Here is a 61,573-nt window from a genome sequence, read left to right on the forward strand (position 1 = left end):
TTCTTTTTTTTTTCTTGTCTTTATACTTGAGGACAAATATGGTTTAATGTGAGCATTTGATAAGGCTAATTTCATGCATCGGTAATGTGCGAAAATGTTATAAATTTTTGGGTCTAACACGTTTCCTAAGCCGTGTGTGAAGAAAATCGCTAGATCAAGGAAGTAATGAAGGAGATGGTCTAGTGGGAGAATGGAACGAATGAGCGGGGATTTAGAGGAAATTGGCGTGATAAAGGAAGTGTTATAGGCGAGGGCAACAAAAGTAATTATCTATACCTCGTGGGCCCACTAAAACGTATAAATGAGAAGAGCATGCAACGCAAGGGATATATTTTTTCACTCTTCTTGGCTCATTTTTCTTTACACACACTTGGGAATGGTTCAGGGTAATCGTGATGGGGGGGTACTTTCGAAAGATTTCGTGTGCAGCAACACCGCCCTAGTGAGGGCGAAGATACAATTGCTTTTAATTTCGGTTGTTTTTGCTAGTTCCCACCGTCGAACTTCACTTTTGGGAGTCGACTTTGATGTTGATAATGTTTTTGCTTTACGTTCATGGATCGCGTTGAAATTGTTAATTTCAAGTTATTTTGCATAGATCTCTCGTGTTAGCGTAATTCTTCAATTTTTTTATGTCGATCTCGTTTATCTCGTTGTTAAGGTGTTTGATGTGGAATTTGGTGACGGATCTGTGGTTGTTTGAGTATTCGGAGTTCTTATTTATAAAATCGACGTGATGGAGAGTTTCTTCGTTTGGAGTTCATGTCGACGCTTGGATCCGGAGTGGATTTAGCGTCCGAGGTTGGATTTGGCGTGTGGAAAGACGGTAGTAGATAGATTTGTTTTATTTCCCCTTGGTTTCTATTTTACTTCGTCTAGGGTAGCGAGATCTGTTAAGTTCTTCGTTTATTATGCATAGATTTGATTTCAAGTTAGTAGCCTGTTTTTATTTGCTTATGTGTTTTTCTTAAGAAGTTTTATGCAAATTTGGTTGTAGAAACGATGTCATTTTTCAGTTAGTACGAGTTAGTTATTCCCCAACTTTTTTGTCGTACAAGCACTTTTTAGACGTGGTCCCCACCGTAGAATTATCTCCTAGGTCTAGTTGTTAGGTTAAGTTTTTTTAAGGTTCCCAAGTCAAGTTAATTTTAATTTTCCTCAACCCAAGAAAATGCGTGGATACACCAAAAACACTCCCAAATCCTTGATTATGAGTCTTACGCATCCTTCTGTGGGATCGATCCCTACTTCCCTATACTAGGTTTAGTAAAGTGGTTGAGGGTTTTTGAAAGGAAAAGTGCTTGTGTGTCCGACGGCCGGATTCCGCACGACCCCGAGTTCCCAGACCGAGTGATCTAGTGGACTTCTTGGATCTAGAGGCACTGCTATTTCCTTATTTGAATATCGCAACACTAAAACACTTCCCCTTTTCAAGATACTACTCCTACTATTTTACACTAGATAAAGGTAAAAAATGGTAGATGTGAGAAAATATGAAAGCGAGGGTTGAGGGATTTGGATCCTCTACCGTTCTTGAGAGCACAACATGCGATGTAGACAAGATGAAAATTTTTTGATATGAAACGCATGAATTTGGTATTCCTAAAATAGGTTATCCGTATTTATTTATTTATTTATTTCACTTTCACATATGTAGTTGTCAAATTTTATTCTTTCAAATGCGCAAACACACACTATAAAATCCAATTACAAAATAGTAGTACTCCTACTTATAATGATTATTCAGTAAAATGATTAGCCAAAACAATTCAAAATGCATGATAATACAGTGCCCTTATTAAATGTTCAATTAATACTTAGAATGTTGAACGAGAATATAACACAGTAGAGGATCCATATTGTCTTTTATGATTATGTATTTATGTTTATGTTAAGCTATGATTTCAAAAGTCCCTAAGAAGTTATTATAAAGTACGAGAATTTATTAGAAAATTATATAAGAGCATCTCCAACAAGGAGTGGCAAATGAAAGAGGTATATTATCTACTCCTTCCATCCATGAATGAGTCCGTTTTTCCATTTTAAGTCTATCGTGAATAGGAGTCCTGTTCACTTTTACCATAAATAGTAATAGAGTCTCACTTTCACCTAACTCATTCCACTCACATTTCATTTAAAACTAATATATACAAGTGGGACTTCTATTCCACTAATTTTTTTCCACCCACTTTTCTTAACATTTACTCCCTCCGTCCACGAAAATTTGTCTCAGTTTTCCATTTCCGCCGTCCCCAAAATTTGTCCCATTTCACTTTTACCATTTTGGTAGTGACCTCATATTCCATAACTCATTCCTACTCACATTTTATTATAAAACTAATACTTTAAAAGTAGGATCCACAATCCACTAACTTTTTCAACTCACTTTCCATTACATTTCTTAAAACCCGTGCCCGGCAAACCGGACGAATTTTCGTGGACGGAGGGAGTATTAAAATCCGATCGCCAAGGAATGAGACTCCTAATGGCGACGGAGGGAGTATTATCTATTTACTTTCTCAAATACTTTCTCCTTTGGAGAATGGTTTTCATGAAAAGAAGACAAATATGGTAGTTATATTAGTTTACCTCTTCATGACCTCTTCCTTTGGAGATGCTTTAAGAGTTGCAAAAATATCATTTTAGGGCCGGGGATGTTTTGGTATGAAAAAATATGATTTGTAATTATATACTCCCTACATCCCAAGATAATGACTACTTCTTTTGAGACGGGATTTAGGAATGTATTTAAATAAGTTAAAGTGGAGAGAGTAAAGTATGAGAGAGAAAAATAGAGGAGAAGAGAGAATAAAGTAGGTGGAGAATAAAATAAGAGAGATTTTTTGCTAAAAATGAAATAGATCACTTATAGTAGGACACCCAAAAAGGAATATAAATCACTTATCTTGGACGAGGAGTATAACATTATGGTCCTCTAATATTATTTTTTTATTAGAGGTTTGTGACGTCACAACCTAAATAGTTAAAACTTTTGAGGCAGTGCACTCTACTAACAATTTTATTACTACTCCATAAGATAGAGAAATAAGAGAGAAATTAGAAAAGAAAAGATTGGTGGGAGAAAGAGGGTCGTGCATTTGATTTAGTTAAAACCCTCATAAAAAATTGAAATAAAGAAAAGAGTAAGAGCGGGAGAGAAGAATGACCGGAATCACAGCGGCGCTGGCGACTAGGTTATACACCAATGACGGCTTCACCGGCGGAGGCACCGGCTTGACACCGTGGGAGATAAATAACTTCCGAATTTCTGCTGCCATCGATCGTTTGCTTATTCACTTGTACAACAACAGTAGAAACGACAATGAGTTCGACAATCTATGCCTCTCGCTCTCCAGGCATTCCTCCTTCGTTTAATGTAGTATCTGTTGCCTGCTATATATGCATTTTGCCTATTTTATTTTCAAGACCATTTAGATTTTAGAGTGTGTATATCTTGACAGTTCCTTTTACTTCAGGGTGATTTTAGCTGATTCTTTTGGCTTATCACTGCTAATTTATTCTTTTTCTTTTGTGCAATGCAGATATATTGATTTTTCCATTGCAAACAATTATTTTCCAAACAGGTCACGCGATTTACCTTCTCTGGTAAAGCAGGTGATGATTTTATACACTCTTGTTTGTTTAAATTTTTAGTGATATCTAAGTGTGACTACTGACTAGCTTGGATAAGTTGTTTTCGTACTCTATTGAATTCTTGGTTTGCTTCTGAGATAGAGCTGCAGTACTGTTGGTGTTGCCTTTTTCACTATTTGCTCCCGTTGTGAAGTGGACACGTGTGATTAAATGAGTTCCTCTAGTCACAACATAAGAACTACAGATGGACGACCGATGATATTTTGGAATTTGTTTTCTTCATATATTCCATTAAATGATGATGTAAAGTGTTCTTCTCATTTTTGTCTGAAATGTTATGTTGTTAGGTGAGCCAAATGAAAAATGATGCCTCAACGCAAGCAGCTATTATGGTCCTGATGATTTCTGTCAAGGTAATTCCTTTCACTGCCATTTTTAATAGTAAGTGGAGTACTATTTTTTTGCTTCAGTTATGCATTGTTAGATCATTTATTACATGTTCTGATGCCTGGATCATATGCATCATTTGTTTATTGACTCCTGGTGGTGTGACGTGTTGAAAATGCACCTGGTGCTTGCAAAGTTTTGAAATTGTAAACAAGAAACAGTTTTTTTTCTTATACATCTGTAAAGATCCCTAAGCAACCACATTAATGCCTGATATTTTATGAACCCCCAAAATAGTTTTCAAGAAGTATTTCTAGCCTTTGCACCAGTGTAACTTGTTCAGTTCTCTTTTTTGAAACAGTGAAATGGGACACTTATTTATGATATATCTATTCATTTTTAGTGTTATGGAACCTTGTTTGTTTCTATTTTTTTCCAAATTGCATGTGTTATAGAACTAGAATGCAAAATTTTGAAAAGTTTTTCCCTTCCCAAGTGTTTCTACTTATCCCAAGTGTTTGTGGAATCCATAAACATTGCTTTTCATGTACACCTCCTTTTTTCCACTAATTGTTCATCTCAGTCATGGATTTTGTGATAGAGTGCTTGTCAGAATGGGTGGTTTCCTGATCAAGACTCTGAAGAGCTCCACAATTTGGCAAAAAAAGGTATGTCAATTTTTATTATTTGATGTAATCTAATTTCAATATATTCTGTATGTAATTTTGGAATGTGATGATATCTACAGGTAGCAAGCAATTTTTGTAGTGTATCTGATTTCAGCACTGACCCAAACCCTTCTCACCCAGTTATCTCAACAGTCATGTCAAGGTATATATGTTTCTTTTATTACAACTTGATGATTTGATCCTAATTTTTCAACTTAGTGTGTCATGTGTTAAGGCTGAAAAACTTCTCATTTATTTGGTTGCCTGTCAATTCAAACTGGTTCTGCAGCCATGAAGGAAGGAATCACAAATTGTTATGATCACTCCCTTGCTTTGTTCCTTTTAGATAGTTTCTAAATCATATTTTCCTCTAAGTATAAACTGAATGGTGATGGCAATTAAAAAATTCAATGGGATAAGGGTAATGCTATTCTTCATACAAGAATGAAGGATTTAGCTCTGCTCCATAGATTTTTCAATGTTTATGGATTTGTCTCATGAGCACCCATCCTTTATTGCATGAATTATTTTGGTTCTGCTTCAAAGATTTAGTTATAATAAATTGTTCATGTTGCTTTTGGATGTTGAACATTTTTCTTATTCTTTTGTAGATTTGATATGAACATAAAAATAACATTTGTGTTTCACTTGGTTAATTGAGAAATTTACTAGTCCTATAAACGTCCAATACACAGTTCTTGCATCTTGGTTTTCTGTTCTCCCTTTTAGCAGCCCGCAATCCACTCTAGTTTGTTTTGTGTCATTTTCCTTCCTTGCAACTGACCGAGTTGGGTTGTGAGTATGTCTACAGATTCTATCCAAGATTGAGAATGGGACATATATTTGCTTTTCTTGAAGTGAAGGTTGTTATTTTCCCTTCCTTTCCCCTATCAAAAATTCTTATTAATGTTACTATGCTGATAGTATTGTTGTATTTTGTTCAATTTAGCCTGGATTTGAGGCTTATGCAGTGACTTCCAGATATCAAAGAAGACGTATGCCCCAGGAGATAGTATTGTAAGCTTGCAAACCATAACTCGTGTTAACAATTTGTTAGAGCAAGTTCGTATATGTTAGCTGTGAAGTTTGCAACTGCAGCTGGTTTACTGTGTTTCACTGTCCCCTATGATTTCTCAAATTAGTTAGGAATTAGGATCTTTTAGTCCAGTCCATGGAGAATGGGGATACCTAGAAATAAAGTAAAGTGTTGATGCCAGTTAAACATTTGATGTTGTGTATTTAGTTCGTCAAAGGATATCATTTCTCGATGCAGAATGAAGTATTGGCAAAAACATCAGTGAAACATCAAGGATTCAAAGAACTTATTTCTTAAAGATTTATATGGATCAGGTACATGGTGAAGAATGGGCACATGTACATGGGTACCTAGGAAAGCATGTAGATAAACTGATTCCTGGTGGACTGAACCATAACCTGCTACCATCTTATAGCTCATTTCCCCCACTTTTTGTAAAATGGTACTATCTGGTGGATCATGGGCTGTCTAGGGTTTTTACCTACTATCATTTGTATAATAAAACATTCAATAATTTCATTTGGCTGAATGAATATAAGACAATAAATAAATGGGTCCCTCTATTCACTGACACTAACTATGACCATGCTATATAATCAGCATGAATGAATAGATTGATTCTTGCAACAGTTTGAGAAATGGGTGAAGACGCAATTTCATATGGCATGTTTGAAACTATTTTAATGCCTATGATGATGCCCTTCATGATTGTCGTTCTGTACCATGAAATGAATATATGACTGGTAATTAGTAGCTCTTGGGAACACTAGGCTTTCCTTTGATCCTTTCCACAATGCATCCATGCCTGAAGGCTGATATCAGCTGATAACTTGCATGGGGAAATTGATAACAGTTTCTGTTTTCAATTATTCCCAAATTTACTTTGCCAAATCATGAAATTACAGGCATAGCTAAGAACTTTGATGCTGTTTACTTGTTAATCTCATATTGACTTATACCTGCAGAGGTTGTTAGTGGTCCAGACAGATAGCATTGAGACATCTTCCTGCCTTGTTACTCCTGCCAAAGTAAAGTAAGTTCTTTACTTACAAAACGTGACTAAAAATGGGGATATATTTTCTTTCTTTTATAACAGTTCACAACGATTTCAATCTGCAGCTTTCTCTTGAGTGGAAAGGGAGTGGAAAGGAGGACTAATCTTTTGTGGTTTGTTGCAAAAAATATTAAGTAGTACTACAATTGATGTCCTTTGCTTTTGCTAACAATTAGATTCTACTTTAAAATTTCATTGGTTTACTTAGGATACGGGCCCTCAAGTTCCAACAGTTGTGACACCTTTGCTAAATTATGGATCTAATCTTCTTCAAGCTGTGGGTGAATTTAATGGTATCCTTGACTCATGTTTCCGTATCTGATACTACGGGTTTTGACATTGACAAGTAGCTTACTGCAAATTTGTGATTTTGAAGGAAATTATATAATAATAGTTGCATTCATGAGTGAAGTGCCAAACCCTGATAGTAACACCCTCCAGGACAGCAAGCAGCATGCTCCTGCAACTGTGGATGCAGGTGCCCCCTTCAATAAATCTCCTGAATTAGATAGAGAATATTCATTATTGTTCTCTATGCATATCTAGTTTGATAGGAACATTAAAAAAGGTTCTTCTCGAGTCAATTATTTGCTAAATCTTTTCTTTCCTTTTTTTGTTTTTGGGTTTTTTTGTTTTGCTTTGTGTAGATTCTGAGGTAGTTGAAGGATCATCACGGATATCACTGAATTGTCCTATTAGGTAACCGATTATCATATCTTTCATGTTTATGTTATATATACTGTTAAACTCTGCTTTAATATCGAAAATTTTGCTATTTAAATTTTCTATTTTTTACTGCATGACAATGCTTTGGATGTAAAAGATGATTCATCTGTTACAAGATTAACCAAAGTAATCTACAACCACATAATGTGTTAATATTTTGAACTGACACTTTTTTTGTCAAAGCTAAATGTTAACTAGCAATATAAAAAAAAACCTAGTACTAAAATATAGCCATAAAACCCTAAAATTTTCAAATTTTGGACAAAATTGCCTCCCAAATTTCTATTGACACTCCTAAGCCCTATTTCTAGTTTATTTGAGATTTTCCCTCACAATTGTTCATTTCAAACCATAAAGCACTCTCTCTCTACTCTACTCTCCACACCCCAAAATTTCCCTCCCGATGCTGTCGTCGTTGTGTGGCTATTTGCAGGCTGCTGTGAAAAAAATATGATCTTTGCTGCTGACCGTCAACAGTAATATAGCCAAAATATTTCCAGAGTAATGTAGCTGAAATGTAGCCAATTCATGAAAAGATTATCAAAGCATGATTACCGAGTAGGTACAGTATGCTGTTATGAGTTCAACTGATTCATACCAGCGTACCAGATTTAGTTTGTAACCATTCGTACTATGCATACCAAGATTTTCAGCATACCAAAAACTTCTGCATGGAATACTGTGCATACCAAACCTGTTCCATAACTAGCAAACCATTCCATCGAAACCTCCAAACCCAATCTCCCTGAACCCCTGGGACGCTATTTTCCTGAAGTGGCAATTTTCCTGAAGTGGCAATTTTCTGGCGCTGCGACTTTGGAAAGTGTTAAACATAGTAGAGAGAGATAAGAAAAATAACGAGAGAAATAGGATGGAGGAGTCAGCAAGAATTTGATTATGAGATATTTTGGTCTCTTCAAGTCAAGACTATTTCAGTTTTTAAAAGTTTTTTGGGTAACTATTATTTTCAATTATCTAAAAGTGTCAATCTAGAAATTGCCTACCATCATTTATGTACTTATCATGACTCCCGTAACTGTCCTTTATGTCTATTGCCAGAGTTGAGGTTATTTTACACTCCCCTTAACTTAACTAATCTAAATTTTGTTGTCATCATTCATGGACATGAGAACTTTTTTTTTCACCATGATGTCCTGCTGATTTGTGTATCATCATTCTTAATCCCAACAGCTTCACACGTATCAAAATACCGGTCAAAGGGCTTTCATGCAAGCATATTCAGGTAATTAATTATTAGATAGTTGAATAGAACTTATACATGTTAAGCTCGGATTCAGAAGCAATGTCTTTCTGTTTATCATGTGATAGTTACGTAGAGATAAGTTTCTCTAATTTCTTAGGATGTGGTGATTATTCATTCAAATATCTTGCTTACCCTGCAAATTCAAATTTCCTTCTAGATTTCAGGTTGAGTGCCTAAATGTTTGAATCCATTGAGGCAGTATCTTTTTCCTTGTAAAATCAGATGAGTATATCAAGAAAGATGTCATCTATTGGGTATCATAAGATTTAAGATGTCATAGATTGATAATCTCTTTTAATCATTGTATATGGTGAAGTCTTAAACCCGTGGAACCTATGAAGACTGAAGAAATAATATTGGTGTAATTTTCGAGCTTGATGTTTGTGACAAACTTTGTTAATTTGAAGGCTAAATTTTTGTTCTAGAACTTTGCGCCACTTACATACTTTTCCTTTTCCCTTAGTGTTTTGATTTCGACAACTATGTGGACATAAACTCAAGAAGACCGTCGTGGCGCTGTCCCCATTGTAATCAGCACGTGTGTTTCTCTGATATACGCATTGATCAAAAAATGGTTAAGGCAAGTAGCTCTTTTCTTTTATTCTTGGGTTTTGCTAAATTATACAGTACCATATATTTAGCATCTTTATAGCTAATAGAATAATATATAACACAATTTTATATACTCTCCAGCGTTCAAAGAAATAGATAGGCACATACTCTATATATGTCATATGTTTCTGATGTGTGAATTCAATTTTGACTTCCAGATCTTGAAAGAGGGCAGGCCCAATATATCCGACATAATTGTCTCCTCAGATGGGTCATGGAATGCTGCGATGGAAGGTGAAGAAATGACAGAGAAGCCAGAGGATAAGACCTTAAATACAGAACGGGATGAGTCTCTTCAACCCGAAGAACTACTGGATCTGACTCAGACTGATGATCCAATGGATGTTTCTGATGCATCTGGAACTGAAGACAGCAGACATTCTTCAGTGGCTAATGCTCAGACGACATCAATCAACCCTCATCTGGCCATCACAAATGATGCCAATCAGAGCAGCACTCACACTGAGAGAGACTTCTGGGCTGGGATTTATATGTCAACTTTTGGGTTGGGTACATTAGATGTTCGACCTAATGCACAAACTACTGGTCCCTCTGCATCCACTTCGAATCTAACCGAAGTTGGGGCTTTCCATCATAATGCTGTTGCTACAACTTCTACACCACAGACTGGAACTCCTTTGCCCCAATATCAGCAGTATCAACTTGGGAACTCCCTGTTATTAGTGACTATGGTATGCCCTCAGCAGTTCCCAGTCATATAACTAGAACGCTAGTGTAGTTCAGGCTCTTCCTGCTAACACCTCTGCTCCCACCTTGCAACCAAGCACTTCGGCAAATGCTGCAAGCAGCTCCTGCACAACAAATAGTCTTTCCGTAGCTTCACAAGCCTCACCTGCTGCATCTAACTTGACATCAAATCATGCCAGTCCACTTCAGGCACCACCAGGCTCACATTCAGCTAAATTGCCCCAACATCTCAGCATACAGGTAGCATTGTTCTAGTTCAACAAGTTTGATTCTTGAACTTATGAACTTTTCCCTTTCATTTTGTTTTTTGGTTGTGCCATATCATTGTAATTCCTTGCTTGTCTAGGTTTCATGTTTTATTGTTATATATATTGTGCCTGCCCTAAACTCTGATCAGATAATTAAAATCATTTCTCGAACTTTTGGCAGCAAAATCGTGCTCAATCACCTCGGCAAAATACTGGTTTCGTACACCCAAATCAGGTGTCCAATATGTGTAGAGTTTCAAATGAAAACCAAAGTTTTAGTCGGCAGACAAATTTAAGGACCCCTCGAGCAACGAGTCAATCTTCGGGTGCCAAGTCATCCATGCAACCTTCAATCAACGTAATGCATCCCCATATGCACACAGGAGTAGCTAGCTCCCAACAGCTTAATCTGCATAGAACGGGTGTAGCTAGCAGTAGCACCCAACAAGCTCAATTGATTGCAACTGCATGGGCTGTCCAGATGTCTATTGGTGGATCCAGAGCTATGCCTTCGTATGCATGGAACACCGCTGCACATATTATGCCAACCCTGGCTGCTGATCCAAGGGTCACGAACAGGGCTACACCAATGCCGCAACCAGACACAACTGCTCAAACTTCTGTAGATCCTAACTTGCGGCCTCCTGGTCGGATCGAGGAGCATTATCAGGGCAGGCTTATGCTGATCTTTTACGGGTTTAAATTTCTCACCCGACTCAGCAAGCTCAAATGTCTCGACCAATCTCAAACCCTATGGCTCTTCCAAATATTGTTCAGCCAGTTATGCCGAACTTCATGGCTGTGGAAATGTTCAGGTTGTACGGGCTCCAAACTCTGCTTCTGCAGCTCCTGTTGGCAGGTCAGTGGGGCCGGACATTTTACCCAGTGGCTCATCTTAGATGTACCGACTTTTACATAAGAGTAGCTTTTGTGTTATCTCCTTCCCTCTAATTGTCCCTATGCAGTTTAGGATGTGATGAAGTTTACGGGATTTGATGATATTTCGGTGTAGTTTTAACTAACATGCTCAAATTTAATGGAGAATGACGAGACAGTCATGCTTTTTTGCCTAATGCACATGTAATATACTTCCCGTTCCCCACTTTAAGTAATTGGTACCGATTTTAAGAAATGTGAAGGAAAATGACGTAAGCTGTTAAATGAAATGTAAGTCTTACTTTTATACGTTAATTTTATAGTACAATGTAAGTGTAAGAATTTAGTGGAATATGAAGTCTACTACCTAAAATAAAAAAAGTAAGTGAAATTTTAAAGGGATATCGCCCATAATATCATGGAACTTTAAAAAAGTCACAACTTTTAATTTGACAAATAATATCATGAACTTCATCTGAGTTTTGTTATTTTCCATCGGTGAAAAATTATGGCAAATAATATCATGATACGATTTTTTCATAATTTTTCGACAACAACTTCAAGAGCTTCAAGTTCTTCAATATTTCGAGTCCGAGCCTTTGTCCCAGACATCATGTATGAGGTGCCGAGTTCGAGTCCTCTCGACGTCACTTGTAATTTCCTCCTTTCTTAGCGTTTATTTGTAATTTCCTCCTTCATAAAGAAGTTAATTTAAAAAAGGTTCTTTAATATTTGAAGATAGTTTTTCTTGAAGTATACCATCCAATATTGTTCTTCAATCCATTAATATAGCCGAAATTTTTCGTAGGGGAGTGGCGGAAGTCGTGGAAGGATGAAGGAGACGATCGAAGAAGGGGGATGGCGCGCGGAAACACCCATAGAAAAGGGAGTAGGTGAGAGGAGGCAAGTGGAGAACAAGATCTAAATGAAACGGCCAAGAAACAAGGCTCGATGACCGATGAAGAATTCCAAGCGATTCGGGCGAAGTAAGGCGAGCAGCTGTACTGGAGATGACTAAGGTCCGGACCTCGCATCCCGCAGAACGCTCGTGAAGGAACCCGGAGATTCATCCGCCAAGCTAACAAGGGAGGTGGTACCGGAGGAATAAGCGAAGAATTCAGAAAAACATCGAGATACATGTCCCAACTCAAACAAAGGAACCCAATAGTGTAAGAGGAAATTGATGTTGAAAGTGATAGGGTCATAGCTGAAGCACAAATAAATCGAGAATCGATCTATTTAGCAGATTATTCAGATAAATTCTAATCGCGCAAATATCACATGTATCATGCTCATAACTTGAATTAAAACATGCTTTTGATAATAGAAACCTAAAACATGCTTTTCTCTAATAGAAGTTATACCTTCTTAATTCTCCAAAGAATCGTAGAAGGCTTGCTACTTCTCCACGTGTCGATCTTCAATACTCGACCACGATCTTCTAACCTGGCTGATCTCACCGAACACTAGGACTCGAATAAAGAAGACAAAAAATTCTCACGAGAGAGTAAGATTTCGAATTCCTCGAGGAGAGAGGACAAAAATTTCATATTAAAAATTAATAAATCTCTCTTCTGTCTATCATTTATTCTCTATTTATATTAAGTTCATATTGTGCACAATAGAGATCTTTGGAAGGTTTTAGATATGGCCTCCCAAGTAAGCTTTTTACTAATTAAATTGAACCCACAATTTAATACAAGCTTATATTGGAATATTATTATCGACCACTACAATAATATTGACTGTCTATCCAAATCCAAATTACAAGCAATCCGGATTTCCATTTTGCCTAAAACTTTATTTCCCACACTTAAGATAGAAATGTCCATTAATTAATTATTGTCTCTATAGACGTAATTAATTAACTTCTTATTAATTTTAAGAGTGGATTAGACTAAACATATTTATTATTCATAGAGTAGTCAAACTCATTAGCTAGTTCTGAATAATAAAACCTTGTTTCACTCCTCTGAGGGCATTATCAAACGAGACTCACTCTGCTGCGTTTCACATAATAGCAATCCAGCACGCTATGCATTAATCACCACTACCCAATATATCGGATTATTGGAGTTACTAAAAACCACGCCATTTGATAAGTCAAAGTAGTGCATCATCAATATCGTATGCTCAATGCTAACATAGTAAATTAAGAAATAGTTATTTATCAAGACCTCATCTTTCGAGATAGCATAATGACAATGTCTTCTAGTTAGATCCATTCGTGCTATACCATACCAATGTCATCTTATTTCGTGCTATACCACTTGCAACCTATCTAGGTTGTGAAGTTCTATTTTTCGTTGTTCGGAATTGACCATGTTACCTTAAAGTGGACGACGCCCACAACCGGTCTACTAAAACAAAGACTTAGACTTTGTTAAGTTTCTTATACATTTAAACATGTAGTAAAACAACCATTAAATGTAAAATAAAACAATATTATGACAAAAATAATTGTTTTATTCCTTTGAAAATAAAATAAGAATTATTACGATATCCAATCACTCGAAAGGTAATTTCTAGTATACAAAACTCTAACAGAAAGATGATCCAAAAGGCAACGACCAAGCGCACATCGCGAGATGCTTAGGCGCTAGCCAACGAAGCAAGGGGCCAACAACGCTTCGGGCGGTAGAAATATCACGGAGAGGAAAAGGATACTCTTACAAAACCCGGGAGGATACCCATCGGTTAAAGCCCCATCGAAGTCCACCAAGAAACGGAGCTCATAACACCAAACCCTACAAGCCGGGAGAAAGGGGGACTCCTACAAAACACGGGGAGAACCCGAATTGTAGTTCCTCCTAGGCCGGTACGTGAGGTGGTTATGGAAGCCAACCGGCCGCCCCTACGCCCACGAAGAGCGTCTGCATCGAAGAAAGTGAAGTCGACAGTGAGGATGAAGAGGAACGTTACCAGCCAGAGAGAAAGAGAAAAGGGAAGGCACCAACACGGAAGAAACATAGCAGCAAAAGCCAGAGGACCACAACCGTAGTAATCGCGAGCTCGAACGGGAGAGATGGCCGCCCAAGGAGGAGAGTAGTGACGAAGAATACACCTCCATCGATGAACCGGATTTTGAAGATGACGTGTCCTTGGAAGATGAGGAGTTTTGGGACCAACGGCTAGCGATGAGCACTGCGAACTTGTTCACCCTCCCGTGGAGAGGGTGGAGTATCTGCCGTGGCAAGTGGAGCTTGATGACGACTTGATGGAGGATATGAAGCACTTCAACACAAAGAAGTTGCGAGGATGCATTTAAGGAGAAAGATGACAACAACAAACAGTCAAGTGCGAAAGGTACTCCATTTTCCCTCTCTAGACGAGTTGGTAGCTCGCAACCCCTTTCTATCTTATATGCATGCTCGGGATTTGATTGGTTGCTTGATAATGGAGACCGCACTATACAGTTAGATTGACAAATGGGTTTTTCATCACGTTTAGATTTAATAATGACCTAGATGAGGTGTCTATCTCTTTTCGGGTATTTGGGAGGAATTATCTATGAACCTGGCGAGTGGAAGGCAAGATTGAGAATGTGTATCTTAGAAGAGGCGATTAGTTCGAGTGGAGCTGGGAGAGAGGCATACCTAGGAGGCACGTAGAATTTGAACCCCAGCGAGGTTGGGAAGAGTTGACTCACCCGCTTGCTAGCAATTTGCTTCCACCACTCCTGTTCCATCCATTTCAATAGCCCTATCCTTCGCATTGTTCAACTATATCTGGACTATAACCTTCGGTCAAATAAACTCTGCCGTAAGGACATCCATGCGAGTTGTACCTCTTATGGTGCCGAGCGATAGGAGAGTATACTTAGGCTTTTGGACCGCATGTCGATGCCACCTAATCTTCCTACCCAGACTAGGAGCTGTCCATGTGCAACATCTTGGGAGCTTTTGTGTGCAATAATATTGTGAAGATTGAAACGAATCCCTCTCACCGATGTTTATGGTAGACCCCCTAGCCTCTTTGATATACAATTCTTCACCCACACAAATACCGTTTATATAAGGGAAGACGTCCTATATTTATGCTATGGGTGAGGCCGCATCCCGCGGTAGAGTGATTGCAAGCTAGGAAGGATAGGTACAAGAGTGGAGACAAGCCGAGCTGGGAGGGCGGCGGCATACATGGCGGCGAGAACGAGAGAGCTCGGACCCGGATAACAAGGTTGCGGACATGATGAAGGACTGTTTAAGGAGTTAGCGAGAAGAAAGAAAGAGGATGCGAGTGGAGCAGTGGCCGGGCGAGGCCCAGTGAGACGAAGCACAAGAACCGAGAAGGAGAAGGTGATGACTCCCGGGAAGAGGAGGAGAATGCAAGTGAACAACCCCGGGATGTACCGGAGGAACGCCGCACCGAGCTCGTACCAAGGAGGACGATGTAGAAGATGGCCGACCACACCGATGACCCGTTAGTTTTTCTTTTTAATTTTCTGTTTTCTTTATTTTATTTTATAGTTTTGGTAGTGTTATCTTAATTATATGTTTTTAGCATGCGCAAATCCCCCATTCATAACACTTAGCCTATCTAATAGTCTAAGTGTGAGAAGACATGGTTTTCAATGTTTGATGCATGTGTAAATGTTTTTGTGTTGTTTTACCTTTTATCTTCGGTGAGTCTTAATATTCTCTCACTTAGCTATTACATAAAGAAGCTTATAAATAAGCTTGACTCTCTATCCTATTACAAGCTTACATAGTGAAAACGAAAGAGAATAACATAGCTAGAAATATGGTTAAAAATGACTCGTATTGTCGAACATAATCGATAGCTATCGGAGTGGCTTAGTCTCGATGAGGTCTACGGTCTGTTGTACTCGGTCTTGGTTGCCTCCTTTGTAGGCTATGTATCCTCTTCACGTATATCCTCAATGATGGGTTTATCGTCGGTTTAGAAATAGGAGCAATCGTATCGGATGCGTACGGAGAATGAAATTCGGTAAATTATACTCCCCCGTCCCAATAAATATGAAACATTTGCTTCACGAGATTTTATGTAGTGTTTTTTGAGTTAAAGAAGAGAGTAAAGTAAAAAAAATGAAAAAGTAGAAATAAAGTTATTTTTATTTTAAAAAACATTTAATTTCTAATGGGACAATAAAAAAAACGTTTCATTTCAATTGGACCTATGGATATATGCATAGAAAAATGCAATACAATAAACTTCACCTATAATTGATGATAGTAGGAGTATTAATTACTCATGCGATTCACAGCATTTGGAGTCACTTATTGTTATGGCTCGGATTTTAAGAAAGAGTTGAAGTGTGTAATAAATGAAGTGAGATGGTGAAGTGTGTAATAAATGAAGTGAGGCGGTAGAATGTGTAATAAATGAAGTGAGATGGTGGAGTTGGTTGAAGGTGAGTCTTTTTGACTTTTGATTTTTTATTTTGATATATTTTAACGTAGATAATGACATTTTTATATAATTTTGATAAAGAATGGGGTAAAATTGTATGACGAAAATTAAAAGTGATTAACTGGCAGACGGTTTTTATAGCGAAAAGTGATTAACTATCTTGAGACGGAGAGAGTAATTAATAAAAAGACGGCTGGAAACTCCCTAGTCGCACCGGCGCTGTGGAATATGACCAATAATTTAAGAATAATTGACTGCTGCAATAAATAAACACTTATTCCAAACATACAGAAAAAAAAGATTTTAATATTTCCACCCTCGTTTTCCTTCCCAACATAATTCAGGCATCTTTAATAATATCATCAGAGCTTACTCAGATATTTCCATTTCCATTTCCATTTCCAACCAGAGTTCTTCGATATGGCCATGGCTGCTGCTTCCCTCTGCTACGCTGCCCGCTCCCCATCAACACCTCCTCAAAGCAACTCGCCCTCCAACCACCCGCATCGGGACCTTGCTTGCCCCGAAAATTGCTGCTTCCCTCCTTGAAATTCACCGCCAGGCCGACGCTAGCTTCCGCCGCGACCACGGTTGGAGTAGAGCCTCAATCCGGAGCTGCAAATCCTCCCAAGCTTCTACCTTTCCGCGTCGGCCATGGATTTGACCTTCATCGCCTCGAACCGGGGTATCCCCTCATTATCGGCGGCATCGATATTCCTCACGATCGAGGCTGCGAAGCTCACTCCGACGGTACATCTAATTATATATATGTATAAACCCCCCAATTTCAATTGCTTTGAATTCAATTCAATTGTTAGGTTTAGGTTTTTATTATTCAACCCTGACTCCTTATGTAAGTTCACCCTCCCTATCTTGTTTAAATCGAGATTGATATAATTATGTGCAATTTTGTGTTGTTAATTTTAGGTGATGTATTGCTGCACTGTGTTGTTGATGCAATATTGGGGGCGCTTGGCCTCCCAGATATAGGTCAGATATTTCCAGACACAGATCCCAAGTGGAAAGGCGCAGCATCTTGTGTTTTTGTGGAGGAGGCAGTGAGTTCACTTCAAAATCCCAATATCATAATCCTTCATCTTTCTATATAGGAGTATGATTTAGTTAGTAAAATTACATTAACTACATAATGCTTTGTTTCTATCACACATTCACATACACACCAACTTTGCTCTGTTTTTTTGCTTTTAAATTTTCTTCACAAATATACATTGTTTACAAATTTCTCTTGATTTTACTACTTTTGGGCGAAATTGAAGCTGACATGGAAAATAATTGTATGGCTATTTGTGTGTCGGGAAATTTGGGCAATTTAGTCAGAAAAGTAAAATTTTGGGGAATATTACAAACTAAGTAAAATTTGTGTATTCTATGACAATTTAAGCTCATTGTAAAACCAAACTTGGTGCAAAGTTCATGTATTTTAAACTGATTGACCCTTTTATCTTGTTGGAAGGATAAGGATTTTAGTGACAAAATTATGACTCATCCTTATTAGCCTGCCAGAACATTGCTTTTTTTTTTATAGAGAGAAAAATCCATACCTCCTTTATCTTAATGCTCCTCAGCTTAGTAGACTCAAAATAGTTGCTAACTTCATCAAAATTTGTTTTTAGATCGTGCTGAATGACAAGATGCTTGTTGTAGAATAGAGGAATAATAAGAAACAGAGCTTTCGAAGTCTATTTTTCATTGCTATTACTTTAGCTCTTCGTTTGTTTGATTTTGTGCTGTAACTTTGACATTACCATAAGGGGGCATTTAGTTTTTATTATTGGTATATATATGATTAATAAGTATTTACCAGGATTCCTCCAATTCTACCTTTTAAATGGGATATGAATCCAACAAAATTTGCTGACATGGTATAAATTGTCAAGGGCCTGGAGATATCTCAAAGTCTTAATCCACGCTCATTGCATTTATGAATTATTAACGCTATTATTCTACTGCATGTTAGGTTCGGCTAATGCACGAGGCAGGCTACGAACTAGGTAACTTAGACGCCACATTGATTCTCCAAAGACCAAAACTGAGCCCTCATAAGGAGGCTATACGGGAGAATTTATGCAAGCTACTGTGCGGACCTTCGGCTGTGAACCTCAAGGCAAAAACTCATGAAAAGGTAGACAGTCTTGGGGAGAACCGGAGTATAGCAGCACATACAGTTGTTCTCCTTTTTAGGAAGTGATGTGATGATACATATATGTTTGGCTTATAATTTAAACACATAAAATGTATTGATTGTGTTTACATCTGTGGCTTCTCAGAATAAAGTCTGGTATTATAGACGCATTTGTTTAGTTATTGCAACTGATGGACAACGCAATCAAATTGTTTAAAAGTATGAAAGATTATATGATTGTGTTAGTTTCTTACTATTTCTTTTGCTGGTAGTTTCTGACCGTTCACTAGTTATCGAAATTATTCTAACATCAGATTAAAACCCAGAAACTGAAAATTGAAAACAGATTTGGATTTTGGTCCCATTCTATGGAAACTAGCAGCCGCATGCTCATACAATGAAATAAATGAACACTCGAAAATGAAAAAAGCAACTGTTGAATTTAATATTAGTATATTTTAATTATTAAAGGTACAATAATTTTAAATCATTATTTATCAAACAAGACATTGATTTGAAGAAGAACAAATACGGATGCTTGATTAATTTGACAAAATACTCGACTTTCTTGAAATATTATACCCCCTATTCTACATGTTTTGTTTATGCGTATCATGAATTAGTATTTACTCCTACTAAGTTTCTTCAGTTTTTTAGATTAACTTTCTAAAATTCAATGATTAGATTTTATTTTCTTAAATGAAATAAAACTTTTAGAACATTTCCTTTTTATTTTGTAAAGCTTGTATATATTGTTAATGAATTAGGTACCCGTAAATTAATTTTTGAAGTATATGATACTATGATAGTTTTGCCAAATAATAGTATTATATATATAGTGGCGGAAGTGGTTCAGTTGGAAATTACTCCTCCCGGCTGAATCTCTTAGTCACATGAGATTTTAGGAGTTATTGATTGATGTGGTTAATTTGAGATGAAAGAGTTAGGTATAAGTATTAAATGGAAGGAGTAGGTTATCCTTTAAAAATAAACATTTCATAAAATAGATTAATTCTATTTCCACTTTTTCATCTTTTTTACTTTACTCTCATTAACTTACAAAATAACATTACAAAAATCACATATTGAGTCATAAATGTATCATATTTAATGGATGAAGAAGTATTTCTAAACCCGAGCGGAAATCACAAGCACCTATTTAATCAATTTTGAAAGGTGTGGAATATTGTTTGAAATATGATTTCATAAATTGCTAACCAGGCTTTTGTGGAACTTTTTATCTGGCATTTTTATAAATAAACATCAAGTCACTCTATTATTTTGAATATAACTATTTTCATTTTATCATAAAACTGGAAAATAAATACTCACATTTATCTATTACATTATAATTACTTTCTCTATTTAATACATACAACAAAATCTTCTAAAATTTTGTGTGATCGTCCAAATATATCATCTAATTTAGGACTATAGAACATGACGTAGGTGAATTAGGAAGTGGAATGGGAAGTTAGAAATGTCAGATGCTACTTCTAGATATAGAGGTAAACTCTTTTTTTCACTTCCTTGGCTTATTACTAAATATCAAAACATATTATTTTTACTATATTCTCTCTTATTTTATTCTTTTTATTTAACGTAAAAAAAAGTTGTCATCTTGGGATGGAGTAATTTTTTGATACCATTTATTCTTTTCATTTAACTTACAATTTTTAATTTTCTTGAATAATCTTCTTTTAATTACTAATATGCCATCAGATGGTGGATAATTGCTAGAAGAATTCGAAGACGAAATCCATAAGAAAAGTCAAACTCATTTTCAGTGGAAAGCAAATAGGATGGCACTACTAATGCAATTTGCCGGTAAAACTACCATATACGTACAATTTTGTGATGATTCAGATCAATGTATATGATGTCATATAATATGAAATCTTGAAATGCAATACTCCCTTTAGTCCGTGATTAAATGTTCCATATTTGATCGACACTAGTTTTAAGAAATTGTTTGACTTTATGTAGTAAAGTGAGTAGAAAAGTGAGTGGAATGTGACCATACTTTTATATATTAGTTTTATAATAAAATGTATGTGGAATGCATTAGTGGAATGTACAATCCACTTAACAAATATAGATCAAATGATATGAGACATTCTTAATCTAACTTTGTACGATCTATCTTTGTACGATCTATATAGATTATGTGTACAAAGATGGATTGTGCATCAAGACATAACAAATATAGATCAAAATCCACAAGTTTGAATACAGTGACACATGATAGATTAAATTCATTTATATTTTACATACAGAGAAACACTAGAGCTCACATCTTGAATGAAAATATATAGGCTTGTGCATCAAGACATATGAACTAAACTTTAACTACTTTACAAACAAATATTTACTTGTCTGCAAATCATCATATGCCTCAACCTTGATCAACTGAAGCTGCTTCTTCTAAGTTAACAAAATCAAATCACCCGGTCCATCATTGAGCATATGAATCTTCAAGCGCCCTACAACATCGTAGATCATCTCCTCTCCGGATGCCTCGTGTCACCTGCAAAGAAATCAAACTCAAATCCCTCAACATTCACACTACTCCACCCCCTTCCTTCCTCAACCTCGTTGCACCTCCCCAATTCCACTACTTTCTCCCATTTCCCAGCAGCAGCATGTGCATTCGCCAACGCAACTCTCCAGATGCTACTACAAGGTTCCAGAGCTGCAAGCTCTTCCCCGCCCTCTCAGCTAGTGCCACGTTACCAACAACCACACAAGCACTCAACAGAGCTCCCCAAATATCAGAGCCAGGCCGCATTGGCATCTTCTCAATGAAGGCCATTGCTTGTTCCTCTCCCTGCTCTCCCCAACAGATCAACCATACAAGCATAATGCTCCATGTTTCGACTCACTCCACGCTGCTTCTCCATCGATTGAAAAATGGCAAAACCTTCTTTAACCAATCCAGCATGAGCACAAGCTGAGAGAGCATTGGTGAATGTTATAGCATTCAGTTTCTTGGTCCCTTCCTTCGAGCTCCTTGAACACCTTCTCTGCAGATGCCCCATCTCCATTAACACCATATGCTGTGATCATTGAGTTCCACGAGCCAACATCTCTTTGGTGCACCCCCTCGAAAACACACTCAGCCAAATCTAGTCTCCCGACTTTGCATACATATCTATCAGAGCATTTTGCACAAAGATATCACCAAGCAACCCTGTTTTCATCGAGTAACCATGAAGAACTCGGCCTTCCCTAATCCGCGCCAGCTCAGAACAAGCTTCAAGAGATGTAAGCAACGTGACAAAATCGATCTCTCTCAAACCTTCTCCGTGACTCTCACGAAGGAGTCTCAGTGCATCAGCAGCCTGAGCATTTTCACGAAGCATTTCATAATTGTGTTCCAAGAAACAATGTCTCTCTCGGCCATTGATCTAAAGATGAGCAACGAAGAATGAACAAATCCGTGTGCAGCATACATGTTCATAAGTGAATTCTCAGCAACGGTGCAAGGAAGAAAGCCGTGTTTAATCAAGTATCCATGAACCTCTTTCCCTAGCTTTAACCTTCCACAGCCATGTAGAAGGTTTGCCATAGTCTCAGGACTAGGATGCAAACCCTCACTACCAAAGCAGAAACAACGAAAGACTCTCATAGCCTCGTTGAAGTATCCATTTGTAGAGTACATCTCAATCAGCGAATTCAAAACTAAACAACTCATCCACCAATTCCCTTTCAACACCAATCCATGAATCCACTGCATAATTCCAAGTGCCGATCTCCGAGCATGCCTGCAACACAGTAACCATTGCGATATCATTAGGCACGACTCCATCTTCCTGCATTCTGCAAAACAGCGCTATCCCCCTCTCGGAATCACCACTTCTTATGCAACCAGACACGACACAAGTCCACGAAACAACGTCTTCTGCGCAGAGCCTGAGCAGAAGCTTCTCCGCAGTCGTAAGCATCCCTACTTTGGCATACGCATCGATCAAACAATTCCGCAAGAAGCTATCCGATAAGAGGCCGCTTGTAATCGCGTGAGAATGAACAGCTTCGATCAAATTCACATCACCGCCTCTAAACGCGCAAGCATGGAAGCACTGCCAGTGTGAACTCGTTGGGGTTGAGATGCTCCACCATTCTTGAAAACAGCAGCATCAGCTGATCGAGGCGTGAGCTGCGATGATAGGCCGACATCATGGTGGTCCATGATACGATAGTTGTGTGAGGCATTGTGTCGAACAGGTTGCGTGCGTCGTGTATGCGATCGCATTTTGAGTACATGTTGAGTAGTGAATTGGATATAAAAACATCGGTGTGGAGTCCTGATTTGAGGATTTGGGCGTGGAGGAAGAACCCGCTTTGAGGTCTTGGTTTTCGACGCATCTACGCAGTGAAACAAGTGTGTCTGCGAAAATGTTTGATGGAGAATGTTGCGATAATGAGAGGCTGAGTTTTGGATTTGGAGAAGATGCTGATATGATTCTATGATGATTCATATGTGTAGAATACATTTTTTTTGATGTGAATCAAATTATAGAAAAACTATTACATTATCTTAACATACTTTTTAAGGTGACCTTATTTTGAAATATCATAGGAAAAAAACCAAGATATAAAAGAGAGCGGAGAAAGGATAAATGGTCCAAATATGAATAGTAATCAACGCTCCAAGATTAACCTTTTTGAGAGATTGAATACGGTCTCAAATCTCAATTAGCTTACCTTTCAAAATTTGACATTAAATTGCTAATGCTTTCGAGAATATGGGATCGAAACATGCAATTTTCTGAATAAGGATTTTTACTTTTAATATTTTTATCTTCTTTTTCTTGTTATCTTTCCCAAATTTATCAATTGACCAAATTACCACATCAATTTTTCTCATATTATTTTTCTGATTTCGTAATTTATTTTCTAATCTCTCTCTAACCGGTAAGATTTCCTAATCCACTTTTCCTCCTCCATTCCTAATCCACAAATTAAAATTGACATATGGATCTATTTTTATACATATAAAAAAGTCTACTAAAAGCCTACTCTACTCCTAATCCATGAATGTGCCGCACTAAATATCACCAAAATATCAAAACAACCTTCAAAACAATTTCTCCCAATGTCTTCCCTAACGAGAAGCTGGTTCTCTCACCTAAAGTTTCTGAAAACTAATTTATGAAAAGAGCTATGAAAGGAACACAATCAATTCGCTGCCACATACAAATTCCTTACACGTTCCTTACATGTACAAATTCCTTAGATATATACTCCAGTACATATTCACTACACAACCAAAGTTGCTAAAGACACTAAATCACTGCTACTTACAAATTCCTTTAATCACAGTACTATTTCAGTATATATATACTCCAGTCTATGTATAAAACTACACCACACAATCAATTACTCCCATTAAGGAATCACTATTTCTAGATTATTTTCCCACAAAGCGGCAACTGCAAAATTTCAAATATACTCCAACCAAGCAGCAAAAATAATGAAATCATGAAATTACCATAAAAACTTATAAATAGTTCGCAGCAAACTAATTGAGTTCATCAATCTTTTTCCGGTTCAAGCTCAAACACAATTGGTCTTTAGTGCATGAAAATTTCAAAAATAACAAAACAATAATCCAGATAATTTGCTCTTCTTCATTGCAAGCAAGCTTGCATCTCTTTCTCCACCAAATTTATGATGTATTTTGAGGGTCAAAAGTAGTGTGCGTGCTTCAGTAGTCATTATTGATGAGCACAATCCCTTGATTCCCAGCAGAAGAAGCGTGTTCCACACCACTCTTTATTGCTTTTGGTTTCCCTTTTTTACTGTTAGCTTGTTCCAAAGCATTATTCGGCCTCTTACATATTTTGTATGTAACCCTCCTTGTAGGTTTCAAACCTTTAATTTGATTTTCATCGCATTCACCTTTGGTTGCAACATCTCCGACCTTCTTTGCCTCAACAACAACACTTTTTCCCTTCTCTACCATTCCATCAATGTGTTTCCCAATTTTAAGAGACATTCCATGGCATAAGCATAACTATCTTCACTCTCGCGCTCTGCCTGTCATGAATGAATTACATAACTCTTTATATCGTTGTTTCTTTCGGGTTTTTTCATCATCAACGCAGTCTTCCTTGCAAACTCTTGCCATCCCGCCTTAGCATGTTTGGTCCATCGCTTTAAGATATATTTATCGGGTATTCAATGACGTTCATTAATGTAAAGACTTTTAAACTATGTGAGCATAAAATACCCGAGAATTCAAACTTTCTACAGACTACAAGAAATGGAATCATATGTGACCTATGTTCATAAGTTCCCGATCAAGAGGTCTAACCTTATATATTCTTGAACTTCCAAGTTGACTCTCACTCTCGATTTTGCTTTTAAATGCCTTCCTCAACTCATTAAATAATGCAAATATCTCGTGTGTATATATGCGCTCCATGCTTTAGTATTTCTAATGGAAAAGTTCATAAGAGAACTTTGAGCATTTTTGAAATCTTCTAGACTTCTTTCTACTGATCATCTTCAACCTTTGAAAATGATGGAACACCTCAACAATATTGTTTTTGTAATTTGCATAATGTTTCATGACAATCGCCTTTCCGCCTCGTCTCCCTCTTCTTGAAAGTTGTGTGTGTCTTAAGCTCTCAAGTTGGACATTCGACCTGATCAAGCCGCCTATTTCTGTTTCACCTACAAAATTGTGGGTGAGTGGATCCGTAAAGGTTCTGCGATCAAGCGAGTACTTCGACTTGAGTGAGAAAAATTTGGGGCGAAGGGAATATGACATCAAAAACCTTAACCCACTAATACTATTAATTATTAGTGGAAGTAAGGATCGATCCCACAAAGATGAGGCGTTTAATTGTTTGGTGATACGGCCGGGGCTTGTCGCCACGCTTTACTTTAGGTGGGTTAAGCTTAACTACGGGTTGGAAAAGAGAGACTAACTAAGCGAACAACTAAACTACCTAACGATCAACTCAAAACATTACTAAAAAAAGAGAAACAGAATAAACGGGGGTTTTCGAGCCCCGAAATGTACGAAAAGCAAAACAACTTTAAGAATCGTCTTCCTCAACGATCCAGGCAAGGAAACGAAAGGGAAGTCTAAAAGCCCAGGAAGACAAACAAAACAAAACACATAAAACTTAAAATTACTCCTACGATCTAAGCTACGACAACGAAAAACAAGAACTACGGCTAAAACATGCAAAGACGAAAAGAAAACACGTAGATCTAAACAAAAAATATAGACTCAAACGAAAAAAAAAAATCTAAGCTAAGACTCCCTTAAACGAAAGCAAAAAAGGGTCTAAAACATCAAAACATAAAACAAGCACGAACGAAGAAAACAAAACATGACTTAGATTAAACTAATACAAAAACGAGGAAAGAGAGTCGATTACATAAATAGAAAACGGAAAATAAGCTAGGAAAGAGGAAATTGTCTTAGACCCCTTCTGGGGTGGAATTACAAAACGCCGAAATGCGCAAGAACAACGGGAAAGAACTAACTACCAGCTATCTAAACGAAACCAAGTGTGGGGAGATTGAAAGCAAGGAATTGAAGAGAACTTGATTTCATCTCAAGAGAGCTAGAAATCCTACCTACTCTAAAGAGGACCCCCTAAACTACTCGGCAAGAAAATGAAAATATGGGGGAACTCCCTTCATTTTTTGCAAGGCTCCTTTTTATAGGGAGGCGTAGGCTCGATCCCTAGGGTACCACCCCGAAATGCGCTTTGTCCTTCACCTTAGAGTGGAGTTCATTCTTCTTCTCCAAGCAAGGGCCGGGGGCTCATTGGATAATGACTTGATCAGTTCAAAAGCCGCCTTTTTCTCCTCTTTTCCCAAATTTTGCTTTCACCCTGGAATGATGTGATCTTTGGTTTTCGGGAACCACCACACCGCTCAAAAAGGGTCGTTGTTTCCGATTTCATTTGGGGTTTTGCAAAAACACATGCATGAAACGAGCCTCATGATTTACGCACTCATTTAGTTGTAATGATATCAACATAAAATGTATTTCTTCCATATACCAATGCCCATTTTTTCCTTAAGAAAACATTCTTGTCAACCACCCATTATCTCCCCAATTGTATTTTTCTAACATTTCATTCCTCCCGGGAGTTCCATTCTTCTTTAAAGTTAAATACAAACAAAATCACTGCAAAAGTGTTCTTAAACTCAAAAACACTAAAAAGGATCGTTTTTTAAAATGTGCAAACAAAGCGATGGTAATTAGATGGGCCCTTGGGCCGCCGGCTGCCCCATATACCAATGGTAAGAGTTGTAATGTTTAAAAATAAAATTATTTCTTCCATATACCAATGCCCATTTTTCCCTTTTGAGAAAACATTATTTTCCAGATTATCTTGAAGTTGTATTTTTCTAACATTTCATTCCATGCCCCGAGGAGTTCCCATTCTTCTTCAAAACGTACACCAAAAGCTAATTCGTCAAATGTGTTCTTAAAACTCAAAAAAAACTTTGAAAAAATGGATCGCTTTAAAATGTTTCAAACAATGCATGGAAAAAGATGGCCACTTGGAAACTAAAACAAGGCTCTTTGGGTCTTGATTTTTGATTTGTCGTTTTTTATCATGGTCTTCAAATGCACTAAACAACCACCAAAGGTTTCAATTGTTTCGGCGTTAAAAATCCACCAAAATTTGCCAACGAACAAAACAATTGGTCTAATATTCAATGTTTTTTTTAATAGGTAGTATCAAAGCAAACAACATCACCAAAATGACCAAAATCTTGTATCATTCTACCATCGGTCCAAAATATATTGGTAATTAGATCTTTCACGTCTAGTGAGCATGTAAAAGTGTGGATCCTCACTTGTCATCCTTTGTAAAGATTGTAACACCCCTCCACATCGCCTTGTTTAATCTCCAAGTCCTCTTAGTTCTCAAATAATTCTTCAAATCAATAAAGAGTGAAACCAAGATGTTGAATTCCACTAGATTCTTTTGCCATTACATCCAAAATTTTCTTGGAGGAACCCTTAACTTTGAGCAACATCAACTTTAGTTTGTTGAACATTAGACATTTCGGAAACATCTAAACCCTATCTACGCTTGATTTTCAACATAACTTTTCGTCCGTACCTAATTTCGAAGAGGTCTCTTCACTATAACAACTCGATGTCTTTTCTCTAAAACCTTCTTTACAACAACAAAAACTTATGTCCAAAAGCTTGCTAATTGGATCCTTATGAGCGGGTTTTTCGAGTTCCAAATCTGTTGCTTTTGCATATTTCTATATAAATCATATGCCTCAACTCTTTCAAACTCCATTCCTATCATAGGAATAAAGTCTTGTGATAAGTGTCATCCATACCTGCATATAAAAAATGAAAGTAAGGAAGAACAATGTCAACTTCTTTAGTACATATTAAAGAAAACTACTTAGTTAGAATCTTGATTTTATGTTTAAAAGACGTAGATACACATCTATAACGTTAATCGGAAAAAATTGTTCTAACATAACTCATTTAATGTGAAATCGGAAAAAAAAATGCAAGGTTTTTACATGTTTTGGATGCTTCTAAACAATTACTTGTGAATGCTTTTCGAATGGTATATTGTGAGCTTCAACGCTTCAAAGGAAAGGGAAATACTTCCCGTTTGTAAAAATTAGAGAGGCGCTGATTTTGAAAATGGAAGAAAAAAGGGGTTTTTTTTTTCATTTAGCGAAAACATTCATGAATTGGAATGAAGTGGTTTTTAGGGGCTTATACAATATATATATAATGGATCTATATGTCAATTTTCATTAGTGGATTAAAAAGGGAGGGGGAAATAGTTTTGAGTTTTAATCCAATTGTGTTATAGGAATAAGGGCTTTTGGGTTTCTTCATCAAGAAGGACATTTCCGATCATAGCCCTTTGATCTTCGAGTTTAATGAGAAGGAGAGGGGGTTGAAGTTGGGGGGGAGGAGAGGGAGGGAAGTGGGGTTGATGAGAATATCGAGGAATGGGGCGCGGGGTCAATTTATACCCGCGGTGACGGGGTCCAGGAGTTGGGAGATTTAGAAGATGGGAAGGGAATGGAGAAGCGAGGGGGGATTTTGGAAGGAGTGGAGTATCATGAGTTTTTGATTGGGGACCCCAAAAAGGAAACACCTCCGAACGCAACAAGGGAAACGAATGTTTGAGCTTCGGTCGGAACACGACGTTATCCGTGGGGAGAGGGGGGGGTGGGGGATCATCGCCCGGGTTGATTGATGATCGCAAGTGATTGATGGTGGCGAAATTCGGGGCGGCCACAACTGAAGAGGGGCAACGACCGAGAGGAAAACGAGAGAGAAATAGAGGGGGGGACGGGGGGATGGGTTTTTTTTTTTTTTCTAGAAAAATAAAGGGTCATTTTAATCATAAATCTTTTAATAAGAACAAAAAAACCAAGAAAAAGCAATGAAAAAACCAAAAACTTGCGAATCATTTCCCAAGCAAAATATCAAGTACAACAAAAATCCTTTCCCCAAACCACCAAAATCCGATCGAAAAAGGTTCGGGAAAAGGGTCCCGTTATCCCACACAAGTTCGTCTTTTTGGAAGGTTTATTGGGAACGATGTGCTTTCCAAAGGGGGGCCCATCCGAGTCGAAGAGGGGATCCCGCAACGCATAACGATGCCGTTGCCCAATTCGTATCTACGTTAAACCTTTGGCCATCTTCGATTTTTTCCCCGTTTATCTTGGGGTATCAAATTTTGAAGGAATTCGATTTGGGTAAGGAAGGACACAACACTCACACCCTTCAAGGGGGAGGTATTTGTAATGATGCAAGAGAAAGAAAGGCATTATGTATAAAGTGTTAATTACGGGGTGTTCATCAAAGATGAATGTAAAAAATAAGAAAAGAAATAATAAGAGAATAATTAGGGGATTTTGTCAATTAATAAATATTGGAAGGAAAATAATAAGAAAAATGAAGAGAATAAATAAAAAAAAGTAAAAATTCCATTAAAAAAATTCGCAGCCTCGATTTATATTCGAAAGGTCAATGAATTTAATGTCAAATCTCGAAAGTTGCGAATTGAGACCCATATTCGAAATCTCTCATTTTTTACTACTTCTAAAATACCATAATTGCATTCATCTTCGAAAGATCTTCGTGGGATACCGCACGCCTAATCGAGTCCCAGGAAGATGCCCGTTTTACAAGTTTGAAATGGGAGTGAAAACGCGCGATGAAGACACGTAGTGGGGTCACCGTGTGCACTAAAGAAATAACAGTTTCCTTGGTCCAACAAATCCGCTAGATCACAAGGACTGGGAACTCACTGGTCGTCGGACACACGAGACTTCTTCAAAAACCCTCAACCACTTATACAAAACCTAGACAAAGTAGGGATCGACCCCACAACTAATAATCATGCTCAAGGATTTGGGAATTGTTTTGGGTGGTCAGCCACGCTTTTTTTGGGTGAGGAAATTAAACTAAACTTGATTTTAAATCGCTAGCTAATGCTTAGATCTGGGCAAAACAACAAAAGCATGCACGTAAACTAGAACCGAAACAATCACTAGATCCAGAGACTATTCTAAATTACCTAGATCCGGAAATAAACCGACTGGGGACCATAACCGAAAGGCGGAAGAAAAGCGAAAACAACTAACTAAGGTACTAACTAACAATGACATCATCTTCTTCAACCAATTTGCATAAAAACTCGAAGAAATAGGTAGAGCATAATCGGAAAAAAAGCAGACTGGATTTTAACGATTAAATAAGAGTATTTTATTGAATCGGAAGAGAGCAATGGGGGAGTTCACTGAAGGTGCGTTTTCACATAGTTCTTTGGATTTTCTCTGATTGTCCACGCCTTTGTTTTTTTCTTTTTTCCCATCTTAGGTTACTTTGTTGCCCTTTTGGGCTCGCGTGAGGGGTCGGGTTGGTGGGGGTTTTTCTCCGGGTGTGGCTTTCGGGTCCGCGCGGTTAATGGCGCCGTGCCGGAGGGGGTTGTTGCGGGGAGGAGTGCCCGAGTTGAAATCGGTGGCGTTTGTGACGTTTATGATTCCCTGTTTGTAGGGGATCGGCGAAAATGGCGTTCCGTATGTTTGGGGGGACGGACGAAATCGGTCCGAGTGCCCCCGGTGAGAATGGCTGAAATGAGGAAGGGGGTTGAAGGGAGAGTCAGACGCTCTGAAAGAATGGGCTCGTTTCTTTGGGTTATGGGGGATAGGGGGCCGAGGAGGCTATAGGAGGGGGTTGGGCGAGCCGGATGTTATTTCGAGTGCTCGGAGTCGGGAAGGGGTTTTGGGTGATTGGGGGCCAGGGGTTTGGGAGGTGAACGATGGGGGTTCTGGGGATGCTAGTCTATGGTAGTTTCTGAGGGGGCCTTGGCTTCTGTGGTGGGTTTGGTAAGGTGGTGTCGAGGTTGGAAGGGCTAAGGAGGAGGGGTTGTTGTTGGTAGGGACGCGTAATGGCGATGGTCGGGAAACCCCCTGGAGTCTCGATATTTTGAGTGATACTGGAGCATTTCGAGAGACATGGGAGAGGACCGCCCGTGATACAGGGTAGGTTGATGTTATTCGAGGCCGCACTCGATCTTTTGGGTCTAATTCCCACAACCTCTACATGAAATGGCGTTATTGGCAAAAAGCGATTCGGTGTTGGACAAGTGGAGGGATGAATACTCAGCTCAAAGGAGTTCGGAGATGAACCCGGGGGATGAAGAAGAGGACTTTCCCCACCAACAAATCCTTTTTGAGGGCTGCTAAGGAAAGGGAGAGGAATAAAGTTTTAGGGGGGAGTGAGTTGCCAAGGGTTTCTAAGCGGCACGGGGATTTTCAAATGGTAAAGAGGAGGGGAGTTCTAAGAGCTTTTGGGAATAGGGCATGGATAAGGAATTTAAAAGCTCTACTGCGATGGGGGCAATCGAGGGAGAGTATGTGAGCTTTGAACCGGGAAAAAATCAAGAGGACGGGTGTGTGGGGAAAGGTGGGCCCTTCATCCAATTTTCGCGTAGACCTCGCTTTTTTTCCGGTTGGGCTTTGCTATCGTGGGGAAAATTTTTCCCCCTCGATTCCCTGTCGCTCAAATTCGCAGAGCCTTCATGGGTATGAAATTTAAGGGTGAGTTCTCGTGGAAATATATAAATGCTAAGATGTTCTAGTTCAATTTGCTATGATCGATGATTATGCCAAATTGTTAAATGGTCCTAATGGAATCTTTGGGTGGATCGTCCCCCCCAAGAGTTTTTAAATGGACAAAACTTTGACCCTTTTTAGTCATAGCGGGCTTTAAATCGATGGGGCTCCCCATTCACTTGTTTGAAAAGTCTGGTTCCGCTTGCGATGGGGGCCTTCTTGGAGATTTTGTTGGGATCATCCCACAATATCTGCCGAGACTATCCTTTGCTAGATTATGTGTTGAAATTATATCTCCAAGATGTTCGAGATTATTATAGACATTCAGGGAAGGGAAATTGAAACCAAAAAAAAAGGGGATCAAATTTCCCTTTATTTTGTCAAGTTTGAAACATTTTGGCCTAGACGTGTGTTATGCGAAGGTTTTTGGGGAAAGACCCGGGGGGGATTATGATATCTCGGGGGTTTTGCATCCCCCTTGGGGGGGAAAGGGGAAGGGTAAAAGGGGGGAAAGGGGATTTTGAGTGATGGAGAGCGGGCGGAGGGGTTGGTGTAAAAGGATAGGGGAAAGGGCAGGTTGGGGGGTTTTTCCCAAAAGGGTGGGGCGGGGAAGCGGGGGGGGGGTCCTTTGGGGCGGGGGGTTTTTCCGGGGGGGGGGTCGGGGACCCGGGGGGTTTGTGTTTGAAGGAGAGGGTCGCGTGGGTGCCCGCGGTGATAAGCGGGGTTACTCCTCTCTTTTTGGTTTTTAAGGGGACCCTTTTTTTTGGGAAGGGGGGGCGGGATAAATTTTTCTCCGGAAGGATATGGCAAAGTTTTCCCTTTTTTTTCCCCCATGGACACGGATGGGAGGTCTTGGGGGTCAAGCCAAATATTTAAAGATGCTTAAAATGGTGTTTTTGTTTCCCGGGGTGCGAAGAAAAAAGGAAGGGGATGATGAAGATGATTTAAAAACGGAATGGGGGTGAAAAGGAGAAAAACTGAAAAAGGGGGGTTTTTTATTTTCAAAGAAAGGGGAGGAAAAGTTTCAAAAAGGGGAAAAATTGGGGAAGAGGAAGGGTGGGAATTGTTTTATGTCGCTTAATCTTCGATTTGGAATGCTCGAGGTGTGGAAGAACACCCAGGATGATTAAGAGATTGGAAAAAAAATGAACGTAGGAGCAATTTTTGAACCTCTTACCCACCCAAGCCAATTTTTTAGTGATCTTTGGTCTCCTTTTAAAATTCTAACCCCAATGGTCAAATATGGATTTTTGTTGGAGGGGAAATTTAAAGGGGGAGGTAATTTTTTTTCGATCAAATTTTCCATGGCGAAAACTTCTTTTCTCCCCCGCCCCCCCCTTTTTTACGATGCTTTGGCAAATGTTCTAGGGGGGGAGGGGGAATGGGAGGCTTCGAGAATTACCCAGTTAATTTCCCGTGGTTGGTGGGAGGTGATTTCAATATCTTTGTTTTCGGGGGGAGAGCATGGAAGGTGAGAAGGCAAGGAAGGAAAACCCAAAAAAATGATGGATTTTGGAACAATTGGACCGGCCCCCTGGGGCGCAAGGTTCTAAATTCACTTGGGCAAATACTTTTGGGGAGGCGGGGCCGAGTTCTTTTTGGGAAGGATGGGGGAACCCGTTCAATCCACGAGTTTCAATCTCCCTAGAATTCCCTCATCATTTCCCCCCTTTTATAAGGGGTCGATACGACTGATGCCATCCTTTCGTTTCAAAATATGTGGGGCGGTTCTCGTTTTTTAAGGAAGTGGAACGGAGCCGGAGGGGGGAAACAGTACTAGCGGTATGATCAATATCCAAATCAAGCTCACCAGTTTAAGAAAAATTTAAGAACTGAACCGTGTGGTCTTTGGTAACATTTTTGAAAAAGTAAGGAAAGCTCGAGGTGGAGGCTAAGAAAGCCACGGAAAGATATGATCGAATCCCGCTCTCGAGTTGAGATCGAAATGCAGAGATGGTCATGGAATTCTACTAAGGTTAAAGATGAGGAAGATTTTTGGTGTCAAAAAGCGCTTTGAAGTGGGTGGCGAGGGGGATAGAAATACAAGGTTCTTTCAAGGATGGGTGAAAGTAAATGGGTAAAATCTAGAATCCTAGCGATTGAGGATGGGAACCAGACTCGATCAAGAGGCAGATATTAGGAGTTCGTAGAGTTTCTTCAAGTGGCCTTCTTTCCGAAGATGTGGGAGTGTTAGAGGAGCCGGATCTGAAATTCTTTCTACCCTCCCTTCCCACATTAATACGTAGTTGCGGAGAGGGCACCCTCTCGTGGAAGAGGTAAGGAATATTGTTTTTAGCTTAAATGGAGAAAGTGCCGCAGGCCGAGGGTGCTGCGCTTTTTCCAGCTTGCGGGAGATAATTGGTGATGATGTGGTGGCAAAGAAGGTCGGATTTTTTCTGCTCCCTATCCCACGAGGTATTGCGCCACCTTAATAGTTCTAATTCCTAAGAAGGATAATCCTACACAATGGCTGAGTTTAGGCCGATTAAATTGTGCAATGTAATGAATAAAATCATATCCAAGCTTCTGCCTCAAGGATGGCTCCTCTTCTTCCCCGATCATTGCTCCTAATCAAAGTGGTTTTATTCAAGGGAGGTTGCTGAGTGATAATGTGCTTCGGCTAAAGAACTGCTTCATGAAATCTGAAGGGTGACTTCCCGAATTTGGCTCTAAAGCGGATATGGAGAAAGCTTATGATCGTGTTCAAATGGCCATTCTTACGAAAATTCTTAGAAAAATGGGTTTCTCGGACACGTGGGTGAGGTTTATTGAAAATTGTATTTCTCCTTGCTGGTTCTCGGTTCTTATTAACGGGAGTGTGGCGGGTTTTTTCAAATCGACTCGAGGTCTCGCAAGGGGACCCGATTTCTCCCTCCTTTTCGTTTTGGCACTAACTATCTTTCAAGGTTGCTTGACCGCCTCATTTTGGGGCGTAAGGAATTGATGTATCGCACTGCCTAGATATACCATGGGGATCTCTCACTTGGTGTATGCAGATGATATACTTATCTTTTCGCAGCTCTGAGCTCAAAGAATCCTTGAAGTGAAAGAATGCTTGAAACATTACATGGAGGTTTCGGGACAAAGTGAATGTGGGAAAGAGCCGCTTTATCTTGATAAGAAGCATGTCGCATGGGCAAGAGATAGTGACCGAGGTAAGTGGATTTCAACAGGATGTCTTCCTTTTTTCTATCTCGGGAGTGCCAATTTTTGGGGACCGAGAAAGACAAGCCTATTCCTATTTATTCGAGATAAAATATCGGCAAGAATCACGTTGGAGTCATAGACACCTGTCCTTTGGGGGTCGTTTAACTTTGATAAGAAGCGTCCTCGGGGGCTTTACCTATCCATGTTTTCCGGTAATGGATCCTACAAAGGGTGCCTTGAGGCGTATAGAACAAGTGCGGCCGGTTTTTATGGGGGTCATGCTACACTTCTAGAAAGACTCATTGGATTAATTGCAGAGAATTTGCCTACCCACCGATGAGGGGGTTTGGGTATTCGCAATCTTGCGACTCGGTGATGGCGTTTAGTCTCAAGTTGTGGTGGAGGTTCAGGAATCGAGTCTTTGTGGGCTCGTTACATGTTCCAAAAATACTCGCTCAAAATCATTTCCGATGGTTTTGTATAGATCGAAGATTTAGCCCTATGTGGAGAAAACTGCTCATGGTGGGGAGCTTTGTCGAGAACAGTGAGGTGGGTGGTAGGGTAATATAAACTTTTGGTTTGATTCTTGGTTCTGTGTTCGCCCTGCAGTGTCGTGGGCCGAATCTAAGCGCCCATTGAAAGTTAATGATCTCTCGGATGGGGGATCATTGGGATGAGGTGAAGGTTAGGATGCTTGTGGAGGAGGAGGGTTTGGGGAGGAGATTGCCGAGAAAATTTTACAAACACCTTTGATGAGGGGTTCGAGATAGGGAAGATGGAAGTTATCCGGGAATGGGGACTTTACAACAGCTTCGGCTTGGGATCTAGTCGAAAAGAGCAGGAAGCGGTTGATCCTTGAAATGATATGGGGAAAAACATTGGATTGTCCATCTCGATGTTCGGGCGTCTCTTGGCGAATCGAATTTCGTAGAGGCAAAGATGCAATGGAGTGGAATCTCGTTGGCTTCAAAGTGTAGATGCCGTGTCGAGTCGCAGATTGAGACAAGACGCATTTATTTGTGAACGGGGAGGCGGCAAGGAGAGTGTGGCAATATTTTGCAAGGTGGTTTCCTCAAGTACCGCTCGTTCATGGAGGTAGGAGAACATTAAGCTTAGGTTTAGGTGGTGGCAAAGACATTTGGGAATAAGAGCAGGTGGTCATTTATGTACGCTCATCCCCTATCTTATTTTGTGGTTTATTTGGTCGGAGAGAAATGAAAATGTTCATAGGGAGAAACCTTTGAAGTGGAGAATGTAATTAGGAGGGTTAATTCTCACTTGAGAAATCGGTTTTGGCCAAACCGATAGGACCAACACCGGGGATTGTTGCCCTCAATCGGATGTGATGAGGGAGGGGCTCGTCATGTCCGAAGGAGGAAAGTTGTAAGGGTTCGTGGAGACCTCCGGATGAGGGTTGGTGTAAACTCAACGTGGATGGAGCATTTTCTCCGGTGTCTCGAAAATCTGGTGGGGAGCCGTGTTGCGAGACTCGAGGTGAAATTATTGCCGCTTTCTCTGGGTCTAGAGGTGGCTTTGGGTTTGGAGGCCGAGGTCGCGGCTCGTCTTCTAGGTGTTATGATTGCTAAGCACGGGAGGCGAGTGTGGATTGAGTTGGATGCGAAAGGGTGGTAAGTCGGCTAGCCTCGGGTAAGCTCTGGATCAGCGGATGTGTGCGTGGATTTGCTAGATCGGAAAGGAGTTCTGGTGAATGGACTGGAAAGTATCCCATATTTTTAGGGAAGGTAACAAAGCTGCGGATTTCCTTGCAGGAGGCTGGAATCCAGTCCGGTGAACAGGTGCTTTACACGGGCGTGTCGGCTCGTCTCGGGTAAAGGCTCTTTGCGGGATGGATCAGATCGGTCGCAAATTTTCGGTTTTGAATGAGCATGACAATAGTTTTGTTTTTCGTTTGATAGTGGTTGGTTTGGGCTGTGCTCATTGTAATAGTTTAGATGGTCTTTGGTGTTTTCTTTAGACAATCTTTTAGGATGGTTTGTATGTTGACTTTCGATTTTGTTCGATGATATATAGGGGATGAGGGTCCTACTTATCCCTCCACCGTGAAAGGTTTTTAAAAAAAAAAAAAAAAACGATTAAATGAAGAACAATTAAGAACTAAACCGATATACGGATGCTAGACGAAGTAAAACAAAGTAAATAGAAAACTCAAAATCCATGCATAACTCGACTTCCTCTGTTCAAATCCAACCTCGGATGCTAAATCCACTCGGACCCAAGCATCCGACACAAACTCCACCAAAAAAAAAAAAAAAAAAAACATTCCATAACTTCAGATTCAACCAACAACCTCCGATCAACAACAACCTGCAGATCTACAGCCAAATTCCCGATCGAGCACCAAAGTGACGAACAGAGATCAACATGCAACTCCCCGAAATAAAAACTCTTAACGCCAGGATCAACGTAGATCAACACGAAATAACACAAATATAACGAAAACTAAGAAATGCATAGATAATCAGTAACATCAACAACCAAATCAACTTCCAAAAGTGAAGTTCGAACGAAATAGAGTGCAAAAGAACCGAAAGTAAATAGATTGTATCTTCGCCCTCACGCGGACGGTGTTACGACGAAATTTCTCGAAGATTTGACCCCTTGAAACCTAAACTACCCCAGAACTTCCATTTCCCAAGTGTGTGTGTGTGTGAGCTAAGAGTGAAAAAGTTCCTTTTTTTTGTGTGTTGCATGCTCCTCTATTTATAGGCGTTGAAGTGGGGCCCAACGAGGTATAGATAGACTTTGTTGCCCTCGCTATTGACTCCCTTCTTCTAGCCTTCTTTTCCTTAATCTGCTCACTTCTCCTTCATTCTTTCAGCTAGTCCGTTCCCTCCAAGATCTCCGGATCTAGCGAGTCACACACTGCTAGAAACCGTGTTAGACCCAGCAAAATATAGTGCTTTTCACATATAACCGATGCATGAAATTAGCCTTTTCACGCGACTAGGCCATTTGGGAGCATGTCGCGAAGTCGGAAACGCCCGACCCGGCGTTTTTAAGTCACAAATTGCCGACGGGCAAATGTTATCGGGCTTGTTTTTGAGCCATATTTATTTAAATAGCTAGGGCACGACTTCTAAAACACCTTTTGGCAGCTCGAGACGAATTTCAAGGAGATTGAAGCTTGAGACCCATCTCGGGGAGAGAAGAACAAGATCAAGCCTCATCCACCTAAAATCAAGCCCCATATGGTAGCATTTACTTGTTCTCTTGTATTTTTTGCCAACTATGAGTGGCTAGATTTTAGGGATTACTCCTAGTTATTGAGGGGAAACTTGTAATATAAATCCATAATTGTGTTTTGATAGATTTCCATATTTTGGCTCTTATATCTTTATTTCAATCCATGTTGGATTTGCTAGCAAATTTAATCGTAAATGGTCTTATCTTCAATGTCTCTTTAACTTGGGATAGAGAGCTAACATAGATAAGAAACCCTAATCTAAAACTGATCGAGGATAGTCCAGGGGGGATCTTGTGGTTGAACATTCGTAGAAGCCAATCCGAGCTTACTATAGGACGTAGGGGTGAGGGTTGGTGAGTGAGCCTAGGAGACATTGATCGCTTATCCTAGGTGTTAAATTCCACGATCAGTGATCCGCTGCGTGAGAGCGTAAAATCAATACGATCCGGATAAATAATTGAAAGTAATTAGACTTTAGGATTCATATGAACAAGTGACCCGAAACAAGCTAGGTGTAAGTCTTCCTCTTTCTTGTGTTTCCCTTGCATTTTCATTCTCGTTTAGTACTTCACTCACATTCTTATCTAAAACCCAAAATTAAACAAATTTACTATTTTTTAGTTAGGTTTAATTGTTTTAGCAATTAATCTCCTCCTTGTGGGTTCGACATCTTTTATAATGCATTACACGTTCGTAAACTTGCAAAAGTAGTATTTTTAGGGATTTATTATTTGTTTTTATACTTAAATTGCACCTTAAAATTAGAACAACAATTGTTAAACAATTTCAAGATCAATATTAACATTTCAAATCTTATCTACCATTTGATCTAAGCACCTAAATATTACTCCATCGACCTTGTCCTAGCTAAGATGATACTCCCTCGGTCTGAAATAATATCTCATTTTATTACTTTGGGATGTCCGTGATTTAAAGTCTCATTTGCTTTTTCCATTTTAGAAATGATCTACCATTCAACTAACTTATTACACCCACATTCTATTATAAAACCAATATATAAAAGTGGGTCCACTTTCCACTAACTCATTTCCCCATTTTTCTTCACAAAATCAAAGAATTTCTTAAAACTAGTGCCTAATCAAAATGAGACTACTAATGGCGGACGGAGAGAATGCAGCGTTTTTGAATTGTTGGTTGATATGTTTAATTGAAGGAGAAAAAAGATAAATTGATAAATATGATCAAATTCACGCATTTTTGAAATCTGATAAATCACTATTTTCTAAGTTATCACATCTTCACTTTTCCGGTATTGATTTGGCAACCAATTTAAAATACGTGGATAAAACGACAATATCTAATTAGGTTTGAAACGACTTTTTCTCCCCATATTATAAATTGTATGCCACATTAGCACGTAATTCACAAGAAAAGATAACACTATTTTTGTTTATGATAAAGCATGTATTTAGAAAAGAAAAATTTCCTTGAAGTGTTGAATGCGGCCACGAAAACTCGGCTTTGGGAGTGAGCATGTGGCTCGATCAATCTCACGAGTAGGTCTGTCTGTGGGATGCGAGGATAGATCGATGGTGATGCGCGGTTTGAAACATTGAAATTCAACGAAGGAATGACTTTTGGCCGAGTGGCAAACAAGATGCAGCGGCACTTTACTCATCAAGGACTTGATGAAGCTCTTGAGCGACCAAGTTAGATGACAAGTGCGAAGGTAGCTCGAGATATTGTAGAAGGCTCGAAGCACGATCATCTTGTATGTTGATAAAACGTCTTAGAGAAGTTGTGAAGGAGGAATCTGCTGCTCAATTTGGAAGAAATTAGAGGAACTCTACATGACCAAGTCGTTGGTTAAAAGGTTATATCTCAAACAACGCCTATACTCTTTCGATTCAATGATGATAGAACTATAGGGGACCAGTTAGATCAATTCAATAAGATAGTTGATGATCTAGAAAATGTCGATGCCGAGGATGGTGGAAGAAGATAAGGCAATTGCTTTATTGAATATTCTTCCAAAATCATTTGAGCAACTTAAGGATGCTATTGCTCGTGTAGAAGATAAGGCAATCGGCTATGAAATCAAAAGGAAAATTTTAGGATCGGGTAATGGCCAAATTGATGTGTTTAAGAGGTCTTGAAGGGAAGCAATTCAAGAATAAATTTAAGCCAAAGGCGGGGGGCCCAAAAACCCTCCCAAGAAAAAAAAGGGGGAGAAGAAGGGGCCTGAACCCTGTTTTTGTGATTTCTAGGGTGCTAAGTACAAAAAACAAGTAATAAATCCCAAAAAATACTACCTCTCAAGTATACGACGAGCAATGCATAAAAAGGTGTCGAACCCACAAGGAGGAGTTTAAATTTCTAAAACTATTAAACCTAACAAAAAAGCAAAATTAGTTTGATTTTGATTTTTTAGGATCAAAGGCGGGGAAGTACTAAACGAGAAGGAAAAAAAAATGCAAGAGAAACACAATGAGGGAAAGAGTACTTCTAGCTTTTTTTTGGGGTTGTTTTGTTCACATGAATCCAAAAATCTAATTATTTTTCCAATATTTATCGGGATCGTGTTGATTTTACGCTCTCCCAACCTTATCACCTTTGTGAATTTTACACCTAGGAAAAGGGCCGATCCCCCGTCTCCTAGGCTCTACTCCCCAACCCCTCACTCCTACGCCATAGAAAACTAAAGGTTTGACTTCTAAAAACGTTCAATACATAAGATCCCCCCCGGGTACCCCCCGATCGTTTAGCCTAGGGTTCCTTATCTATGTTAGCTCCCTACCCCAAGTTAAAGAGACATTGAAGTTAAGGCTTTTCCGGTTGCTTACTAAAAAAACCCCAACCCACGGATTCAAATAAAGACATGAAAAAAACCAAAATTTGGGAAATCTATAAAAAAAAACAAAGTCATGGGTTCATATTTAAAAAGCCCCCCCTAATAAACTGAAAGGTCCCAAAAATCTAGCCACCCCCTAGTGGGCAACATTACAAGAAGATGAGTAAATGCTACCTTTGAGGCTAGTTTTAAAAGGGGAATGGGGCTTGATCTTCTCTCTCCTTCAAAAAATGGCTCCCAAGCCAAATGCTTTTTAAAAAGGGGGTCCCCCCGCCAAAGATCCTTGGGAAGTCGTGCCTAGCTATTTAAATAGTTGGGCTCGAAAACATCCCAAATAGCATTTGCCCGGCCGGGCGATCTGCCCCTTGGGAAAGCCCGACGGGCATTTTGTCATACCCCGTCGGGCCCGCTTTCCCGACCCCCGGTCCGCGTTTTCCCTTTTCATTGTGCGTTTTTCGTAAAACAGCCGAAATCTTCTTCATCCGGATTTTGGGGCGTCAGGTATCCAGGGCCTTTTTAAAAAGGGTTAATGGAAATTGGGGGAACTTTTAGAAACATTTTAAGTTAATTTTAAAGGGGTTATTACTGATCAGATTCAGACCTTTTTTTTCTTCCCCTCTCATATGGATTGGTCTTTTGTCCTACAATATATCAAAAAAAGCCCTTTTTTTCACCTAAAATTGTGTGTTAAAACAAATACAAAAAAGGACTACAATTTGATTCACATCAAAACCCCAAACTTAAGTCTTGCTGGGTCTCGAGCAAGTAAATTTAAAAAACCCCTTTTTTAGACATCTTTGATAATTCTTTCCCCCTTCACCCCCCGACCCACAAAGTCCTCAAAAATTATTGGATTGACCCCGCTTTTCATTTATGCAAAAAACTTTGGAACATGCAATTTTCCCAAAAGGGGAAAACCCAAACCCTCATAACTAGATCATAAAAAGGAGTTTTTCCCCGGATATTCTTTTTTTTTAAGGTACTTAAGGTGTTTCCCCCCAAACTTAAACATAACTTACCACCAAAAGTCATTGTGATGCAAAAATCAAAGGACTTTGATCATTTGGTTGTAATGGGGTTTTTGGTTAAAAGGTGAGATCATTTTTCAAAGTGACTCACCCCCAATTTTTTGGCACTAGCACATCCTTTTAAAATCTCACATCTCAAAAAAATTTAATTACACCCCCCAAACTTGAGTTTTTTTAAATTATCTCAAAACTAACAACCCCTTTTTTTTTTCATTTTTAAATTTCAATTTTTTTTCCTTTTTCTTTAATTTTTTTTTTTTTTTCTTTTTTTCTTATTTACCCTTTGGCTTTTTTTTTTCAATCAAAAAAGGGCTGTCTTTTTTCTATTCACTATCTTTTTTTTTTTTTTTCTTCTTTTTCTTTTTTTTTTTTACATTCACCACCTAATGGCTCAAACCCCCTTCTTTTGTCCCCCAAAAAAACCCCCCGAATGTGCTAGCCCCTCAAACCTTGGGTGATGGGACCGAAAATTGGGAAATAAGGAAAAAACATAGGCTCATTTAGTGACTTTTTTTAAAAAGAATAAGGCTTAAAAGCTCAAAATTGGCTCCAAGGGGTTTTGAAGGGAAAGGCATGTGATAATATGGATGTGAGGTTTAAAGTCCTATTGCCTAATCATTTTCGTGCATCAACAATAACAAGTTCAAAACCATCAAGCTTAAGTCTAGAAGATCAACCTTAAGGTCTTTTTTCATCAATTTTTCAAAAATCGGAATTATCCTTTCCCCTTAGCCCCAAAAATGGGACCCCTAAGGCCCTTTTACATTCACTTGATCGAAATAGGGGAAGTTTTTACACGGTTAATAAGTGAAAAAAAGGGTTTCCCAGGGCCCAACTTTTAAATAAAATTAAGTCCCAAACAAATCCTAAAGGAAATGATGTGCCTAGTAACATTCGAAGGAAGAAAATCAAGCATGCTTATACACAAATATAGGAAGAATTTAAGCCAAACTCAACACTAATCAAGCAAGCATGCGAACACCCCCCCCCCCCAAACTTAAATCATGCATTGTCCTCAATGTGCATACTTATGAAACGTAAAGGACAAAAATAGTAAAGAAAGGGAAATGGGCCCCTCAAATCATTTTAAAATTCGGGTGGGCGGTGGGGTATTCTTTACTTGGACAACTCCTCATAAGTAGCTCATCCTTTTTCCCTACAAAAGCAAAACTAAAAAAAAACTATTTAAATACCCGGTTCAAGATCAAAAACGGGGGAAAAGAACCGAGTTAAGAAAACCCCCCGGATCAAAAAAAAAACTTAAACAAATAAACACTCAAACTACATATGATGGGTTGCCCCCCCATCAAAGCCCCCTTTTTTTTCGTTTTTTGGCTAGCCCTTTCCCTTTTGGTTTTTTTGACTCACCCTATCCACCCCAAAAATCGTAACTCTTCCATTCACTAGGATGACCATTGTGGTTCTCCTTCCCTTTTTTTCCCCTCCGCCATGGGAAGGCATTCAATTTGATTCTTTTTAGATCTCCTTTTTTTTTTAAACCCAGCCACGAGCCCTTTTTTTTTTCCCGGGGTTTGGGAGATGGGCGGAAAAGGGGAAAAATTGGGAAGGGCCCTATCCTCTCCAAAAAACACAAACTTGAAGTCATTGGGAGGCTTCAACCCCCAAATTTTTTTGGGGTTCTTTAGAAAAAGCTTTAAAGTCCATGGGTTTTTTTGTCCCCCTACCCCCTTAAAAGTTACCTCCTCTCCATTGACTCTAAAAGTCCCCTGTTGTCTCTAGAAATGGAAGAGCCCGTCCCCGTGGCCAAGAATGGTGGTCCAAATAGAATAGGCATGTTTTTATCTTCCTACATGTCCAAAATCGTAAAGTCCACGGTTGAAAAAACTTATCAACCTTAACAGGGAAATCTTCCATGATTCCTCTAGGTTTGGGATAATGGTGGTACGTTGGCGGTTTTTCCCTTTTTTTAAAAGACCAATTTCATCCCAAACCCTTTTTAGCCATCAGTGAAATGCCGGAAACTTTGATCAAGTTTGACTAAAAAAAGCCTATTTTCTACTTCACATGAAATATGGCAACTCCCAGGATCTTGCATTTTTGGGGGGTATTGGCCCTAGTCAAGATATGTGAGCATTGTGCAACCCCTTGCACCATTCCCTTCCCCTTAGGGGAATTTTTCCTTTCTTTGAGATTAATTCCCTTTAAAAAAGTGAAGAATCTTGGGGGAATTAGCCATCAAATCCATAAAGGGGCCCCAACATTCACCTTTTTTTAAGATTTCTTTCAGCCACCCAACATTTTCAAGCTTCTTCTTTCCAACAAGGGGGGTAGGTGGTGGTGGGGGGTATTCGGGAAAAAAGTAGGGGGTCTTTGGGCTCTTTCGGGGCTCCCCCTTCTCTTTGTTCTTGCCCCAATTGATGAAGCTTCCTTCTTAGAATCCCCCTAGCCGGAAAGTAATCTCTTTTCCCTTTTTTTTGTCGACTCATTTGCAACCGAAGGCCCGGGCCCTCACCCGTCCGCCCTTGCGTGCGGGTTTTGAACCTAACACATTGTCCGCCGCGGGAATGTGTTTGGGCCCAACCGAGGTTGCCCCCAACTCTCTTCCCCTCCCCAATTTTCACGGCATTGCAATGTTTAAAGTTTCCCTTTGGATTTGGAATTGTGTCACCCGGTAGGCCTCCGGGGGGCCTTGTGTTTTTAAGCCCCTGCAATTTGCCCATTTTTGGGAGCATACTCTTCTGGTGCCATCCATTTTCTGAAACTTTCTACTACATCCTTCATTTTCTTTCCCGGGATTGGGTCATTTTTCCCTTTTCTTTCAGGGCATAAAGGTAATGATGGCGGCTAATGGATCTCCAACCTTGGGCTTCTTTGTTTCAAATCCGTGTATTTGGCCTCCAATTTCCACTTGGGGCCCCTTTATTCCCTTGGTTTCCTTGGTGAAACGGTTTCCTTGGAAATATGATTGATTCGGGCCTTGATTAAATCCCCCCACGGTTGCCCACATAGTTCACCTTCTCGGCTTGACAAGATGACACTTATCAAAGGGGGGTGATTCCCTTGGCAAACTCCACATTTCACAATGGCAACATTAAGGGAGCACCCAACCCCATGGATGTGAAGGCCTTAGACAAAACCTCCCCGGGGGTGGATGCTGCAATTTTGGGCCCTTTTACCAAAGGGCCCAATCCCTTTATCCGCAAAAACCATCACCAAATGTCTCCGCTTTCTTACCAAACTCTTGGAGGGTATGCCAAGTCTTCCTCCGCCGCCTTGAGTCTTGGGAAAAGTTTTTCCCCCACTTGATCAAAAGAATTTCGCAACTCTTCCTTACTTTTAGGGGATTGATCCAACGCATACCTTCATAAGTTAGACCTTTGTAGAACTTGTGCAACTCCTTGTTTGGAGCCATCCATGACTTGGGCATTTTAATTAAGTTAGAGAATCCCAAATTTCCTGGAATGTCTCATCATCCTCTTGTTTAAAGTTGTGGATGGCCTCTCTTTCCGTCTAACCTCTCGGGGAAATTAACTCAAACAAAAATTTCTTCTTGAGCTCCTCAAATGTGGCAATCTTGTACCCCCCAAGGAATCATACTATAGACGGCCTTTTCCCGTAGAGTAAAAAGGGAAAAAGGGGTCTCTTGGGAACCCTGTGGCCTTTTCCCTTTCGGCTTGTGTTACTTGTGAGCTCATGAACAAATTCGATGGGCTATGGGGTCTTCATCATCTTCCCCCCAAAAAAGAGATCTTTCGAAACAAACCCGGTTAGTGAGGAGGTATGTTGACATTATCCGACGCCTATACAAAGGCATCTAGATGATCATTGGCCTCTTGGAAAAAATCTCCAAATTTTTTCTTCTTGGCACTTTTCCCTTTCCCCCATCCATGTTTTTTGACAAACAACAATGTAAACATACACTTGGGCCCTTTAACATAAAAAAACCAAACACCAACAAATCAAAGCAAATAAGGGGTTAAGTTGACGGTGTCACCCCCTCCCGGGCGAACCTCACAACTCCGGGATTAGTCCTAATAATCGTGTGTGCGGTAAGGAAAGTGTTCTAGCATAAAATCCTAAGAGTGGGAGTCAAGCCATCCATTACCAAACTATTGAGAAACGGTCAACCACTTTAGAACTTTAGGACCACCCCAATCACGTGCCTTCGACACAAGCTTTCCTCCTTCCACAAATAATATCTACACAAGAAACACACGAATTACGGGCACCCCGTAGAAAACAAAATAAAAAACTAAAAATTTAACTAAACTAAACTACCTATAAAAACTAAGAAAAAAAAAAAGTAAAAAACATAAAAATTCAAACAACTAACGCTCCCCCCAACGGCGCCAAAAACTTTTGTGATTTTTTGGGGGCAATTTAAAATACACAAAACGAGTAATAAATCCCTAAAATTACTACTCGTTTAAATATCGAACGTGCAAAAGCGGATAAAAAGGGGTCGAACCCACAAAAGGGGGAGATTAATTGCTAAAACTACTAAACCTTTTAAATAAAAAATAGTAAAAATTTGTTTGATTTTGAGTTTTTTTGGGTCCAAAAAAGGGGGTGAAGTACTAAACGAGAAGGGAAAAAAAATGCAAGAGAAACACAATAGAGAGGAAAAAATACTTCTAGCTTGTTTTGGGTTGCTTGTTCACATTAATCCTAAAATCTAATTACTTTCCAATATTTATCGGGTCGTGTTGATTTTACGCCCCACGCGGGTTATCATTGATCGTGGAATTTTACACCCAGGGTAAGTTGATCACGTCTCCTAGGCTCTACTCACCAACCCCCCATCCTAACGCATAGTAAGCTCGGGATTGACTTCTACAAAACGTTCAACATATAAGATCCACCCGGAACCCCGATCAGTTTTTGCCTAAGGTTCTTTTTATATGTTGGGTCCCTACTCCAAGTTAAGGAGACATTGAAGTTAAAAGGGTTTTACAGGTTAAGCTTCCTAGAAAAACCCAACCGGATTGAAATAAAAAAATAGATAAGAACCAAAAAATGGAAATCTATCAAAACAAAGTCATGGATTCATATTTACAAGCTCCCCCAACAAACTAAAATAATCCCTAAAATCTAGCCACTCTTAGTGGGCAACAGTACAAAAAGATGAGTAAATGCTACCATATGAGGGTAGATTTTAGGTGGAAGGGGCTTGATCTTTCTCTCCCCTTTTAAAAAAGGCTTCCCAAACTCTAAATGCCTTTTAAAAATTTATCCCCAAACCCCCAAAGATCCATTGGGGAAATGTGCCCTAGGGTATTTAAATAGTTAGAGATCGAATAACATGCCCAGTAGCATTTGCCCGGTCGGGCGATTACCTTTAAAAACCCCGATCGGGCATTTTTTCATACTTCGATCGGGGCCCCGCGTTCGGCGCCCGGTCGCGCGTTTTTCCCGCATTGCGCTCTTCGTAAAACCCGTATCTTCTTCATCCGGACTCCCTTTAGACGGCGGGGGTATCCCCGCAAACTTTTTTCGATGGTGAATGGAATGGTGGACTTGTAAAAACATTTTTAAATTAATCTTGCAGAGCTGATTACTGATCAGATTCAGACCCCTTTTTTTTCTTTCCCCCCCTCTCATATGGATTGGTCTTTTGTCCTACAATATATCAAAATGAGTCCATTTTTTACCTAAAATTGTTTGTTAAAAAAATACAATAAGGACTACAATTTGATTCACATCAAATACCCCCAAAGTGGATAGTCAATTCGGGTGTAGCTTCTATATTTTCTTCCACAAATAATGGTTAATACTTTGAGCCTTCACGAGGATATGTTCTTCGAGGAAATGATCAAATGTGCTCCATCAAAGGTATAGGTGATATCAGATGAGGCTCAAGGTTATTCCATCATCAAACTAACTCATGTTATATTTATTTCGGTGATAAAGAGGAACTTGGTATCTCTAGGAATGCTTCGGACCAAAGGTTTTGATTTCAAATCTGAAAGTGGCTACATGAAGATCTATAGTTGATCAAAGATTATCTTGAGTCTGTCAAGAAAAGTCGTTTATACGAAGGCGGATGTGATCACGGGAACTCTAACAACATAGAAGTGATTAAATTTGATCAGAGAGATTGGCATATTAAGTTTGGACATTTGAGAGAAAAGGCTTTGCAGCTAGTCAAGAAAGGATTTATCAAATCGATTGGATCGATACCATCAAGAATTGTAGCAATGTGCGATGGGCAAAAGCGAGCAAACAACCTTTTGTAAGGCAAATCACACCTCAAGATCAGTTATGGAATATGCCTCGGATTACGATCGGTTTAAGGCCCTTATTTGGTGCTTTTTCAATGTCTAAATCGCAATTCATGTCCATATTTTACATGATTGATCTATTTTGGTATTTTGACATGTTTTGTGAGAATTGTGCATATTTGAGCCAAAAGATAGGAAAAAGTCGAAGATGGAAGTTTGGTGGTTCAAGACGTCCGCCGCTGCGTGTGTCGGCGACACCGGACCATAGTACGCTACACCCATAGCTGGCCCGCTCCGAAGAAAGTTGTGTTAGAAATCGAAGACGCCCGAACCTGGAGAGTGCGCGCACCGCTCAAGAAGGTCTCGAAGCCCTGGACTATTTGAGCGACCGCTACAAAACATGCACGATAGCTACACAAATGGGCGAAGCTACGACAACGCCATGGTTGCTGGCCAAGGTGCGATAGTCCATTGCGAAAGCGTGACGCACGATTTGACCTAGATTTCCTCAGATTTTACCATAATTAGCCAACATTTTCCTTATATCCATAGGACTCGAATTATCCCAAAATATCCCCTATTCTCTTCATTTGGACACACTCTTTACTTTACTTTACACCTTTTTCCTCCAAATTTTAGAGCATAATATTTGAGAGTTCTTCGCTATGCAAGAGGTTGAAGACGTATTCAAGTGAAGATCAAGGCTACAAGGGTTCTACCTTTGGGTTTTATCGCTTTAGTTCATGTTTACTTTCTTTCCCTTCAAACTATGTTTTTAGATTATTTATCATGTGTAACTAAATTCATAGGATTCTAGGGATGTGTTAGTAACGACTTTGGTTATACAAATTTCCTTTTTTTATTTAATATCCGTTTTGTTTTTACTTTGTTTCACCTTAAGTTGTTTATGCTTCATGTTTGAGTGACACATTTGATGAAGATTTAATATAACTTTCTACATAATCGTGAGAGGTTGGGAGTTAGATCCACTAATAGACACTATAATTAGTTTCCCCTTAAGCACCTTAATTGAGAGTGAGGACTTTTCAAGGTCTTAGGAGCTTTTAGGAGTTACGAATCTAGGATTGACAACCTAGTGTTAGTAATCTACGCTTTTACCGCATGGGCATAACTAGTGTGACTCGTTATCGAAGTATATCTTTTCTTAGGGTATTGTAGTTGGAATTTGTATAACCATAAGCGTGAACGCATCCACGAAATTCTCTTATCTCTTATATTTCATCTCTAGTTTGTGTTGCATTTAGCTATTTTTGCTTTCAATTTACTTAATTCCAAAAGTTTTGAAATTCTCTTTTTCTCCAAATAGTAAAGAGAGCTTAGTAGAAGGTAGCCGTCGGTGATCTTATTCCTCGTGATCGACAACCGGTACTAACCTTTAGCTATACTAGATCTACCTGTATACTTGCAAGTATTTTTAGTGCTAATAAAAAGTGTATCAACGACTGGCCATCCACTATGAATGGAGGAAAATACTTTGTCACTATAATAGATGATTTCTCTAGCAAGTTATGAGTTTAGATTTTGAAGGAAAAGTAAAAAACTATTAAGTTTTTCATAGAATGGCATACCATGGTTGAGAGGGATAAGGAGTGACTCTAAAATGCTTGAGAATAAACAATGGGCTAGAGTATTTGTCATGAGTTTGATGAATATTGCAAAGTTAAAGGCATAAAGAGACACATGACTGCTCCTAGGAATCTAAGAAAATGGAGTCACTGAACGGATGAATAAAACCATTCTTAAAAGAGTAAGATGTATGTTTTGACTTCTGGAGCTGATAAGAGATTTTAGGAAGAAGCTGTATCTACTACAACAGTTTTGAAGTGCCGGATCTCTTGTGGTATGGGAGAATTCCATATTATGTACTAGGCTCAACCTTTTGGTTGTAGGGCCCCATGTGAAGACGGGAAGGTTGGATCCCATAGCAATGAAATGCATTTCCTAGTGGGTATTAATTTGGTTCTAAAGCTTTTAGCCTCGGTGCGCGAAGTAAGGAAAGGGAAGTTAGTGGTGAGTAGGGATGTTGTTTTCGATGAAACTAATGCCCTATCGAGTGAAAAGAAGAGTCTATTAGACACGGAGGCGATCCTACAAGTAGTAGTGATCCCGAGGCTGAGAAAATTCACAGGAATTCACTACAAGACCAAGTGCTAGGAGCTCGCCCATAATGAAGTCGAGAAATAAAAAAGGGTAATTAAATTACTAGCAAAGTCGGGGTGTTACGAACCCATCCATTGCTGCCATGAAAAAGTTATTTTCACATCTAACTGTTCCAGTCTAAATCATATAAGGCAACTAAAGCAAGTAATACACGATTTGAAGAATGACGAACAACGGGAGAGAAATATGAGTTTAATGCAAATATAATACTCCACCGTCCTACTTTAGCGAGTCCCATTTTATCATTTTTAGGTGTTCCACTTTAGGAGTCACGGTTGGAATATTCTATAAATGGTAATGGCCCCACATTCAACTAATTTTTTTCATTCTCATTTTATTATAAAACTACTCCTCCTTTCGGGCTAAGATGACACATTTCTTTGCCGGTACGGAATTTTAGGAGTTAATGGTTAAAGTGTTTTATTGAAGAGAGAAAATGTGGATGTAAGTATTAAAATAGAGAGAGAATGAAAGATGAATATTTTAATAGGAGTGACAAAAAGTGGTTGGTGTATTAATTGAAGAGAGAAAGCTTTTAAAAAAGGAAATGTGTCATCTTATTCGGACAAACTAAAAGAAAAAAAGTGTCGTCTTAAGCGGGACAGATGGAGTAATAAATAAAAATAGGACTCACATTCCGCTATCTTTTTCATCAACTTTTCTTAACATTTCTTAAAATTAGCTGTCAACTCAAAATGAGATTCTTAAAATGGGACGGAGAGTACTATAAAAAGTAGATTAAAAAGTCATTGGAGTAAGTGTTGAGAGAAAATAAGAGTCTTCTTATTAAAAAACATTTATCATAAATAAATAGATAAAACCTAATCGTAATGAACAAAAAGAAAAATGTAAACTAAGAATATTCTTTTGTAAAAAATTGAGATTAATTTTGTTGTATTAGTAAAATTAAGTACTCCATGATATAACATCAGTCTAATTCAATAATATTTATAAAATTAAACTAAGCATCACGCCGTTAGTTACGATAGTTGTGTGTTACGAGCGTTCCAACTGGCTCGGTTAACTAACTTCTCGGAGGGATAAGGTGATTGAACCTTCGACGTTCTTGAAAGATAGACCCGAATTGCTAATTTTCGGAAGTTCTCGACGAACAAGAATTAGGAACGAAAGATAATCTTCTTGTTTTGCACAAGACAAGTTTAGAAAAGTATTTCATTGATTCATTAAAATGATAACAAGCTCTCCTATTTATAATACTAGAATACTAATACCCTAACTTATGCAACAAGAAATAAATATCTAACGATATGGGAAAGATATGGTGAATCAAAATATAACTAAATAATGGGAAGATCCTATGATATATGATTTGTATCAAGTCCCCACGGTTGAAATCCACCTTGTCCTCAAGGTGGGAACCCTGTATCTGACGAAGAGTCCCTCCGGGATCAAACACACAAGAGCTTGCCTCTCTTTTTCACTATTTTCATCGTATTGCGATTGTGGTCTTCTTCGTAACCAATTTTTCATCATGACTCTAATCTCATTCTCAAATAACCCTTTCCTATCTTCCATTTTCCTTCAAGGCCGTGCTTTTGAATCTAAATGCAGTCTTGCCCTTCTTCAACAATGCATAGAATCTCCATCTTCTCGATTCTCTGCTTCTTCTCAGAAGCATACTTAAATCTTTTTCTTGTGTCTCTAAACTAGATTCAAGAGCTTCAGGTGTTATCTCTTTCTCGATCAGCCTAAGAAAAGTGTTGTTGACCTCATCTTCTCTTTTGGTAACAGAGTCATTCTTTTTCTCTGTCTCTATTTGATTCCACACTTTATTAAGGACTATCAACTTCTCTTCCCACTTCTCTTCACCATTGTCAAATCTTTCTCCAACTCCATTTTCCTCGAGCTTGAGACATCACCTTGCGGTTGACGAGTAGAGGCCGATAATGGAGCTTTCACGGATAGCGGTAGCAAGGGCTGACACGGTCTCGGGGTGGTGTAGGGCGGCAGCTCAATAGTAGATGTTGTACTTGGTTGCATTAGCAAAAGATCAGATCGTAGCGGTGGCGGCGGTGGCCGGTTAACTAACTTCTCGGAGGTATAAGGTGATCGAACCTTCGACGTTCTCGAATGATAGACCACAAATTGCTGATTTTCGGACGTTCTCCGACGAACAACAATTAGGAACGAAAGATAATCTTTTTGTTTTGCTCAAGACAAGTTTAGGAAAAGTATTTCATTGATTCATTAAAATGATAACAAGCTCTCCTATTTATAATACTAGAATACTAATACCCTAACTTATGCAACAAGAAACAAATATCTAACAAATATGTTATAATACTAGAATACTAATACCCTAACTTATGCAACAAGAAACAAATATCTAACAAATAGGAGAAAGATATGGTGAATTAAAATATAACTAAATAATGAGAAGATCCTATGATATATGATTCGTATCATTGTGTGTGTATAATTTTTTAGATTATGGCATCTCTTGTGAGTATATGAAAAAGAGAATGGAAGAATCAAACTAAAGTCGATTCCACAATAGTGATATAGAACCTACTTGTGAATGCGTTGGAATGACAAGGATATATTCATCAAAAAGAAGATAAAAAGACCGATCTTCCATAAAAAATATTAGCCATGAAATTGTGGCTGAAAATAATGGATGGACAACACACTTGAGAATGTGTGGTAGTGAAAAAGCAATGTAATAAAGTTATTAAGTACTACATAATCACTCTCACTGACCCAATGTTGGGGTGTTCTTTTAAGCACATAGATCAATAAACAAGTATTTAGCAAGTTAAAATAAAGAAATAGCGAGAGAATATAGTAAGGGATAGTAAAGTAATTGGACATATTATAGGTCTGTGTTATTTTGTTGGCCCAAAGAAACCCGCTTTGAAAATATAGTAATTATATTTGATAGGACGATAACTCACCGTGAATGAAATTTTATTAAAAAAATGACATTTTTGTTCATAGAATATCAAATATATACTTAATATATGTTTAAACCCAAAGACAAACTAAATAATTTGGAGGATAACGTCTTTGAAAGCTAGACCCGTATAATTAGATAAAATTACTAATATTAGAAATGAGCCACTCACCCCTTAAAAGGCCTCATAAGGGAGAGGTTATTCATCCTTATATAGAAGAGATAGGATCGGATCATCACCAACGATGTGGGACAAGATATTGGAATTTTAACACGCCATCTCACGTGTGGGCCGAATGACACATCGGACTTCCATCACGTGGGTAGGTAAGAGAAGAGATAAAGAGAATAAATTCATCATCGACTTGGGCCCGGTTCTGATACCATATTAGAAATGGGCCACTCACCCCTTAAAAGGCCTCATAATAGAGAGATTATCCATCCTTATATAGAAGAGATAGGATCATCACCACCCGATGTGAAGAGATAGGATCATCACCCAGCCGATGTGAGACAAAATATTAGAATTTTAACAACTAATTCCTCATCTTTTACAAACGTGGCTCGGCAAAATTCTCAAAACATATAGAAAATGGATTACATGTTTCAAACTTTTTTTTCACTTTCGACCAAGGGAAACGCGTGTTTCTATTTCGCATCTTTAGGAAAGACATATATAGATATCATGTATTTTCAAAACAATTGTGTGATTATTCAACAGCTTGAGAAGTGCACTTATTTCACTTAATACGCTTCTCCAACCACTTGAACAATCGCACACAATTTGATTTTGAAGATATGTCATACTCCCTCCGTCCCGGCTAAGATGACACATTCCTTAGCCGGCACGGGATTTTAGGAGTAATTGGTTAATGTGTTTAATTGGAGAGAGAAAATGTGAGTGGAAGTATTAAAATAGAGAGAGAAAGAAAGGTGAATATTTTAATATTGATGAGAAAAAGTGGTTGAGTGTATTAATTGAGAGAGAAAGTTTCCAAATAAGGAAATGTGTCATCTTGTCGATTAAAATTGTGGAACGGTTATCTGAAGCTGCCATGGACTGAGAGTATTTCTTTGACTTTACAAAATTTTCATTAGAGCTTATGTCATTTCAAAGTTCTTATTTCTTGTCCCATAAAGATTTCTTATTTCCATTTATGGAAATTTCTCTCAAAGTTATTACCTATATACATTAATTTATTTACAATTTATACCACAAGTGCCCATTGTTAAACACTATTAATAATTTGTGTCTCACTATCCACTAATTAATACTGTTTTAATTACTCTTCTTCTCATTTACTTACTTTATCAATTATATATGCATTAATTCTCGTGTTGTCCCAAATGTCCTTATATTTTCGGAACGAATGGAGTATTTATTTTAATATCATAATGCATCACAACATATTCTTATATGTTAGTAATTGATTTAACAACACAAGATTTATCAAGCGTAATTAGTATCCAAGGTCAAGAGTGGGTTAGAACATATACATCAAAATTCTCATGCTTGAGTATTTGTTATTCTACAAACACGATTAATTTTTATTCATATTTATTAAATTAATCATGATCATTTTTAACTAGCAGCTCTCGATCAGCCAACTAATTGATTGAAAATTTTAAACCCAATATAATTACAATCCGATTAACATGCAACCCGAGCAGGATTAATCCAAAACTCGCTAGACTGGCCCGATCCCTATATGTTACTCTCTTCATCCTAATACAAGTGATTGGTTTCTTTTGATATTAGATTTAAGAAAATGACATTTATTAAGTTAAGTGACTTTTGATATTAGATTTAAGAAAATGGTATTTATTAAGTTAAGTGAAAGATTAACATAGGATAGAGAAGACGAGAATTAAGCAAGAGAAAGTAAATATGTTGTTTTTTGCTAAAAGTAGAAATCAATCATCTGTGATGGAATAACTAAAAAAGGGGAAATCATGCAAACAATAAAGAATAAAAAAATAATCACTTCTAATAGACGAATGGAGTACCATTACTGCATGTAATAGTAAATATTCTTATCCTGCCCGCAGGGCATCAAAGTTGATTTCAGATTGCAAGAAATATTCTTATCCTATGCAAAGTGTATAATATGGGTTATTGTAAATTGATCTATTCCTTCCGTTGTATGATAAGAGTCTTCATCCTGAAATATAAGTTCACTTTCATTTTTATTGAAGTAAGCCCAACGTTCTATTAACTTCATTTCCCTAACATTTTAATATAACTTAATAATTACATATAAAAGTGAAACCCAATTTCATTAACATTTTCCACTATTAATTTACTTCATTAGGTTTTACGTTATATGGAGTATTTCTTAAAATTCTAAGATTTAAGAATTTTTAAAAGAGAGCAGACAAATTTAGGGTATAGCTAGGGTGCAGAAACAAGTTAATAGGCGAAGAAGAAAGAGATTGATTGGTTTGACTTAGAAATTCTGAGTTAGTAGTATGTAGCTGAACATCTACTATGAATCTTATTGAGCGTGGAAGAGGTGATTTGATTCCAGTACAGATTCGAATTAAAAACAGCCATGGTTATGGTTTCATCTCAATTCTATTCCTATATATAAGTATGGTAGCATTGTTTCTCTTCTCCACATCAAAATTAAACTCGATCGAGCGATGAAGGGTATTGGTGGGGCCTTGTTTGTGATGATGGTGATGGTGATGGTGGTGCATGCAGGCGCGGAATGCGACCCGGTTCAGCTGTTTCCATGCCTCGGGGCGATGTCGTCGGGGCAGGATCCGTCGGCGGAGTGCTGCGCTAAGCTCAAGGAGCAGCAGCCTTGCTTCTGCCAATACATGAGCAACCCTGAGTTTAAGCCTTACATTGATTCTCCCAACGCCAGAAAAGTGGCTGCCGTCTGCGGCATCACCACTCCCACTTGCTAATTTAATATCTATGCTTCTTTACTATGTTTGTTTCTCAATTTCGCTTTTATTCTTATTTGCATGCTACTATTGATATTACGGCAAAATTATCAGACTAAATCCTAATTTTTCTCGTCACTAAATTGTCATAAACTTTTAATAATATCAACAATAAAATCCCAAATTATTACTATATTTGTACCAACACTACAAGAAAAACAGGCATTCCCGAGCACCAAGTGCTCGGAAATATAAGGTAAAATGCTCGGAAAATCGAGATATACCGAGCACTTTCCTAGCACCGAGAGTGCTCGGCTTTCGCTTCGTCGGAATTTTTATACGAGCACTTTAGAGTGCTCGGACATCCGAGCACCTGATTGTGCTCGAAAAATGCCGAGCACATTTGTAGGTGCTCGAAATATTCCGAGCACTTACATGATTTTCAGATTTTGGAACATGGCGAGCACATACTCAGGTGCTCGGAATTTCCAAGCACAAATTTGTGGTCGAAAATTTCCGAGCACCGATTTGTGCTTGCAATTTTCCGAGCACTTAGGGGGAATGGAATATTTCCGAGCACTCTGGGGCAATGGAATAGTTCCAAGCACCTTGGTGCTCGGTATCTGGTTTATAAAAGTATTCTATTTTTTTTTAATTATTAATAAATTATATTTCAATTTATTGTATTTTCCTAAATCAGGAGTAATAATTAAATATATAAAATAAACCAACTCAAAATGATATTATATTGAATTAAATTAAATTGTTTTACAGTCATTTGAATTTGAAATGCAAAAAATTTATGAATTTGAATACAAAGCATGATCTCGGGGACGTGGACGAGCACTGAGCCCGGGTCAAGACCTAGAATCCAAGCCTATGCATCTCGAACGGTAGCGCTACAACATCCCTAGTCCCAGCCATACATGATGAAGAGGAAGCCAACTAAATGAAGCAAGCAACCTAAATGACAGAAATAAGAAGTGCAAACACATTAATATCTCACATCTCACCACTAAACATGAAATAGAACAAACAATCTCAGGTTAAAACTGCTTCTTAAAGGGGGAAAGAGATCCCATGAAATAAATCCAAATACAAGGAGAACACAAAGAATAGATGATAAGGACAACTTTCATGTTATGCAACAGAAACAGTTAATCGACAGCAGCAAAAACCAAATATGAAGAACACAATTTCACAGTAAACTAAATTTCTGCATATGTTGCACAGTAAACACAAAGATTGGGGTATTGAGAAGGAAAACAAAGACGGGGCTAAAGCAAATAAGGATTCGTACATGCAGGGCGACATTGGTGGAGGCCGCGGCCGTCAGGCCGGGCCTATTCAGAGCCAGTTTGAATGGTAGGCCTCTTCCTCACCGGTCGACGGCGAAAACGTTGGAGCTGCAGCACCTGGAGTTGTTAGCACGCATGATGAGGTGCTTTCACACAAAACAGACTCATACAAAAGCAGGTAAGAAGAAATAGTTATGGCAACCTTGAATGGAATGTGATCAAGTGCTACCTTGCTTGTCCATCGCTATAACTGGTTCATAAGGCATAAGGCTCAGTGGTCATGACTGAAAGAAAATGCAGTTAAGAGTACAGGGTATGTCAAAGTCTCCCACACTACCTGTCTTAAGTTTTTAAGACCTAGAATTATAGAGCTACTGCCTGACAGGTTTATACTTTTCAAGGAATCCTGATAAACCAAAATGCAGCGTCAATTGGATTGGAAAAATCTCGAGTAGAATATGTTCAAGGGAAAGCAGAAAGAGGTATCATGTGTAAGACATGGAAGCTGGAAAGTACAACTTACAATAAAGATATCACACCATGGATGGAAGCATACTGCAACATCAAAGAGAATAGCATTACACTCAGGTAAATTCAATTGAATAAATAGTAAAACTCACTGATTATGGAACTTATCAGAGATGCAGCAGTCTCTCATGATCATTGTTTTCAAGAATAAGGCGCACACTCAACAACCAAATAATAGTATACCTCCACTATAGTTAACTAAGTTTCTCACACATAGCAAAATTAAAAGTTGTATAAGCTACAAGAATACATCTTAACATATATTTTCATGCCCAAACTAAGAAACAATGTTTAAATCCCCTAAATGCTTCATGTAAAACTGAACTGATTGAGTGTATTCTATAGGGTGAATTTGTGGATGCAGTGAAATGTTGTGAGGAAAATAATGAATGAAACTGATTAATAACTTTTTTCAGAAAGAGGATAGACTCACTTACCGACCCTAATCAAGTGGAGGTAGAGGAAACTCCCAACCCTTATGCCACAGAACTGCACTTGTAAATTTACAGAGCATCACAAAAATTCACTATTTCATTTATTCAAGCAATAAAAACTTCAATATCTTTATCATCTCAATGTTTTCCTTAATCTAACATATGTCATTGCTCAAAGTTTGCAAGAAAAGCTATGAGTCACAGTTAGTCACATTTGTTTATTCACACGATCACATCACAAAACTCAAAAATGTTTTCCTTAATCAAGCATACATGTTCATTGCTCAAAGAATGCAAGGAAATCTATATGAGTCACAGTTAGTTACATTTGTTTATTACCAATAGAGACGTTTGGAGCATTTATTTAGTCCATTCACATGATCAGATCACAAAACTCAACACTATACGAACATATTGCTTAGACAAATGAACCTAAGTAGCTGCCTCAATAGGAATACATTACACAGGCAAAAAAATTACAACTAATAGGAATACATTACACAGAGGCAAAAAATTCAAACAATTGATCTTAAGCGATGACACAATCAATCAAAGGAAAAATCAACGCGATCGAAAGGACTATGGTCTAATTGAATAAACTACGAAAATTGACTCTTTGAGCAAGCAACCTGAATATCGGACCGAACGAAGAAGACTCCCGAGAGGAAACGTGATGACGTTGTTGAGAGTCTTTCTTACATCGATCACCAACACGTTTCGCGGCGGTTCGAAAACTGTGTGATTTTATGATGAATAGATGCTCCTTCTCGTGGGAGGAAGGGAAGGAAATGCGGTTTCTCAATCTCAATTTGCTGCATTGCTTTAGAAATATCTTTATTAACAAACTAAGAGTATATACCCAAGCAATTTTAAGGTGCTAGGCTTTATGCGACACTTTTAAGTAATGTTTGGGATATATATGTAGAAATATGATTTAATATATAAATTTTTTTAAAAACTAAATCGTCTATATACGAGCACATTTAAGATGCTCGGCCTTTTTTCCGAGCACCCTGTGCTCGAAACGCCATTTCCGAGACATTCTTCTATACTTGTAGTTTTTGAAATAGTGTTGCCATTTTATTCTATATTACAAATTTCCGAGCACAACTAAATGTGCTTGCTTTGTGCCGAGCACAAGTAGAAGTGCTTGGTAAATTGCGAGCACACGTAGAGGTGGTCGGTATTTTCCGAGCACAAATAAAGGTGCTCGCTAGTTTCATAGATGATTTAATAGGTGATGCGATTGCGTTCGATACCACGAACAATATTTTTTTAATATAACTAATCGTTCTCAAGAAAATTTGAATCAAATAATTGGTTTATAATCCGTATCAACCGTTCGGACCGGCCACGAGCGGGCGGTTTTGTTGCGCTATTGCACGCAGTTTTAGCTTGGCTATTTTTTTAAAAATAATTTAAATACATTTTTCTATCTTTAAGTATCTTCATTCTCTTCTATACTTGTAGTTTTTGAAATAGTGTTGCCATTTTATTCTATATTACAAATTTCCGAGCACAACTAAATGTGCTTGCTTTTTGCCGAGCACAAGTAGAAGTGCTTGGTATATTGCGAGCACACGTAGAGGTGGTCGGTATTTTCCGAGCACAAATAAAGGTGCTCGCTAGTTTCATAGATGATTTAATAGGTGATGCGATTGCGTTCGATACCACGAACAATATTTTTTTAATATAACTAATCGTTCTCAAGAAAATTTGAATCAAATAATTGGTTTATAATCCGTATCAACCGTTCGGACCGGCCACGAGCGGGCGGTTTTGTTGCGCTATTGCACGCAGTTTTAGCTTGGCTATTTTTTTAAAAATAATTTAAATACATTTTTCTATCTTTAAGTATCTTCATTCTCTTCTATACTTGTAGTTTTTGAAATAGTGTTGCCATTTTATTCTATATTACAAATTTCCGAGCACAACTAAATGTGCTTGCTTTGTGCCGAGCACAAGTAGAAGTGGTCGGAATATTCCGAGCACAGTTAAAAGTGCTCGCTGGGTTGCCGAGCACAAGTAAGAGCTAATCGTTGGTTTGCCGAGCACAAGCAAATATGCTCGGTAGTTTCCGAGCAATGGTAAAAGTGCTCGGTAGTTTCCTAGCACAAGTAAAGCTAATCGTTGGTTTGCCGAGCATAAGCAAATATGCTCGGTAGTTTTGCGAGCAAAGGTAAAAGTGCTCGGTAGTTTCCGAGCACAAGTAAGAGCTAATCGTTGGTTTGCCGAGCACAAGCAAATATGCTCGGTAGTTTTGCGAGCAAAGGTAAAAGTGCTCGGTATTTTCCGAGCAATGGTAAAAGTGCTCGGTAGTTTCCGAGCACAAGTAAGGTGCTTGGCAAGTGTTGGTCGGGAAACAGTGTTTTTTTTGTAGTGTTAGAAACATGCTTTGCAATACATAATCCCTAACAAACACAACAGCAAGTCATTCAACGTACAACCCAATACATAATTAAACACGCATAAGAGTTTGAGAGTCGTTTGAGGCCAAAAACAACAAAGAGAGAAGAAACAGAAAATTCAAAAATGATCAATCTTGTTTGCCGAGCAAAGTGAGGAGAAAGGCCTTGTAATGTCCAGAAGTTTCCTTGGTGATTGCCTGTTCAAGGCTGTGGCTGTTCCTCTTTAGGTAAACCTCCTTTATCCCTTCCAAGTCCTTCTCCGCTCGCGACACGATCACTCGTGTCACCGAATCTTCGTCCGTCCCCGCCATTCTTAGAGCCTCACGAATCACCTTCACATTCATATGCAACATTCAATAAATAAACACAAACATAAAAGTACGAAATTCAACACCCAAAAATTAAACAACATTTGTTACCTTCTCATAATACTTCTGATGGTCGGTTATGCAACGAATAGTTGTGTGCAAAGCCACTACATAATCACTAGAGGGCTCAACCTTCAAGTTCTGCAATTATTTTTTAATACAAAAACTCATTTAATTTCTTCATCCAAATTTAAGATGTATAATATTATAATGATCAAAGTTGTTGTACCTTAGTGATTGATGAGGAATAATCATCTTTATACTTGTTGAGAGTTGCTTGGATTTGGAGTTTGCTCCTTGTGGTTATGATTCTGATAACTTCTTCATCACTAAAAGCCTTATTTTGTATAGCATTGTGAAGACAAGCAGCCTCAGAATTCGCTAATTTTGCGTTGATC

At 38.6% G+C, this 61,573-nt stretch overlaps 1 protein-coding gene, 1 long non-coding RNA gene and 3 pseudogenes across 3 annotated transcripts; 2 read left to right on the forward strand and 3 right to left on the reverse strand.

The window, feature by feature from the left end:
- The first annotated feature begins 3,073 nt into the window (after positions 1 to 3,073).
- Positions 3,074 to 11,293, forward strand: LOC125200092 (annotated as a pseudogene).
- Positions 11,294 to 16,867: 5,574 nt separating this feature from the next.
- On the forward strand, positions 16,868 to 18,931 carry LOC125200091 (annotated as a pseudogene).
- A 1,979-nt stretch (positions 18,932 to 20,910) lies between these two features.
- LOC125200094 lies at positions 20,911 to 23,218 on the reverse strand (annotated as a pseudogene).
- Positions 23,219 to 56,921: 33,703 nt separating this feature from the next.
- Positions 56,922 to 59,058, reverse strand: LOC125200090. 2 transcript variants are annotated; one of them, XR_007172666.1, is made up of 7 exons: positions 59,029 to 59,058; positions 58,403 to 58,454; positions 57,961 to 57,992; positions 57,775 to 57,843; positions 57,640 to 57,687; positions 57,440 to 57,554; positions 56,922 to 57,102 (listed from the first exon to the last, which is right to left on the reverse strand). It is a non-coding gene; the product is annotated as an uncharacterized LOC125200090 (long non-coding RNA). The 2 variants fall into 2 exon arrangements; XR_007172667.1 differs by lacking the exon at positions 59,029 to 59,058 and having other exon boundaries at positions 57,440 to 57,545; positions 58,403 to 58,801.
- A 1,753-nt stretch (positions 59,059 to 60,811) lies between these two features.
- LOC125200093 (annexin-like protein RJ4) lies at positions 60,812 to 61,569 on the reverse strand (the record flags this gene model as incomplete). Its single annotated transcript, XM_048097869.1, has 3 exons — positions 60,812 to 61,139; positions 61,227 to 61,316; positions 61,405 to 61,569. Coding segments are annotated over 3 exons (459 nt in total), but the record flags the coding sequence as incomplete, so codon positions are not given.
- Positions 61,570 to 61,573: the final 4 nt, after the last annotated feature.

The sequence above is a fragment of the Salvia hispanica genome, unplaced genomic scaffold (assembly GCF_023119035.1).
Source record: "Salvia hispanica cultivar TCC Black 2014 unplaced genomic scaffold, UniMelb_Shisp_WGS_1.0 HiC_scaffold_800, whole genome shotgun sequence".
Classification (NCBI taxonomy): Eukaryota; Viridiplantae; Streptophyta; class Magnoliopsida; order Lamiales; family Lamiaceae; genus Salvia; species Salvia hispanica.